The sequence below is a fragment of the Aotus nancymaae genome, unplaced genomic scaffold (assembly GCF_030222135.1).
Source record: "Aotus nancymaae isolate 86718 unplaced genomic scaffold, 86718_ANA_hifiasm-v0.15.2.pri h1tg000040l, whole genome shotgun sequence".
In the NCBI taxonomy this organism is placed as follows: Eukaryota; Metazoa; Chordata; class Mammalia; order Primates; family Aotidae; genus Aotus; species Aotus nancymaae.
Window position 1 is genome coordinate 98,303,817 of NW_026988454.1, and position 72,089 is coordinate 98,375,905.

Sequence of the window (72,089 nt, forward strand, 5' to 3'; positions counted from 1 at the left end):
TAGAATCTAGTGCAATTGTAGTAGATACTCATGTCAACAACTTCTCAGTCAGATGAAATTTTCCATTTATTTGACACACTGGTAGTAAAAATTGTTGCTAGTAATAATAAATGATGCGTAAGTGTTCTTTCTCTGGAAACTATAATCAATAATATTCCAAAATGTTGCACTCTCATATGACAAGCCTGTTTTTAGCTTCTGCTACTCTATCATATTGAAATCTATAAACTCCACTTATTACTGTAATTACTAACATTTATTCCAGAAACAGTAGTAAAGAACAAAAAAAATGACAGTTTAGCATTCATAAGGATATTAATGCTTACAACAGCATTTTCAATATATGAATTTGTTCAAATTTATTAATGTAATATTTTCTGTATATTTGACAATTATCACATTAAAATCTCAATAGAATAACTCTACTAAAATTATAGAAATAATTCAAATAGTAACAGTACTATTAATGCATGTATTATCACAGCCATAAATTATCTTAATAAGAATAAAATGAAAATAGTAAACAATACTTTATAAAAATAAATATGTAATTAAATATGTATATATATATATAAACACTGTTCACTTCAACATATAGCTGAAAAAAATGAAAAGATTTAATTGGGCCACTGTGCTACTGGAAAGCAGATACTATTCTATTTGAAAGGCTAAAATGACTCTAATACAGAGCTGTTTTTGAGGAATACAGGACAACTTTTATAAAGACAGTCACTATAGGGGTTAAGAACACAGGCTATGGAGTAAAACCCAGATTGAAATTGTTAATATTCTGTTTGCTAGTGAGGAGTATCTGGAACAATTTATTTAACCTTCCTGAACTTTAGTTTTCTTGTTCTGTAACTGGAAAAAAGTCCCCATTGATTTTAAGTTCCAAATGTCATGAGAAATAATAAAAATGAATTTCTTAGCAGAATATTTTACATATTGCATTTATTACCAATTAGACAAGGAGTATCACTTTCAGTTTCTCAAGTGAAAGTAAGTAAGTTTAAAATCTTGTTCTGTACATACCACATCTGAGACAATTGAGGTTATAGAAAACTACCTGAACCTCATTTTTGTCCTCTATAAAACGGGGCCAATGATAGTATCAGTGGCATAAAGTGGTTTTGAGAATTTGTGGCATGGAACAGGGTCTCATTAGATGTTCGGTGTTACTGCTATTGTTAACAAAGCATTTTTTGAGAAGACAAATTTATGATTTCTGCACACCTTTCCATATGCATATTTATCACTTTGCCTAGGCAAAGTTTTAATTCCACTTAAGTCTCCATTGAGAAGTATGTATAACTTGGACATACTCATTACCCCACAAATGTAGGTTGACTTAGGGAAGCTGAAAAAAACAAAAAGTTTGGAAAATTAACTTTACTAAGAACAAAATGATATAATGTATTCCAGGAGTAAATTTTAATGCTTTATTGGATGTCTTTGATAATTATTCCTCTCTTTACATTTGACTAAATTTATTAATAGTTATTAAGCAAACCTGTATATATTATTTGAAAGTATAATGTACTACATTTGTTATGTTTCTATATATTCATAAACATTTGGAACATGAAGACGGCTACCCAATATGTAATTTTCAGGGCAGTCCTATACAACAGTAACAATGGACAAGGGGATTGAAAACCATAATGTCTACAATTGAAAGGAAGACATTTCAAGATAACTTTCTTTTTATATAACTAGGACCTGAAAGAAATATTGCCAATAGGAATGCAAATGACATTGTAGACTACTATCACTTTTACTATCTAAAGCACACATAATATTGATAAAAATTCTGAACTAGAAGATAAAATCATTATAAAACATTAAAAATATTGTTATTACATGTTACAAACAAGATAAAGAATTATACACATTCAGAAGTAATGCTATAGAATAATTATCTATATCACAAGTTTGTATAACATGCCTAGAAAGTATCAATAGTCTATAAGAGACTCACTGTAAATACTCCTGCAGTATAAAGTATGCATTTATGAATGGTGACTGACATTTTATTTAATGTCATTCACCCACAAAACTAAATGCAACTATAACTTAAGCTTTTATATAACTTGGCACAACTTCAAGCCAGGGAGGGCACTAGTTGATGTTGCTCACTATTCTACGGTTTAGAAAAGATGCAAAAACTAAACTCAACCAATTTTAATTTTAAGAGGGCTAGACTTGTAAAAACACTGCTATTATGAGAGAAAAGGTCACTGATTTTCTAAACAGAGACTTCACACTACCATAAAAGAGAATTCATTTTATTAAATGAATGATGAGCCAAGAAGGTCACAGTAGCTTGAAAAGAACAATAGCAGGTCATGAGCTTATAAATCTTGGAAGAACTTTCTTTCATTTAAGAGGTTCAGGATTATTATCCGATTTGGTAAAGTGCAAGAAGCAATAGGAGGTCATTCACACTGTTGCAAGGTACCAATTAACACTTTAAAAATATTGAGCATAAATTTTACCAACTCTAGACTTGATAGTGTTTAAAAAAAGGACAAAGTATATAATTTACATGGCTTTTCAGAACACAGCACAGAAACAGAGGATTAATGCATGTGTAATTATTCAATAATGTACACTGCTTTTTTGATCCTTCTTTCTATTTTTATTTTCTAATTAGCTTCCCAGTTATAACTTAATCAAATTTCAAATGAACAAAGGAAGATAATTATTAATATTTCCAGTGCTATTAATTTGTTTTTCTGTAAATGTCAGATCATACATCCAGAGTAGGAAATTTACATTTCAAAGTATCTGTGTGCTCTGTGATATTTCTTATCAAATTCCAGAGAGATTGGAGTTTTTGCACACACACATATGTATGCAAGCAAGTATTTTATATACATATAAAGTATGCACACATATATATATCACAAATTATAGCATATTCCATTGTAGTTATTTGTCAATTAATTTTACTTTTTCAATTACACAATACAATTTTTGTAAAATATGGGATGGAGATTTTTACATTTTTATATCTATAATATGTAGCATGACATTTTGAAAAAAATTGTAAATTAGTCAATAGGAATTAATGCATAAAATACTTCTTAGCTTTGAGCAGAGTAATTGTTTTTGTTTCTATTAATTGTATAAAAAATTAATATCCAGTTTTAACTCTGACACACAATGATCTTGGATTTTTTTTAATCTTAAAATAAATAACAAAATCCCTGAAATCCTGAAAATCAATAACTTTTTTGGATCTATCAGAGAAGTGAGCTTGCAGGGAAAACATACACCCAGAATCTGAAAAGATAAGCAAATTCAGGCAGTTCCAGTAGAAATCTGTTTATTTGGAGCAATGCAGCAGGAGTGTAATGTGAAAGGAACACATAAGTGGTAATTTGATGAATTGCTGGAAGTTTCAAGTAGTCTAGCGTGAGTGCAAAACTACTAGAGGCAACAGTCTTGGTATAGCCCAGTACTTTTGCAGACTTAATATCCAAAAACTCTACCAGATTCACCTGATGAAGGTCCAAAAAATGATCCCTCCTTTCCTCTGGCAATAGGAGAAGGATAATCATTGTAAAAATCTTCTGGAATATTTTCCATCAGAAAGGCCACTTTTCATGAAAAAAATACCTTACCAGAGTCTTTTCTCAGCTTCAGCCCCTCCTAGCCTTCTGTTTCATCTAAGAGAAGTGGGGAAAGCTGTACCATCAGAGAATACTAGATTTTGAGGTTCCAAAGACATAGGCTTATTAAGGATTGAGATTTAATAATATGGTGGAAAAATATATTTCTTCCCTCACAGTTTACCACTAATCACACAGGACTTCAATAAAGTAACAGTGCATTGCAGCTGGAAGACTTGAAAGATGCAGATTCTGTGAGGAGAAGTATTTATGGTATTTTCTGGATTAGTTGATTCTTGCATTGCTATAAAGAACTACCTGAGACTGGGTAATTTATAAAGAAAAGAGATTTAATTGGCTCACATTTCTGCACATGGTACAGAAAGCATGGCTGGGGAGGCCTCAGGAAACTTTCAATAATGGTGAAATGTGAAGGGAAAACAGGCATGTCTTAATGACTGGAGAAGGAGGAAGAGAGGGAAGAGGAAGGTGCTATACATATTTAAACAACCAGGTCTCCTGAGAATTCTTTATCAGTATAACAGTAAGAAGGAAATCCACTCCCATGACCCAATCATCTCCTACCATGCCCCTCTTCAACATTTGGGATTACAGTTTGACATCAGATTTGGGCGGGGGCACAATTTCACACCATATCAGACTGGAAAGGCTAGTGGGAAGGGGGAGTAAAGAGGGGTTAATTAATGGTTACAAAACCATATCTCAATAGAAGGAGTAAAATCTAGTATTCAGTAGCACAAAAAGGTCACTATACTAAACAATAATTTGTTGTATTTCTTAAAATATGTAGAAGAATAGAGTATCTATATAAAGGAAATCATATTTAAAGATATTCTCTTATTTTTAGGCATTATACATGTAATCAAATCAATAAAACAATATTAAAATTTTATAATTTAGATTTCTGGTATTTTTCTCCTTAATTAACAAAATGTTATACAGTGTTACCAAATTTTGTATAATGATGATCCTGCTTCTTGTGAGGTTAGATATCCCATGGACACATAGAGAAAAAATTATAACCCATCTTTTCTAGCTGAAGCCCCACTTTGTCCTAAAGTAGTTCATCTGCATTTGTGGTGTAGGTGTTTTTACTTTTCTTGGGGTAATAATTAGAACTAAAGATATTGTTTATACAACCAGGCAATAAGACAGATAAATCTGCTTGTTTTACCTGCAAATCATTGTAGTATACATAGTGTTTATTATTGAAAATAATCTAATTGGAAAGGAAAGGTAAGAAAGAGGGAAAGAGGAAGGAGAGAGAAAAAAGACGGGTAATAGAGGAAAAAGAGAGGGAGGGTGGGAAAGAGAGAGAGAAACAGAAAATAAGAAAGAAAATCAGAATTCTAAAGGCTGGTGTACATCCATTGTTCTTTGAAACTACTAAAACCTGAGTTCCTGGCAGCCAGTATACCTCCTGTGATACTTCAGTAAATAAATGAATACTTATTTGTCTTTAAAAAATCTCTGATTATCTAATAACCATATGGCAAATTTCAAAAATTTTGTTACAGACTTTATACTTTGAGAAATTTATCACTTGAAACTATTTCTATGAAGCTTCCATATTATAGATGTAAATTATACCCATGAAAGATATCCAAAATATTATAACAAAAAAATTATCTGAAGTATAATTATATTTAACCCTGTCTTGTGAATGAAGCCTGAGGAGTATTAGTAAGATCCACATTTATTATGTTCGTCTGCATCAAGCCAATGACTTCCCTCAGTGGAATAAAAAGTTTTAATAGACAAATCAGAGAGGGCCAGGAACAATGGGAAAATATCTGTATGTATCTAAAGACATTTAAGTAATTTAAATTCAACTCTAAAGCTTTCCATGATAAAAGATAAATGATGACACCTAAGAAATTGAAGCTTTTGAAGCAGTTATACACAAAACTTCAGAAGCATGTGATTGTCCCTTTTGTCTCTTTGCCATTGCATCCATAGACAAATTGGGTGCAGTTTTATATATTCTGTATCCTAGCTACTTTAGAGAATGGGAATTTTTAAATTTTCTTTTCAGTAGTTGCTGTTTAAGTGAAGTCAGCATAAGTCATGATCTAAAACTACTATTTGACATCTGAGCTAAAGGTCAAAAAGACAAAAATAAAGACATGCATTTTGTAGCAACATTGTAATTTAGAAATATGTTTGCTGTTATATAGAGTGATACACAAAATTTGGTAGAAAAGGAAGAAAACTGGATTAAAGAGCGTTTTTTAAAATTAGCTAGCAATAATTGAATCTTCTTCATGTGCTAAACACTTTTTTAAATGATTCCCAAATATTTAGGGAGTTAATTCCTAAGACAACCTTATTAGACAGGTACCATTATTATCCCTATTTTGTACATGAGGGCATTAAGGCACAAAGAAGAGAGTAGAAATGATATATAGAGATAGTATGTAACTTGTCCAGTGTCTCTTTGCTCATCATCTGTGATATCAAGAGGTAAACACAGCAGTCTGGTTTCAGTGCCTGTGCTTTTTATGCTATGCTGCTTCTCAAGGGGATCTTTATTAAAGCAAGAATTTTTTAAAAATGCAGAATTAGGAAATGATACATTTTGTTTCTATCACAGAAGTCTTTAGCAACCCTAGTGTTACTGTATTATGTCTCGTGAATGCAAGAAACGTCAGAAATTATAACTAAGTTTTGATCTCTGATATCTTTCTCTGTGGAAAGGTTCTAGGAGTCCTTGGAGACACAGTGATTTAATGCTTTAATATAATGGCTTGAGATGTACCTGAAAACTTTTGCTTCAAGAAAGAAAAGAAAGTCCGAAAATGTCAGTTAGTGACGAAGGAGTCAGAATTGTCTCCCATTAGCCACCTTGTGACAATGTGAGATTCAAATAGAAAATAATGAGTACAATTAATTGGAACCAATTCTTCTTAAAAGACCACAAGGTGTTAGATGCTTAAATGTTTTAAAGATACAAAGTTTGTCAAAGAAACCTTACATTAACCAATGTTAATCAAGAGTTTTGTGTCTGACTACAAAAGGAATTGCAGTGAATTGATATAATATCACCATCAATGGTAAGGGGAAATAAGTTTTTTTATCTTGGTTGTTGGTCCAATCTCATTACTTGAAACTATCCTGGGATAAACTGGGGAGATTGACATTGGACACTAAAAAGTAGAAGACAAAATAAGGCTTAGGAACATTTAAGAATGGATTGTACTTTTGTCCCCAAAAGACAAGTATGAGTGCTGAATTTGGCTTATAAATAGAAGAACCCAGTGTTTTTTAAAACTTTTTTATAGACGTGCATAAATTTTGTCCAATATCTTTGAAATGATAACTTAAACCTAAGAATGAAAAGATAACTTCCAAGAATTTGCTCTTTCCCTTATCTGGCAGTACCCTGCATATGGAATGGTAAGGAGGACTAAACTCATTGCTCCTTAGGAAACCATGGAATAGAGGCAAAGCTGTTTTAAGATATCTTATATCTGCTTCTGCTCTGTGGAGCCAATTTTCATTATGTTCTGTACTTTTGGCTATATAAATTGTCAATTTATTGCAGACATATGTGTTGAGTCACATCAAATTAATGTGACCTGTCTGCATTACTGAAAATCCCATACCTAATTTAATATACCAGGATAACTTGATTACTTACCTAAATATAAAAATTAAATTGAATGCGTATGTGGGGGAAGGGAAGCATATGGTAAACTCTCTGTACTTTCTGCCCAATTTTGCTGTGATCTATAAGTGCACTACTAAATAAATTATATTTAAAAATTAAAGTGCATAAAATAAATGCTAGAAAATAAACTTTAGGGAGAAACTTTTAGATCTTAGAGATGAAATGCTCTAAACAATATTGAAAACCAAGACGGTACAAAAGGAAAGATTTAGAAAATTGGCTATGTAAAAATTACATAGGTAAATACTGATTTTTATGTTCTGAGAAAATTATTTGCAAACATATCACAGAAAAGGAGTTAAAACATTGCTAAAAACATGAATTAATAGCAAACTAGGGAAGTATGTCATTAGGAAACTCAAAGAAGAATTGCAGATGGCCAAGAAACATTTTCTTCAAAATAATATCTTGTAACAATTAGCCAAATGCATTTTAATTTCCTCTTAAATTGAATTCCCAGCTGCAAAGTTGAAGAATGATACTTCTTTTACACAGGCAGAATAGGGATGATATTTGGCATTCTTTAGAAGGAAATAAAGTTAGAGTGTAGGATTAAAAATAGAGAAGGTGTCTAAATACCTCCTGCTTTTTAAAACCAAACTTGGCTCAAATCTTATAGTTTATTTTCAGAGTATTAATATTTTTTTCTTCTGGGTCAACCTAACTGGCAAGCCATGGGAATCTATGGTGGAGAAAGAATATAATGAGGGGAAAGAAAATTAAAGTTGTCTATTTGCATCAATTAATGTGGGAATATTGAAGAGAGAGAAGAAAAAAAATGGTCATGTCTGTGTTTTGAATCTCTGGGCTTGGATTCCCAAAGAGCAGAAATGTTAGGTGAGAGAAATAAAAAGAGCAGGAAAGATTTTGTTCTACTCTCTGAGACCCTTAATAAAATTTGCTTTATAGCTTCCTATTCACCTCCCCTGAGAGACATTCACAATGCATGTAGAAACAATATTGGGACAAGTGCTATACCCTCCCCTGCTTCTTTTTTTTTCTTCTAAGAAGCACTTTATTTTGCCTTACACAATGATGTGTTGCTGGGGCCTTGGAGTTTTCACAAATAACTAAAAAGAACTATCACTTGACTCAGTAATCCTATTATTGAGTATATAGCCAAATAAAAATAAATTGTTCTACCAAAAAGACACATATATTTGTATGTTCATTACAGCACAAGTCACAATAGTAAACACATAGAATCAACTTAAGTGCCTATCAATGGTGGACTGGATTAAGAAAATGTAGTGCATCTACAACATGGAATACTATACAGTCATGAAAAAGAATAAAATCCTGTCCTCTGCAGAAACATGGATGCAACTGGAGGACGTTAATACCACATGTTCTCACTTATAATTTGCAGCTACACACTGAGTAAATATGAACATAAAGATGGGAATAGACACTGAGGAATATAAGTGGGGCAGGAAACGGGGACAAGAGCTGAAAAACTATCTATTGGGCACTATGCCCACTCTCTAGGTAATGGGTTCGGTTGTACTCTAAACCTCAGCATCACACAATATACCTCTGTAACAAACCTGCATATGTATCCCCTGAATGTAAAATAAAAGTTGAAAAAAAATTTCATCAGAATGAAAATGAATTATGGGTAATGTACAAATATCTAATAGAACAATGAAAAAAATGGACAAAAACTTAGCAACAACAAAAAAAGAGGTAAAAGTGACTCTCATACACATGGGGAAAAGTTCCATCTTATTCAGAAGAAATGAATATTTTTCTTTTTAAAAAAACTGAGATTTTGTATTTACAGGTTAAATGATGTAACAGGGACCAATTTATACTCCATTTACAACAAGCAAAAAGAAAAGCCAAATAAAATGCATGAAACAAATATTTTTAAGACACTAGCTATTATGACACAAAAGATAATGAACACTGAGTGATAGAAAACAAATAATGTCAGCACTGGGATTAATTAGCTTAATGTATTGAGAGAATTTTGAAACAGTGGTTTAGAGAACACAGGTAAAACCTAGTGTACTCTCTCTATTGGGGAGATTGAGCTGAGGGTCTAGGAAGAACAAGAGCATTAGAATTTGTTGAATGGTGTACAAAATAGGTTTTGATGAAAGGTGGAAAAATATGTAAAATATTAATACAGCTGAGAGAAATTTAGGATAGTTATATTTCTATCCAAGTAAATTTCAAAGCAAAGAATATTACAAAGCATAAAGAAGCTTACATCATGAAAATAAATTTTTTCACAGGATATAAAAAGCCTAAGCATTTACATGTATAGTCAGAAAGCTTCAAAATATATAGAACAAAAAGTATTAGAAATTCACAGAGAAATTAAAAGATCTACAACTATAGTCACAGATGTCAATAATCTCTAAAAAAATCACAAGACAAATAGAAAATCAGGAAGCAAAAATAGAATTGAAAAACATTATCAATCAATTTGAACTAATTGACATTTATAGAACACTCCATTCAACAACAGCAGAATGTACATTTTCAAGTGCACCAATTTAATCAGATAGATCATAGTCTGATCATAGTCTGTCCCATAAAATAATTGAAGGCTTTTCTTTTAATATATAGAATCAGGCAATGATACCTATTTTCACCATTTTCATTCAACATTATACTGAAAGTTCTAGCCAGAGCAATTACGCAAGAAAAAGAAATAAAAAGCATCTAAGTTGAAAATGAGGAAGCCAATATACCTGATTACAGATGACATGATCTTATAAATAGAAAACCCTAAAGACTTCATAAAAAACTGTTATAACTAATAAACAAATTCAATATAGTTGCAGGATGCAAGATCAACATACAAAACCACTAGTGTTTCTATATGCCATTAGTGAACTATCTGAAAAACAATCAAGAAAATAATAACATTTGCAATAGCAAAAAAAAAAAAAAAAAAAAAGGAAAAAAAGCTAGGAACAAATTTAACCAAGGAGGTAAAAGATTTCTATAATAAAAACTATAAAACATTAATGAAAGAAATTGAAGAGGGAACAATAAATAGATATTTTCTGTTCAGGGATTGAAAGAATTAATATTGTTAAAATGCCCATATTAAAGTAATCTACAGGTTCAATATAATTTTATCAAATTATCAATGATATTCTTCCCCAAAATTAATTAAAAAACAATCTCTAAAGTTTTTAGGAACTACAAAAGACCACAAATAGCTGCTAAGGTAATCTTGAGCAAAAAGACAAAAGCTTGAAGCATCATACTACCTGACTTCAAAATATACCACAAATCTACAGTAACCAAAATAGCACAGAATTGGCATAGATGCACATAAAGATGAAATAGAATAGAAAATACAGAAATAAATCTATGCATTTACAGCCAACTGATTCTTGACAAAGGCCCCAAGAACACAGGTTAGTGAAAAGACATTTTTTTCAATAAATGTTGCTGGGAAAACTGTATGCTCACATGCAGAAAGAATAAAACTAGGCCTCCATTTCTCACAACTTATAAAAATCAATTCAAAACAAATTAAAGACTTAGATGTAAGATCCCAAACCAAAACTACTAGAACAAAACAGAAATATTTCATTAGATTGGTCTCGGAATGCATTGTTTTGAATAAAAACTCAAAAGCACAGAGGACAAATGCAAAAACAGACAAGTAGGAATACAACTAAAAACCTTCTACACAATAAATGGGATAATTGACAGATGAAGAGGCCCTCTAGAGAATGGGAGAAAGTATTTATAAACTGTACATCTGTAGTGGATAACATTTGGAAGATATAAGGAACTCAAACAACTCAATAGCAAGAAAATAAATAATCTGACTAAAAAATTGCCAAAACACTTGAATAGTCATTCATCAAAAGAAGATATACAAATGGCTAACATGTACATGAAAAAATGCTCAACATCACTAATCATCAGGAAAATGTAAATCAAAATCTTAATGAGATACCATATTACTCCAATTACAATGACTATTACCAAAAAGACAAAAATTAAATGCCAGTGTGGATGTGGAAAAATGAAAACATTCACACAATGTTTGTGGGAATGTAAACTAGCAAAGCTAGTATGAAAAACAGTATACAGATATTCAAAAAACTAAAAAATAGAATTACCATATGATCCAACAATTTCACTACTGGGAATATATTCAAAGAAAATGAAACCAGTATGTTGAGAAGAGATCTGTATTCTCATGTTTATTACAACACAATTTGCAGTAGCTAATATATGCAATCAACTTGAGCATCCCTAAATAGATGAATGCATAAAGAAAATGTGATATATATACATAATGGAATACTATTCATCAAAGAAAAATAATGGAATTTTCTTATTTGTGATAACATGGTTGAACCTGAATGTCATTATCTTAAGTAAAATAAACCAGACACAGGAAGACCATTACCACATGATCTTATTCATTTGTGGAATCTAAAACCCTCATAGAGGTACAAAGTAGAAATAGTGGTTATCAGACAGGGGAGTAGGAGACAGAGATGAGTAGAGATTGAGCAATGGGTACAATATTCCAGTTAGGAGGAATAGTTCTTTGTTCTATTGCACAGTGACTATAGTAAACAATATTGCATTGTATATTTCAACATAACTAGAAGAGAGTATTTTGATGTTCTTTCCACAGAAAAAAATAATAAATCTTTGAGGTGATGGATATGCTAATTGTCCTGATTATCATACAATGTATACATGTATTGCAACATCACACTTTATTCCATACATATATATGATTATTATGTGTTCATTAAAAGTTAAATAAAATTTTAAAAATATACCCATATATTTTTTCTCCTATTTTCCAACAAAATATGAGTTTTTGGTTAAGTCAGCATCAATTATTACATTATCATGATTGTGTATATCAGTAAGGATACTAGCAAAATGCTGATGGCACTTGAATTGGGTAATGTGAGAGTAGTTTAATAAGGGACTATGTATAAAAGGGTAGGCGTTGTATAGAGAAACCAGTAGGGATACGATATGGCTGGTAAACAGTGGTGCTAGACAGACTGCTGTATATAGAGAGTTGTAAGCATATGAAATTAGCCTGGCATAAACACAATAGAGGCAGAGCTAGGAAACTTCTTATTATCAACTCACCTCCTCCCTTCCTCCCTCTGATCTACTGGGGTGCAAAAAAAAAAAAATCTGTTTTTTCTTTTTTTCTCAATTTGTCATCCAGGCTGGAGTGCAATGATGCAATCTTGGCTCACTGCAACCTCTGTCTCATGGTTTCCAGATATTACCCTGCCTCAGCCTCCTGAATAACTGGGATTACAGGCACATACACCATACCTGGCTAATTTTCTTTTTTTTTTTAGTAGAGACAGGGTTTCACCCAGTTAGCCGGGCTGGTCTCAAACTCCTGACCTCAGGTGATCCACCTGTCTCAGACTCCCAAAGTTCTGAAATTACAAGCATGAACTACTGCACTCAGCCTTCAAAAAAATTAAAAATTATAAAGTTATGCAAAGTGCATTCTGTGATCACAATAAAATTTACCATAACATTAATAACAGGAAGATATTTTTAAAAAATTCCCAAATAGTTGGAAACAAAATTGTATATTTCTGAATGAGCCATGGTTCAAAGAAGAAATCAAAAGGAAATTATAAAATATTTCAAACTGAATGAAAAGAAAGGTACAAAATATCAAAATTCATGGGATGCTACCAATGGAAGACTTAGAAGAAAATTATAGCACTAAAAACTACCAATTTTATAACATTTATAAATGTCTCAAATCAGTGACCTCAGTTGAAACCCAAGAAATACTAGAAAAAGATTAAACTGAATGTAAGCAACATAAAAGAGCTAATAATATTCAAAGCAGAAATCAGCAGGGTGCAAAACAAAACAAAAAATTAAGCTGTCAAAAGTTGTTTATTTGATAAGAAATATTGTTAGTAAAAATGCTAAAACCGGTTGATCAGATAAAGAGATTATATAAAATGGAAAAAAAATTGATAGAAACACAATACTGACTGTTCCTCTGAATGAACTAGATAATTGGATTAGCTCTATATTTGACACCTACATTTTCATTTTTGTAAAATGAGAGCTAATAAGTATGATTAACAATATTGCAAAATAAATTATTAATATACATATTAGTTGAATTGCATTTTTAAATAAATGAAGATATCACATCTGTAAAATGGCTTTATTGATGAATTATTCCACACAGTAAAGAAAGAAATAAAAAAATTTCCAGAAAATTGAGGAGGAAGAAATATTTCCTAACTCATTCTATAAAGAATTTCCCTGATATTAATACTAGACAAATTTCAAAAAGATAAAACTACAAATGAATATTCCTCATGTTATAGATGCAAATGTTCTAAACACAAGTTTGTCAAATCCAATCCAACTTCATAAAAAAGTTGATTCATTATGACCAAATGGTGTTAACCTTAGGAAAGTTGGGCTTTCATATTTGGAAGCATCGGAGTAATCCAACTTAGCAATAAACTAAAATAAAGAAAAGCCATATAATTATCTCTGTAAATACAGAAAAGCATTTGACAAAATTCAACACCCGTATCTGACCCAAATTCTTAGCAAATTAGGAATAGAAAGAACTTCCTATACTACATCAGGGATATCAACATCAACAACAAAAAACTTAGCTGATGTTTAGTGATGAAAGAATCAATGTTCTTCTCTAAGATATGTAGCCAAACATTAAAGCCAAAAAAAAAAAAAAAAAAAAAAAACACACACACAAAAAAATATAAACCAAATTGAAAGAAAAAATTTAAAATGTCTTTTTAGTGTAAAACATGATCATCTGTGTAGAAAACACACTAGATTCCATTAAAACTGGAACTAATAAATACGATTAACAAGGTTGAATAAAAATATTAATATGCAAATCAATTGTATTTCTGTGTACTATAAATTTCAAAAATTTAAATTCAAAGATAAATTTTGATCACAATTGTATGAAATATGAAATACTTAGGAATAAATAGGACCAAAGATTTACATGCACACCAAAACAAAAATCTGAGATAAATTTTTGAAAAATCTAGATAAATGATGACATATACCTCGTTCATGGACCAGAAAACACAATATTGTTAAGTTGTCAATTCTTACCATATTGGCATATGTATTCAAAACAATCCTGATCAAACCTTATTTAGCATTTTGGTAAAATTGACAAGCTGATTTTATAATTTATATTGAAATGCAAAAAAACCCTAGAAGAGCAAAAACAACTTGAACAATAAAGACAAAGTTGAAAAGTTAATACTAGCTGATTTCAAGTTTATTAGGAATCTACAGCATTCAGAAAAGTGTGGAACTGGCACAAAAGCATAAAGACAAAACAGTGAAATGGAATTGAGACACTAGAAATGGACTCACACATACATTAGTAACTATTTTTTTTACAAAATTGAGAAGGTAATTTAGTGGATAAAACAGTTCTTACACAAATGCTGCGTCAATAATTAGCTATAAGTGAAGAAAATGGAAGTTTCCTACAGAATTCACATCACGTAAAATAATTAACTAAAAATTAATAATAGATGTAAACATAATATCTAAAGCTATAAACTAGAAAAAAAAGCAACTGATAACATCTTTTGTACTTGGGATAGAAAAGATTTCTCAGATGTAACATCAAGAGCATGATTCATAAAATAATATTTTGATTACCTGACTTCATTGAAATGAAAATCTCTGCTTTTCAAAGACAACGTTCTGAGAAGCCAGACACGGAAGGAAAATATTTCCTAAGCATTGACAAAGGAATTATATTTCAAGATTCAAATAGAAAATAAATATCCTAATTAGATAATTGGCAAATTATTTGAATAGACATTTTAACAAAAAAGTTTTATAGATTTGAAGCAAGCATATGAATAAATACTCAATATTTTTAGGAATTAGAAAATTTTAAATTAAAGTAACATTGAAATATCATGATACATCTGCTATGTTGGTTAAAATTAAAAAGATTGCTAATACCACATGTTTGTGATGTGGCTCAACTCCAGTTGTTAAGCACTGTGGGGGGAGGGGGAGGCAAATGGGTACTGGTTGATAATTGCTTAAAAAGTTAAATATGCATCCATTAATCTCTGCCATGTAATATACCTATACAAAGCCTTGTGCATGAGTGTTCATAGAAGCTTTATTTGTAGTAGCCACCCTTGGTAACAGTCCAAATATCCATTGACAGTTGAAAATAAATAAATTATGATAGATCTATATAATGGATTACTCAGCAACAAAATAGTAAACTATTAAACGATACACATAATAGGGATAAATCTCAAAAGATTTTGTATTTTTTGATAGAGGTGCTTCTTGATATAAACTTTCCTCTTGTGAATGCTTTTGGTGTATCACATAGGTTTTTATATGTTGTATTTATATTTTCACTTGTTTCAAAAAATTTTTTAAATTTTCTTTTAAATTTCTTTATTAATCACTGTTCATTCAGGAACATGTTGCTTAATTACCATGTGTTTGTGTAGCTTCAAAGTTTCTCTTGTTATTGATTTCTAAATTTATTCCATAGTGGTCAGGAAAGACACAATATAATGTACTTTTTTTTGTTAAATTCTTCAGATATGTATTAATATCTCAGGCCCATTTGATCTATAGTGTATATTAGGTCCAATATTTCTTCATTGATTTTTTTGTCTGGATGAACTGCCTAATGCTGAAAGTTTGGTGTTGAAGTCTCCAGGTATTATTTTATTGAGCTCTATGTCTTTAGCACTAGTAATATTTGCTTAATATATCTGATTGCTCCATTGTCAAGTGCATATACATATACATATATAACATTATATAATTGTTAAAGGAGTAAATCAATTATATATATATAATTTATATATATATATATAAAGGGGTGAATTCAGCAAGAGGATATAACAATTATATTTATTTATTTTTATTTTCCATTTTTTTAATTGCATTTTAGGTTTTGGGGTACCTGTGAAGAACATGCAAGATTGTTGCATAGGTACACACATGGCAGTGTGATGTGCTGCCTTCCTCCCCATCACCTATATCTGGCATTTCTCCCCATGCTATCTCTCTCCAACTCCGCACCCCCGACTGTCCCTCCCCTATTTCCCCCCTACAGACCCCAGTGTGTGATGCTCCCCTCCCTGCGTCCATGTGTTCTCATTGTTCAACACCCACCTTTGAGTGAGAACATGTGGTGTTTGATTTTCTGTTCTTGTGTCAGTTTGCTGAGAATGATGGTTTCCAGGTTCATCCATGTCCCTACAAAGGACACAAACTCATCATTTTTGATGGCTGCATAGTATTCCATGGTGTATATGAACAATTATATTTATATATATAAATATAATGTATATATATTTACTATAACTATAATATAAATATATATACAATTGTTATATCCTCTTGATGAATTCGCCCCTTTATCGCTATATAGTAAGTTTGTCTCTTCCTTTAGTTTTTGTCTTAAAATCTATATTTTATCTTGATATAAATATAGCTACTACTGATCCATTTTTTTCTGATTTTGATTGGCATAAAATATCATTTTCCATTTCTTTATTTTCATTCTATGTGTGTCTTTATAGTTGAGGTGTGTTTCTTATAGGCAGCAGATCAAAGGTTCTTGTTTGTTCATCCATTTGGACTCTGTATGTCTTTTGAGTGCAGTTTCATCCATTTACATTCAATATTATTACTAGTGAGTAAGGACACACTCGTTTTATTTGTTTTCTCATTGTTTTGTGTTCTTCTTCTTCCCTCTTTCCAGCTTTCCTATATTTCTTTTAGTGAATGTGATTTTCTCTAGTGGTATGTTTTAATTTCTTTTTACTTTTTTGTGTATCAATTGTATGCTTTTGAGTTGAGGTTATCATGAGGCTTGCAAATAATATAACTCATTATTTTAAATTTATGACCAATTTACATTGATTGCCTAAGCTAACAAATGAACTAATAAAAAATCAAAGAGAAAGCTAATAAATCTCAACACTTTAACTTTGTCCCCACCCATTTTTCCCTTTTTCTTATTTCTATCTTATTTTACTGATATATTGAAAAGTTGTCGTGATTATTATTTTTGATCAGTTCATTCTTTTATCTTTTTACTTAAGATATGAGTAGTTTGTACAACACAAATAAAGTGTTATGATATTATTTGTTTTTCTGTCTATTTACTATTACCAGTGGGTTTTCTACCTTCAGATGATTTCTTAAGTCTCATTAACATGCTTTTCTTTCATACTGAAGAACTTCCTTTGATATTTCTTGAAGGACAGGTGTGGTGTTGATGAAATCCCTCAGCATTCATTTGTCTGAGAAGGTCTCTATTTCTCCTTCATGTTTTAAAGATATTTTTGCTGGATATACTATTCTAAGGTAGATTTTCTTTTTTCTTTCAGCACTTTAAATATATCACACCTCTCTCTCTGGGCCTATATTCCCACTGAAAATTCTGCTGTCATACATATTGGATCTGCATTGTATGTTACTTGTTTTTATTTTCCTATTGCTGCTTTTAAGATCTCTTATTGTTCCTTGATCTTTAGAAGTTTGATTATTAAATGTTTGGAGGTAGTTTATTTGGGTTAAATTATCTTGGAGTTCCATAATGTTCTTGTACTTAAATATTGATATCTTTCTCTAGGTTTGGGATGTTCTGTTATTATCCCTTTGAGTAAACTTTTTACATATATTTCTTTCTCTTCCCTCCTCTTTTAGATTTGCCCTTTGGAGGCTATTTTCTTGATCTTGCAGGTGCACTTCATTCTTTTTTATTCCCTTTATTTGTCTCCTCTGTGTATTTTCAGATAACCTGTCTTTAAGCTCACTAATTCTTTGTTCTGCTTGATCAATTCTGCTTTTAAGAGATTCTAATGCATTTTTTGTTATGTCAATTATATTTTTTTAAACTACAGAATTTCTTAATTATTTCAAGCTCTTTGTTAAATGTATCTGACAGGATTCTGTATACCTTCTCTATGTTATCTTAATTTTCACTGAGCTCTCTCAAAACAGCTAATTGAAATTGTCTGTCTGAAAGGTCACATATTATTGTCTTTCCAGGGTTGATTCTGGTGCCTTTTTGAGATCCTTCAGTAAAGTCTTGTTTTCCTGTGTGGTTTTGATGCTTGTGAATGTACATTGGTATCTGAGCATTGAAGAGTTAGGTATTTATTGTAGCCTTGTAGTCTGTGTTTGTTTATACTCATCATTCATGGGAAAGCTTTTCAGGTTTTTGAAGTGACTTGGGTGTTGTGATCTAGATTTTTGGTCACTGCAGCCATATTTTCATCAGTGGGCACCCCAAGCACAATAACACTATAGATCTTTCAGACTCTCAGAGATACTGACTTGGCAATCTTGAGTAAGATCTAGAAGATTTCTCTGAATTACCAAGTAGATTCTAGTTCTCTTCCCTTATTTTCTCCCAGAGTCTCTCTCTCTCTCTCTCTTTCTCTCTCTCTTTCTCTCTCTCTCTCTCTCTCTGTGTGTGTGTGTGTGTGTGTGTGTGTGTGTGCACGCGCTGAGCTTTCTGGAGCTGGGGGAGGAGTAAACCAAACATCCCTGTGGCTACCACCACTAGGACTGCCATGGGTTACACCTGAAGCCAGTACAGCCTGAGAAATGTCCAAGGCCCACAGTAACAACTGTCTGGCTACTACCTATGTTTACTCAAGGCTTTATGGTTCTACCATCAGCAGATGGCAAAGGAAGCCAGGCTTTTGTCCTTCTCTTAAGGACAATTAGTTTTCCTCAGTACTAGTCAGGTCTAGAGATGCTGTCTGGGAGCTGGGGTCTGGAGTCTGAAAGCTTAGGAATCTATCTGGTGCTCTGTTCTACTGTGGCTGAGCTGGCCACAGTAGACAAAGCCACAAGACAAAGTCCTTCTCAGTTTTCCTTCCTTTTTCCATAAGCAGTAGAATCTCTTCCCATGGCTACCACTGCCTCAGGCCTGTGACAAGTACTGCCTGGCTGTGATCAATGTTCACTCAAGGTCCAAGGGCTCTTTAGTCAGGTTGTGATGAATGCTGCTAGTCTAAGTTTCTTCCTTCAGAAAATGGGCTCCCCCTTTTCCCAGAATAAGTCAAGAAATGCCATCCACAGCCAAGGGCTGGAATTGGGGACCCCATGAGACTGCTTGGTGCTGTATCCCACTGTGGCCAAGCTGGTACATAAGTTGTAGCCCCTAAGCTGCAAGAAAAAGTCTCCTGTACACTTACCTCCCCTTTTCTCAAGCCATAGAATTTTCTCTCCATGGCCACTGGTAGGAATGTGCTTGCTCACACTTGAAGCCAGCACAGCTCTGAGGCTCATCCAAGGCCTGCAGTGAATAGTGCTTGGTCACTGCTGCTGATTATCTATGGTCCAAGGACTCCTTAGTCAGTGGGTGCTGAATTCTGTCAAAACAGAGACCTTCCTTCAAGGCAGCTTGTTTTCTTTTGGTCCAGGATATGTCTAAAAAAGTCATCTGAAATCTAGGGCCCTGGAATGGGGGCCTCAGGACCCTTCTTGGTAACTTATTCTACTGTGGCTACGCTGGTATCAAAGTTTTAAGACAAGGTCCCCTTTATTCTCCCTTCTCTTCTCAAGTGGAAAGAAGGAGTCTCTCCTGGAGCTGCCTGCAATGGGGGAGGGGGTGACACAGCAGTCCCTTGGCTACCCTGGCTGGTATCCCATTAGGTCACATGTATTCCAAGTGCACTGGCTCTGAGCCTAGAACAGCACCAGGACTTGCCCAGGAATTGCAGTTCTTGCTGTCTAGACTGCCTTTCAAGTGTATTTAGGATCCCAGAACAATTCAGATTGTGGTTGTGGGCCTTGCTGGAACTCAAGCTCCTAGTGTTGTGATGGATGATGATTCCCCTCTGGCTAGGGCTGGTCTAAATGGTCCCTCTGTGGGTGCCATCTGAGTTCTGCCTGGCGTTCCTTTCTGCTGTGACAGGGCAGCACTGAATTCCAATGCAAAATTCCACAACCACTGACATTTTCCTCCTCAAAGTGTACAGATTTTTCTCTCTGGTTATGCCACTTCCAGGGGAAGCAGGAAAGTGGATGTCAGTGGTGTCAGTAATATAAGATTGGCTTTTGTTCCTTTGTCCTTTTTTTTTTTTTTGAGATGAAGTCTTGCTCATTTACTGAAGCTGGTGTGCAGTGGTGATATCTCAGCTCACTGCAACCTGTACGTACTGAGTTCGAGCCATTCTCCTGCCTCAGCCTCCTGGGTAGCAGAGACTGCAGGTGTGTGCCACTAGGCCTGGTTAAATTTTGTATTTCTACTGGGGGCAGGGTTTTTCTATGCTCTGCAGTGCCTCTTTCAGTGATATGAAATTAAAATCACGTACTGTGATTGCTAACCTAATTTTTAGTTCTTATGAATGTGTTTTTCTCTGGATAGCTGTTCAGTTTGCTGTTCTTGTAGGGAGGATGATTGGTGGAGGCTTTTATTTGGCCATCTTGCTCTGCATCAAATCCTGTTCACTATCTTGATTGTCATGGTGGTTTCCTGGGTACATATATATATATATATATATATGTCAAAACTTATGAAAATGCCCACTTTAAATATGTAGAATGTATTGTATGTCAGTTACCCCTCAATAAGATAGTAAAAACCAACAACAACCCAAAATACCACAAATATATTATCTCACCTAGTAAATGGACAAAATTTTGAAATATGACAGCATGTACTTTTGACATTCTTTGGGGAAACAGGCACTCTTTTCATTGCACATGAGAATTTAATATGGTATAATCTTTCTGGAGGGGAGTATAACAATATCTAACCAGTCTATATATACACTAAACTTTTGCCCTAATGATAAGAAAACACATATGTACCATGTCATGCTTTTGATAGTGTCTAATGCTACTCCCTTTGCCTGGAATGTCCATCTGTCTTAGTTTATTTTGATTGCTGTAACAAAACACTACAAACTGGAATCTATAAACAACAAAAATGTATTTCTCATAGTTTTAGAAGCTGAGACTTCCAAGATCTAGGTGATAGCAGTTTCAGTTTCTGGTGAGGAGTCTGATTCACAGGTGATATTTCCTTTTTTAATTTTTTAATTTTTACATTTATTTTATTTTTACTTTTTATTTCCATAGGTTTCTGGTAGAACAAGTGGTGCTTGGTTACGTGAATAAATTATTTAGTGGTGATTTTTCAGATTTTTGTACACCCATCACCCAAGCAGTATGCACTGTGCCCAATTTGTAGTCTTTTTTTTAATTGCATTTTAGGTTTTGGGGTACATGTGAAGAACGTGCAAGATTGTTGCATAGGTGCATACATGGCAGTGTGATTTGCTGCAATTTGTAGTCTTTTATCCCCTACCCCGCTCCCGCCCTTTCCCTGGAGGCCCCAAAATCCATTGTATCATTCTTATGTCTTTGCATCCTCAGAGCTTACCCCCTACTCCAGTGAGAACATGTGATGTCTGGTTTTCCATTCCTGAGTTACTTCACTTAGAATAATGGTCTCCAATTCCATTCAGGTCACTGTGAATGCCGTTATTTTAGAACAGACATTTATTTCTCACAGTTCTAGAGGCTAGAAGTCCAAAATCAGGGTGTCGGCACTGTTAGGTTCTGTCAAGAGCCATTTTCCCAAGTTGTGGACTTCTCACATGATGGAATGAGAGAATGACAGAGATCTCTGGGGTCCCTTTTATAAGGACACTAATCACATTCACGAAGCCTCCACTCCCATGACCTAATCACTTGTCAAACCTCCAAATACCATCATGTTGGTCCTTAGCAATTCAATATAGGAAGTTGGGCAGAACAAACATTCAGCCCCTAACAAAGAAGAGAAAGAAAATGGAAGACGGAGTGGGACAATTTCTGGACAATTTCTGGCCAGATCTAGAAATGGATTTATCTCTTTTGCCTACATTTTTGTTTTTTTGTTTTTTTGTTTTAACCAGAACTCAGCCTCACTGTTCTGCCCTAGTGGTGTGAACAGCTGGGAAATATGTTCCCTGTAGGAGAAAGCATTGGCAAACCACAGCATTATCTCTATCATGTGAACTTTTTCTGGATCCTGATAATGTTTTAAGCAGTAGGAGTAGAATATGATTATTATTTTAAGCCTCTAGTTTATTTTGTTACCTTCTACCACATAAAGTGACAATCTCAATACATAAATTTAGTGTTTGCTTTATGTTGTCATGTAACAAATTATCACAAATGTACACCATCACCCAATTATTATCTCATAGTTCCATGAGTCAGAAGACTGGCATGGCCTGGCCGTATATTCTGCTCAGAGTCTTGTAAGCCAAAATCAAGGTATTGGAAGATATGCATGCTTTTTCTGAAGGATCTGGAGAGGAATTCGTATTCAAACTCATTCAGCTTACTGTAGGATTCTGTTCCTTGCCACTGAACCTGGGACTGAGGTTCTGAATTATTTGGCTTATGGCTCTTTCCATTCAAGCCAGCAATGGTTCAATGAAACCCTTCTCATCTTCCAGTGCTCCCATACCCTCTTTACCCACCCAGCAAGTGGTGAAACAGAGCAGCCCACTCTACCACACACACCCGTAATCAGACAACGGAGCAAAACTGGTAACATCTGGTACTTCAGGCTGCACTTGGAAGAAGTTAGAGTTCTCTTGGGACCTTGACAGATTTGGAAAATTAGTGAAAAGAGAAGGAAGGCTATCCCTGTGTGCTATTCCTCCTGTAGTAGGCAGAATTTTGGTCCCAATGACATTTGCCCCCTGGTGTTACAACCCATGAATATGTTACCTTACATGGTGAAAGGGACTTTGCAGATGTAATTAAGGTTATGACTCAGTTAAACCTTAAGACAGGAAGATTATCCAGGAGTACTTGGGTGAGCCCAAGGTAACCACCTGAGCCCTTAAAAGCAGAAGACAAATTCAGAGAGATTAGAAGGTAATACTTTCTTACTGTGTCCTCACATGATGGAAAGGCAAAAGGGCTCCCTCGTGACTCTTTGATAAGGGCATCAATCCCATTTATGAGAGCAGAGGCCCCATGATCTCATCATTCTCCAAAGGCTCTCTCTATTAATACCATCAATTTGTGGGTTAGCTTTCAACACATTTCCATAAACATTTAGATGATAGCAAGAAAGATAAACTATTAATTAAGGAAATCATTTCCTATATATAGCAGGTTGAAAAGGTAAATAGAAAATGAAAACAGAAATGTGGTAGCCAAGATGAGAAATAGTGACACATATATGAGTCATCTTTGTATATCTCTGAGCTTCTAAAATATTGCATTATTTCACATAAACATTAAATTCCTAAAATATATACTACCAAAACCAACAAAGATGTGAATAAAAAATAAAATGTAATATAAACAATAACAAAAAATATGGCCACACTTAAGGAATTGAGTGAATAAAAGTAACCTAAGCAATTTTGTAAACAATATTTTGACTTGATACTGACAACTTACAAATAAAAAAATATTTAAATGCTGCACTCTAATCAGTAAATATGTTTTTCACGGAGCTATAAATTAGCAACTGCAAAATTATTTTGTGTGCATGCTGAAATTAAAAAAGTAAATTTGTAATGTATGATAAAATTTAAATTTTTAGTATTAGAATAAAATTACAAATAAAGACAGACAGGAGGTCAAAATGAATAAACTGAACCCTGTACTATTGAATTGGAATAAAGAGATTAGCATAAACTCATGGATGTAACACAGTTAGATATTTGTGTGTATATAATGGGCTAGTATATATGGGTATATATCTATTATGTATCCACATATAATTATGTGTTATATACAAAGCATATATGTATACATGTTTCCTAGCTCTGTCCACTGAGAGGGATTAAAAAAGTAACACTCTAGATAGTAATGAGCACACCCACCCTATGGATCTTTGTTTGTAAATATCATTCTCAATAAAAGATAGAAGAGCTCTTTGGATAATCTCTTGATCTCAGTCTTAGAGCAAGGAGAATAGAAAGGGAGCCTGGAACAACTCATGGTGCCAAAAAGTGAGGATATGCTTGAAATAAAAGATAGAGATTTGTTTAAAGAACAAAGTAGGAAACGTGAAGGGGTTCCTAATGCCTACAATTTGAACAATTTACCTAGCAACATAAACATTGATAGTACTGGATTTTAACCCACAGGATAAAATAAACTTCCAGAAGTATATATTAATATACATAAACAATAAGATACATATATAAAAAAGTAACCAATAGGGGAACAAGTATAGCTAATCCATATAATAGAATTACAATTAATAAATGTAGAAAGAAAGAAGTGGGAAATTCCATTAGGCAACACCATTAGTAATAACAGTTGTAGACAAGATCCACTAATGAATGTTAAAATTAGTAAGTGAAAGCTTGAAAGGACACAGAATTTGTGTCTCAAATTAACTCCTCCAAGGTATCTATTAACATGAAGAAGAAATATAGTGCAGTGGGGAAACACAGTGGTTAATCACCTAAACAAAATAGAGTCTAACATTACAAGTAATAACAAATATTGACAAAATAAACCCCATGATGTCATTTACTGAGAACACATAATTGATGTGGTTTCTTGCAAATAATGCATAACATCAATCCAAATATGTACAAAAATTAAACAAATATTGAGAAATATACAATAACTGGTCAATACTTTTCAGAAAAGTCAAAGTCTTGACAAACAAGGAAAGATTGAAGAATATTAGGAATTAGGAATTGTGAATTGTTACAAGCTGCAGGATAAAAGAAAAATAACAACTAAGTGCAATGTACAATCATGGATATGTTCCTGGATCAGAAAAAAGAAAAGATATTAGTGTAAAATTTCGGAGAAGTAGTTTCCTAATAGTATTTTATCAATGTTAATTTACTAGTTCTGAAAATTGTACCATTTGTTAAGTAAGATGCTACCATTAGAGGGAGTGGGGTGAGGTATATACAGAAACTCATTACTATTTTTGTTAATAATCTGAAATCTAAAATTAGATTAAAATAAATTTTTTTTAAATAATAATGTGTAAAAAATAATTTAAGGAATGTTAAAGACCAGAGTGTACTTTGTCTGAGCCATGCTCAGTTCTTGTACTACATGTATAGAACCCATAAACCCTTGCAGTCTTCAAGGAAAAATACTGTAGCAAGTTTAGCTAAGGGCAGCAGTCCTGCCATGTGGCCTGCTTTGATAACTAAATGGACTTCAGAGTCTGAATTATGGTTAAAGGACCAGGCAAAGACTTCAGAGGTTCTATAGTGCCAAGGAGAGTCCTTGTAAAGTCCTATCAGTTGCAAAGCTCTATTAGCACAGCTTGAGATACTAGCATAGATTACAGCTGCTAAAGCTCCAGCTTCAAGTACTGGTAGGGAGACAAACGTAGGCTTGCAGAATGATGATGCTGTACAGACTGTCTGAACTAAAGCTCCAGTAGGAACTGAAGACAGTGTTTCCTTTCCTACTGCCATGAAGAAACCATAGTTCACACTCTTCCCTCACATTTCTAGATTTCATCTTTAGATGATTAGGAATGAAGATCTAAAAGATTATGTGTTTTTACCAGAAATGTTCATCTACAGGAATCCTTTCACATATTACATGGGACTGAGTTTTCTAAACTTGGAAAACACACACAAACATACAGACACATGCACACACACACACTGCAAAACAACAGCAATATTAACAATGGAAACACAAAAATGGTCTTCTCTTACCCTCTACCACTGAGTGGATGCTTACAAGGGAGATTGGGAGTCTAAATAAAATAATTGATATTCCCTTTAAAATATAATATGAGTAATAACTTCAGCCTCTCTATTCTTATGAAATAATGTTCCACCTAAGTGTGATGAGGGGAAATGTAAATTTAAATGACGTTTAGGTAACATAATTTTCTCCATAAGATTTTTACAAATTAAAAAATGATAACTTTCAGTGTTGATGGTAGAGAAAAACAGCAACTCATTTGTGAGTGTAAATTGCTGCAAACCTTCTGGAAAGTGACCAGGTAAAATAAAATGTTAACTATCTTTAATACTCTTTGACCTGGATATTCTACTTTTGGGAATCATTAAAAGCACCAGTACCTGAAGATATATACACAAAAATATTTACTTCTGCATTAATATGTATTGATAAACCTTGAAAGTGACTAGTCTATTAACAAGAAAGTGGTAGTTCAAATTCTTCCAAAATGTGTTCTATGAAAATTATCATAGTTACTGCGAAGAATAAGGCAGATGTGCATAATGATAATTAATATCATACGTTTTAGGCATAGAAAAAATAAAGTTTAGATTAAAAAAAGAGAAAGTTTCTAAGTAGTTGGTATGACTAAATACAATTAAAAGGGAAAAAATAAACTGAAATAAAAACATTAAATTAGAAAAGTTTAAATATATAGAAGTATTTTTAAAAGGAAAACTAGTTGTTAGCTAGAATAAGAAAAAATGTGTTCAGAAAAATATGTACTAAATGCAATGTTAGGATTCTTTATTAAATTTAAAGTTTATATTAAAGTTAAACTTTAATATGATATTCTTTTGCTACTCTTTGCAGGACTGTTTTTAAATTTTGTTTGTTTTGGTTGTGTTCTATGATTTGTATTTGAGCTAAGGGTTCAAACACAGGCTATTAGAAGAGCAACTAATTAGGTAAATAAGTGAGAATTTGTGATAAAAAATTAGGTAATTTATCACCAAAGTGAATGAATTTAGGAAAGATTGTTTATTTTGTTAATATCTACATTACCTGCATTGAAAATATATTCTTTATATGTTATGGAAATGTCACTATATTTGTCTGTGGGGTTTTTAAAAGAACAAATAATCTGTACTGCAATAAGAAAAATGAGAGTGAATTTAGGGGAAAGAAAAGGGAAATCAAGCTTTTAGAAAGGTGCATGTGGTTCTCTGAGGCACAACTACCCCAAAGAAAGTTAAAGAAAAAAATCTGGATTTCTACTGCAACGTTTTGGAGAAACACAATGACAGATGTTACTGCTTTGCCTTGATTATCTAACAGCCTAGACTTGGAAAGTGAACTCAGTGCTGAGAGTTTAGGAAAAACACATAGCAGAAAAACAATCCTCTTCAGGCACAATCCTTAGGAACTAAATTTAAGTGTACAGGTTGTGTTATCTGGACCTCTGGCACAGGGCAACTGTTTTCTTGTGATGCTGAAATGAGGATTTATCCTGCATTCTCTGTATGCCTTCCTTTGCCAAACCAGTATTAATTCTCCACTTGGAGCTTTAACTGACAAATATAAAGTGAAGATAGTTTACATTTTCCTGGGAAATATGGCTAAATTTGGTAAGTCAAATTTGTAAGGCTTATTAGAATTTACTGACTCATAAAAGTTTGAAAAGTTAGAACTTACAGGAACATCTTGGTCCACAATGACAGTAATATCAAAAGAGCATTTTTAGATACTCCATCCCTGCTGGGCACAAAAACACATGCACCTGATTCTCCAAACCCTATTCACCACAGGAAAGATCACTGTAGAAAGAGAAATGGTTATCAAGTGTAAGCCTGCTTTTGCATCTGGCATTTTCTTGGATGTGGTGTAACCTTTTCCATCCGGGTAACCGGTGGGTGCCGAGGTGAATTTGTCTATCACAGGTTTATTTAGGAAGAAGGAGGAGATCTGAAGCCTCAACTCAAACCTCAGTACTCTGAATTAGTGTTGTCTTGAGGGTTTTTTGTTTTGTTTTTAATGTGGGGCTTCAGTAATATAATATGTTCGCCAATTACTAAAGAGAGCAACTTTACCTTTCAGATAATATTTCTAGAGCTTATAGATTAAGTTACCAAAACTCCATTCAGAATCCATATATATCAAATAGAATACTAAGTGATAATGATGATGATGATGATACATTAACATAAAAGGAAATATCTATTATACATCATTTCTTTTCACCTTTCAAGAACATTTTAAAACATTTTACTACATTCAAAAGAAGAAAATCAGTAAAAAGCTATAACCACAGGTAAACATTATAATAAATCTATTTAACAAAAATTTTTATGTAGGAAACATGTTTTAAGTTTGTAAGTAAATATATCACTCAGGTTTAAAAATATGGGCATTATACCATATATTTTAAAAAGAGTTCCTAAAGGATACTAATAAGTTGTTGGTAAAGTTGGAAATAAAATGCAAGCTATCACATTCATTCAGTATTTTTGCCACTACAACATTGCTCTCTTTTGAAAATCAATTGAGATTTCATTTTTATTGAAAAATTATATCGTGATGAATAATCTATTTCATTTTCAGTAGACCTTTTAAAATAATATAATCTTTAATCCACTGTTGGTCTTTAGAAAATGAATAATTCACTCACAGTATCATCCAGTGAAGATAATTTTAAGGGCATTGCAGTAGCCAAGAATTAGTCCCTTGATATTTACTGTATTTGATAAAAAATATTAGCAGGCTATTTGAAGGTATTATTCCATACTTTACAATTATACTTCTTATAATAGTAATGAAAATCTTGCATAAATATCAATGTCTCAAATATCTTCAAAACCTCTTTTTACCCTTTACTCTAGATGCCCTACATTAAAATGCTATGCAATGTGAAATATACAGTTTGACTAGTGGTGAGTTTAGGGGAAATACTGCATCATAGAATCTGGTCACAAATTGCTATTAACATAGCTACTTTATAAATTCACTTCACAATGCATTCACTATCGATCTATATACTGATTCTCTACTGGAATACATTCCAGACATTGTTCTAAGGACTTGAGGATTCAGCAGTAATAAGAGCAGACAAAAATCTCTAGCCTGCATTTAGTGTAATATCTTATGTTACTTAGTAAATAGAATGCTAACAAAGCACATTTTCTAGATTACATCTGTTAAATTCATAAACAATGCCAATTATTTTTCTTGTAGAAAAAAGTAAGCTCTTTAAAAAATCACCAAGAATAAAAGGAAAATGTAGATTACTTTTGAAGAAATAAATTTACATACTCTCTTTCAGATATTTTTATATCTTCTTTTATTTTACAGATAGATTTAAGTAGTTTTTATGAGAAATAGAACATTCAAATACTTATTTTCCCACTTTCTTTTTTTTTTCTATTTGAATCTATTTTTGGTTAATTAAAGGAACTAGAAATCCAGCAACATTATTCAAGGTTTAAAAAAAAAAAAGAAATATAGCAATAAGACAATTGAAACTTTAAAAAAAGAATTGATTCCATACCAGTCAGTATTTTACAGTATTTGTGTGTGTAGATGTGCTACACTGGACATTAAAAAAATCATTAATTTATTAAATGAAGATTCATATAAATTCATGTTTTAAATTTCTACAAGTTACTACCAGCCATTGTCATAATGAATTCACCCTGAAACACACCATCACCCTCACATTTATCACAAATTAACAGAAATAGACAAACATTAGTGAGGCAAATCATGTTATTGAACTAGTGGTTTACAGAGAGCAGTATCATAATGATGGCACACAGGCCAGACCTGTCAGGAGGCAAATGACAGTATAATTAGATTCTATGTCTCACAGGGGAATATAGAAAGTGTCCACAGGAGAGTTGTATTTTTTTTTTTTTATTATTTTCTCTCTGTCAAAGAATAAAAAGTGACTGTTAAGGAATACGTCAGACATACAAGTGTTTTTTAAATTTTGTTTTTACAATATTTACCTCTGGTGATTGCATGGCCTATACTATTTAAATGCAAATTTGATACAATACATCCATTTGGTGTGCAAACCCAGAATTTGAAAACATGAATTCTAAGTAGAGCGAAACCACAAACATTAATCTTTTAGTGTTTCATTCCTCTACATTTGCTTGACAATAATTAAAATATTTGATTCATACAGACATTGTTCCAAAAATTAATATTACAGTGTCCTCTTGAAAAATCAGAAATATCATGCCTGATTTTAGAAAGTGCATGTCAAATCCATACATGAATAGAGGCTGTACGTCTAGTTGTGAAGAAAATGAAATCACTTAGACATTCTGAAGTTGCATAAAAACATGAAGATGGCAACAGAATTTTGAACCTTATGTCTTCATACTGCATGGAGACTTTTAGTCTTTTATCTTCTCATTTGTATTCATTTTACACAAGTCTATTTCTTTCTAACTACAATCTGCAGTGATAAATGGACATAGAACAGTTGTAACTTTTCTTATAATGAGTTTTCTGAATTAACTTTGCCGTCTACATGTTTAAAACTGTACCAGATGACACAGGAGAATTATTTTAAATCCTTTGATCATCTCTTTTACATCTGAAATGAGCACCTTAAGGAATATAACACATTAATATCAAAATGAATGTTACAACTATGAAGAGCTTATGTTTATTTAGGCAGGCATATATAATAAATATTCTCATTATATTTATATTATTAGGTTAAATTTAAAGTTATATTCTTGGAAATCTTCACACTTCTGTCAATATTAAATGAGATACATAAACTTTAACATATTTTTAATCTCTGCACAATCACATTTCTAATTATAGGACAGTGTAGAAAGGTAAGTTACATTTATAAATAAAGGAGAAAATTTAAAATCAATTTATTTTGTTAATTCTTTCTTCAAGCAATTGACTTGTTATAATTTTATTTTGAAGACCAAGGCTAAACAATTATACAGTATACTATCAAAGATACAGCTGTTTAGAAATATATGTACCAAATAGATTAATATGAAATTATTTACTAGACTTTGTATAAAAGTTAATATTTAAATAAGGTAGATCAAATTAGTAAATTATTTAAAATGATTTTATTTTCTAAAAAAAGACATGTGCATATGACTGTGTGTGTACACTTCTTTTAACAAAGTGGATAGTATATACATCCTGGTTATTGATAATTATAAAATAATACAATGATAATAACATAACTGTTTATTGGGTTAATACCACATGGCAGAAAGTTGGTATTGTTGAATCTAATTTTAATAATAATTTTGCATGCAAGTTAAGTATTTTATTTGTACCTCCATTTTGCAGTTTATGAAAACATGTCCCAAGATGTTAACTCACTAGTCCAAAAGGTCACTTAGGTGAACAATTGTCACCAGGAACTAAATCCATGTCCTACTTTGCATCCAGGACCCATGTTTTTTCCAGTAAATCACACTAGTCATAGTGAGGGTTTTAATGTGAAATCTTTTAAAGGAGTGCTTTGGTTATAAATACATAAAAGTTAAAATAATTTTATTTACATTAAGTGATTGTTTAAAGATTAAATGCAGTGACAAATAAAATCCCTAGCACATATTAGAGAATATATGTATTATGAAGAGAGAAAGAATATGTATACCCCCTCTCTGTATGTATGTATGCATGTGTGTAGGTACACACATGTGTGTATATAGACATATGTGTAAGAGAGAGGAAAGCATTTTTTAGATTGAGTTTAATAAAAATTTACAAATATTCTTTTAAATTACATTTTCTGCAAATTCAGGTATGTGGTGATCTCATATAATCTCTGTTCAGAAAGCGTTTATAATTTTCCAGGTATTCTGTAATTTTTTTCTTTTAACTGGAGTCACCATAAAGTTTTACTTGCAACATGGTGGAACTGTTTCCATAAGATATTGTTATTTTATGACCCTTTTAGAAGGCTCCCTGAAAAGAACTACAGACATCTCTGCTAAATAAAACAATTTTTTATTATTAAATTGGGACTCAAAATTGCAGAACAATGACATTGTAAGGAGTCTGATATACTTAAAAATTTAACTTTTACTTCTTGTAATGACTTCAATTCATTAATACAGTTTGGTTATGTTTTGTTAAATGATTATTCTTTCCAAATCTTTAGGAAAACCTTTGTCATAATTTGAACGTAATTTTTTCTCTTCACCTACATTTTATGATTTTCTTTTCTTTATGTAAATATATTATTTCCTAATGTTTCTTCAACTTGAATTTTATATAACACGAGTGAATAGCATAATTTATTTTGAATTTTGAATACAACACAGAGAAAACACTTCAGTAAATAAATATGTATGTATTAAATTTTTATATCTTGGATCATTTCATAATTATTTTAAGCATCCTATAGTATAAGTTAGTGAAGACAATATATAGATTTATTAAAGTAGTACTGTTAATAGCATATCTATGTAGTAGATAAAGTAAGTGCACCCTATGGATGGTCAGAAACAAATTTGAATTTATGTACTCTTTTTCTCTGATTACTTATGTAAAATATGCTAGCTTTGATACGCACTACTTTTCTGTTACAGCAAATGTTTGATTATTGCTGAATTCAAGGCAGTAGGCTAAATTTAAGTTTATATGCACTCTATTGTAAGGCAAACATTTTAATATCAAAAGTTTACTGTATTACGAGTTAAAATTATGCTAATCATTTAAAGCAATGCATCAGAAGGAACGTAAGTCAAATAGAGAAGTGATAACTAATTTTTATGCCAGTAGCTATCTTGGTTGCTTTGCTTCTCCTGAAAGATAAGACTCAGCAGATACAACTCACAGAGTCACATTTGAGCCATGAAATTTCTTATTTTGTTATAGTTTATTATATTCAGTAACAAGATGTTTTATTTAAGGTTAAGATAAATTACGTGAATTATATACATAACTCTGGAAACAGCATTATAACAATATACATTTAAAATTATTTCCTTGAAAATAATATTTATACAAGTTAATTAAAATACACAAATATGTACATGATCTTCCAAGTAAGATTATAAATAGTACTCTTTGATAAAATATTGTATTGTCAGATAACTTTTTAATTTAAGTAAAAGTTAAGCCTAAAATATATAAAAAACACTTAAAGATTTTTAAATTGTCATTTCATGTTTAGGTGTTTGGGAAAAATAAAATCAATTTCTATTTTACTTACATCATAGGGGAAAATATTTTCCTGATTTAAGTTCCTGTGTTTATAATGAATATGAGATAGCTGATATTCATCGAATGAAAATGGACCATCCTTATGTTCACTTCATGGAATATTATTATATATTAATTAGCCTACATAATTTCCTATAAATTTCAGTTTCACACAGTATAATTTTGTTAACTCTGTGAAAACTCTATAATTACATATCTCTGGAGTCATGCATATAGAACCAAATTATATATATGTATATATATATATATGAATATAATTAGATATAAATGAACTACATGCATATTTAATTTATATATACACGTGAAAATAAATTATATAAATATATATATATAAATTATATATATATATATATTTTTTTCTTTTTCCTAGTCACCTTCATGAAGAAAGGATATGGCCTTTACTAAGAAATTTGCAAATATTGTGTTAAATGCAGAAATGGAGTTACAAGATTTATATATATATGAAGAAAGAGAAATTCTTCTTACATATGTTTTAATACTTATACCATTTGATATTTGGAACGTTTCATAATCTAAAGTGGTAATCAATGTCAAATCCATATTATTATCCTCACTTTATAGGAGAAAATATGAAAATATGAAGCAGAAAGAATAAGAGAGAATCAATTCAAAGGCAAAGTATATCACATCCTATCTCTATCTCTTCAACCACTTTTGAATAGCCATATACTCAAGCACTAAAATAAATCCTACAGAGAGATTTATTGTTTGAAAGAAAAAAAAAGCAAGTCTCTTGACTTGGTTGCTCCAGACATTTCTATAAATACTTTTATTTAATCTCAGTCTTTATATGACCGTTCATTTGAGGAAATTTTCTTCTTCTCTGAATGTGAGTCAACTAAATGTCTGTATCATTTGTTTGGCAATTCAAGTTTCGTAGATTATTGGAATATTAAAAAGTAACAACAATTTTGGATTTCTGACAATGCGACATAAATTGTGTGACCTTGAGCATGTTACTAGACTTCCTGAAACTAGTTCATGGGCTACAGTGTTCCTCCTTTTTTGGGGTTTCACTTTCCATAATGTCAAAAACTTGTGGTCAATGCAGTCCAAAAATATTAAATACAAAGTTCCAAAAGTAAGCAATTCATAATTTTGAAATTACACGACATGCTGATAAAGTGGATAAAATCTCACTTTATCCAGCTTTATATCACTCAAGATATGAATAATCCCTTTGTCCACTTTATACACTTGTTTATACCACCCACCCTCTAGGCTTCAACTTCATCTGCTTCTGATATCCAACCATAGACATCATTATGGCTAGATGATCTCGGATCACCCAGAGCCAACGATCCTCCTTCTGACATGTTGTCAGAAGGTCAGTAATTGCCTAACACTACAATACCGGCATCATGTACCTCACATCAACTCATTGTGTACGTATTATGTCATCTCACATTTTCACAAGAAAGATGAATACAGTACAGTAAGATATTCTGAGACAAAAAAAGAAAGAGAAACCACATCAACATAACTTTTTGTATAATATATTGCTATACTTCTATTTTATTGTTAGTTGTTATTAATCTCTTACTGTGTCTAATTTATGAATTAAATATTATAGATATGCATAGAAGAATCATAGTACAGTCATTTCCATCCCATGTTCAGGATTCTCCACAATACCAAAATCTGCAGATTATCAAGACTCTTATACAAATTGGCAGAGTATTTACATATAACCTAGACACATCATCCCACATACTTAAAATCATTTCTAGATTACTTATAAACCTAGTGTAATTTTATTAAATAACTGTTATACTGTATTTTAAAATTTGTATTATTTTATTGTTATATTACTTTTTTTCAAATGTTTTCAGTCCACAGTTGCTTGAATGGGTGTGGAACTCATAGATACAAAAGCCAACTTTACATGTAGTATTAGATATTATATATAGTTTCACACATCCACTAGAGGTTTTGAAACATACTCCCTGAGGACAAGGGGGACTACTGTATTTGTAGGTATAAAGAGACCTAATATGCTGCAAAGCAGCCTAGTAAAGTGAGAGGGAACAGGGGGTATTAATTAAGACCATGACTTCAGGTGTCAGGCAGTTGAATTTGAATCTACCAATTTGCTTGTGTGGTTTATATAAGTGTTATATCAGTGTTTTCAATTATTGTTAATTTTATTGTCATGACACAAATCTTAAAAAATGATTATAATATTGTTCACTTTTAAAATATTATTTTATGACCGGATGAAGTGCCTCATATCTGTAATACCAGCAGTTTGGGAGGCCAAAATGGCAGATCGCTTGAGCCCAGGAGTTCAAAACCAGACTGGGCAATGTGGCAAAATCCCATGTCTACAAAAAATATATAAAATTACCCGGGCATGGTGGCATATGCCTTTAGTCCCAGCTATCTGAGAGGTTGAGGTGGGGGGAATCCTTTGAACCTGGGAGGTGGAGGCTACAGTGAGCCGTGATTGTGCCACTGCACTGCAGCCTGAGTGACAGAGTGAGACTCTGTTTCAAAAAATACAATGCAATGCAATACAATACAATACAATACAATATAATACAGCACAGCACAGCACAGCACAGTACAGTACAGTACAGTACAATGCAATACGATGTTATAGACTCATTTATTCTGTACATTTACCAAGCTTGATTAAACTTTAAACTAAAATGCATCCAAAAACTGTGGATAGCATGTGGCTTCCATAGCGTATTTCTAGGTGGGAGATGAGATCTGTCTGAAAACTGGAAATACTTGGTGATATAAATGACTCCAGTTAAAATTCATTTTTTAAACTTGGCAAATATAAAATTGTACTCAGTGAGAAAATAATTAAAACAAAGAACCATGTTGCTTGATTTTTAACAGACAGCCCAGAATATGGTAGCTCAAGAAAGATGAAGATTATTTCTCTTCCATATAGTGTTTTAGAGGCAAAAGTTTTCACATTAATTATCTGCAAGATCACCTAGGAATCTAGTTTATTCTATATTGTCACTCTACAGACCCCTAAATGTCTTCCCTGCTGACATACTTGAGGCTGGCTCATTGGTATCATTTATTCTGGGTGAAGCACAGGCAATTTCCCTGTTAAAGCATATGGTCCAGAATTTTCACACATTTCTTTAGATTGCATGTCACTGGTTGGAAATTGGATCCATGTCCATCCCTAGCTGAAAAGAAACTATGTTTTCTAGGATGTCTATGTCCCAGCTTTAAAAGAAGAGGTGAGAATAGATGCTGAAGGACAATTTGCTTTGTTGTAACTCAGTTAATATTTCTAGAAACATTAAATGATGACTAATTCAAATTAATGTCTGAGTCTGAATTTCAAACAGCATAAACTGAGGAGGGAAGTGAGGATACAATAGAGATAGGGAGGTAGTAATGCCAATAGTTAGGTATATTTACCATCTTCATCATCTTTCTAAATATTTTTGTAAGTTCTTATACCCTCATGAACCAATACTTTCTCTATAGATACTCAGTTTTTTCACTGCTATTGCTATAAAAGTGACCTGTATGGTTCCAAAGTGTGTGCAGAGAAATAGTTTGGAGGAGACCTATGGTGAACGTCTTACTTTCATATATCTTCTAGCTACAAAGAAGAAAATCTATCCAAGATTCCTCAATGGATTGAGAATTGTTAGGGAGATAGCAAGCTCATAGGCTTAAGACCATTGGGTTCAAATGGAGTTGCTGTGTCAAATGGAATTTCTATTTCTAGGTCCTTAAAGAATCGCCACACTGTCTTCCACAATGGTTGAACTAATTTAAACTCCCACCAACAGTGTAAAAGTGTTCCTATTTCTCCACATCCCCACCACCATCTGTTGTCTCTGGATTTTTTAATGATTGCCATTCTAACTGCATGAGATAGTATCTCAATGTAGTTTTGATTTTCATTTCTCTAATGACCAGTGGTGATGAGCATTTTTTTATATGTCTGTTGGCCTCATATATGCCTTCTTTTGTAAAGTGTCTGTTCATATCCTTCGCCCACCTTTGGATGGGCTTGTTTGTTTTTTTCTTGTAAATCTGATTTAGTTCTTTGTAGATTCTGGATATTAGCCCTTTGTCAGATGGGTAGATTGCAAAAATTTTTTCCCATTCTGATGGTTGCTAATTCACTCTAATGATTGTTTCTTTTGCTGTGCAGAAGCTCATTTGACCCAGCAATCCCATTACTGGGTATATATCCAAAGGATTATAAATCCTTCTATTATAAGGACACATGCACATAAATGTTCATTGCAGCAGTGTTTACAATAGCAAAGACTTGGAACCAACCCAAATGCCCATCGATGATAGACTGTACAGGGAAGATGTGGCACATATACACCATGGAATATTATGCAGCCATCAAAAATGATGAGTTCATGTCCTTTGTAGGGACATGGATGAACCTGGAAACCATCATTCTCAGCAAACTGACACAAGAACAGAAAATCAAACACCACATGTTCTCACTCATAGGCGGGTGTTGAACAATGAGAACACATGGACGCAGGGAGGGGAGCATCACACACTGGGGTCTGTGGAGGGGAATTGTGGGGGGAGAGCAGGGGGTGGGGAGTTGGGGAGGGATAACATGGGGGGAAATACCAGATATAGGTGATGGGGAGGAAGGCGGCAAACTACGTTGCCATGTATGTACCTATGCAACAGTCTTGTATGTTCTTCACATGTACCCCAAAACCTAAAATGCAATAAAATATGTGTATATATATATATATATATATATATATATATATATATATATTTTAAAGACCATTGGGTTCTCACAGGAATATTGTGGTTTGATATAAGAAGGTGGCAAAAAATACTTTCTCTGTACGTATGCTACTTTCTTCTTAGTCAAATTTTTTTTAACTGTGCTGCACCTTTTCTCTACAGACTTGACTCTCTACTGATGACTAATAGTTTATGCATAGGCATGACTCTTAGCTTTTAGCTCAGCTTTCTTTTATCAAAATCCCACATACTTCATACATTTTTATTACAAGTTTCAAATGTGAGTCTGATTAGTTGTCAATTCTTAGATACTATAAGACAGTTTCTTACAACTACTATGATTGTGAGCAAGATATTTTAAAAGGGCTATATGTAGGTCAAGCTAGATTTAGTGGACTTTTATCATTCTGTCATGAATATCCTTTGTACCTCTGTTCTTAAGTTATTTGTAAATTGCACCTGTCTGCTTGTTTTAAGATTAAACAACAACCACAAAAACAAAACCTATTGTTTTTATGAAATTTATAGCCTATTTTTTTAAAGCTCTTTTTTATACTGTGAACTCAATTTAAGGGTTGTTAATATGGACAAAATAATACATTAAATTATACATATAAAAGATTTGTCTTTAAAACATGGATAGGCCCAAACTTGTTTTATTTTATATTAAAATTGATAAAAATTATATATGCATATATAACTTGAGACATTTTGAAATAGAGTAAGACTACTGAGTAATTTTTATAAGCATTGAAAAGAAGTCCATATGAGAATAGTGACACTAAAATGATGCAGTTTCCTCTAGAAGTCTCTTTTAAGTTATTTGAAAAATTTCTTAGGGTATAGACTTATTTTTGTTATTTACTCAGGTAAATTTACATATACTGACAGTCATAGCTTGAACTATATACATTATATAGAAAATCATTTTACTTTGTTTGTATTTATGTTCTGCAGTGCAGTGCTTATTGATATTGTCCACAAATAAAATTTATACAAAATCCTTTTTATATAAAAGGGATCTAATACACTATATTGTATTTCCAAACTAATCGAACTAAATTAGGCTTTGTCTAAAGACAAAATGTAAATATAAAGTAGGAAAGTAATATTGATAATTTAGGTCAAATATCTTGCTACAGTGAAAAATGCATTTTTACCGATTTTAATTTGCCAGCATCCCTATAGATATTTCCCCAAATAAGAACAATTTTATAATCATCCTCTGTAATTTTTAGGGTAAATTTGAAAGTTAAGGTCATTTTTCTCTTTATGCTTTCTCTTAACTACAATGTCAATTATCATTCTGATAGCTAAATAAATTTAAAAAATAAACTTTTTACCACATAATTCAATGGAGTAAAAAATACAATTGATAATAGAATTTATAACACATTACAAATTGATAGCTTCTGAAACTATGTTTTTAAAAATAATTTGAAGCATAAAGACCACACGCATCTGAATTTTTCAAAACAAACTTTGTCAGGTATTAGGAATATTACCAAATAAAGGAATAATCTAGTAAATGAAATGGTAATTTGATAGATGTACACATAAATTAATTAATTACTTTAAACTTATTAATCACTTTTTATGAGATATCTTTTTTGTGTCAATTACTTATTTAGCTGCTCGATATAGAGTGACAACCAAAATTCTCTGATCTAGTGGAGCATATATTTTAGACTATAAAATAATTAACAACAATAACAAAATATGAGTGCACATACACACTGTGAGTGGTGATAGGTCCTTCATAGAAAAGAATAGACCACTGCAATAGTAAAGAGGAAAGCAATTTTTGGCAAAGAAGTTATTTGTCAGAGACCTGACTAAAATAAGAAAAATAAAAAACAAGACATAAAGCAAAAATACATAAAGATATGTGAGGTATTGAATACTAAGTCATGAAAAAAAAATTCCACCCATCAGAATAACTTGTTAAGGCCAAGTTTATTAACCTACTGCTGTAAAGGAGATATTCAGAATGTGGAGTATCCCACATTATTGAGATTTTGAAGGGCAGACAGAGGTTGTGACTGCAAATCTAAGAGTGAGCTTAGCTGAGACTAGCTGAACTTCCTAGCATAACCATAGCCAAATCACCAACACTCAGAATCATGAGTTAATTGCATCATTGTTGTTTTAAATTTGAGGGTTCTTATTATGTAGAATTCGACAGGTAATACAAACAAGAACTTGAAAAGATTAGTTACTGATGTCTAAATAAATTATGCTATAGACACAACCATTTTCTTCAGCCTTTTATCAGTTTTTATGATTTAATATTCAGCAATGTTACATAGAATACACTGAGAAATTGATCCAATAAGATTCCCAGATCATGGTATTTTCACATAACCACCTCTTTGCAAATCTTCATGATTAGATTTTAATCTTTGTTTCATTTAATTTAACAGTATGTCAAAGTAAGTTTGAAAAATCCCAAATAAACAACAACAACAATAACAAAATAAGCCAAATTAAGGGTAATCAAAATACAGTATATGCATGTATATAATTCTAAAATTTAATGTTCATAAAATATCATTTTAAAATACAAATCTTGTATGGAATCATCCTACAAACTCTAGAATATATTTAAAATATATTGCTTTAAAAAATATGAACAAAACAGCAGTTAAAATGACTTGATTTAAAATCAATATTAAGAAGATTGTGGACATTCCATTTTCATTATATTTAACTTCATGAGTTGACAAGAAGTTTCAGTTTTCTGTGTTACTCACATGACTAGGAAGCAATCCAGCACTCAGGCAGGAATATTAAAAACTATATAAGAATATAGAACCAGAAAAGAATCAGAGCAAATTTGTTTAGTACCAATCTTGAATTTTGTTTATGAGGCTCTTAAATATTATTCAAGAGTTACAATTCAGTATAGACTACCATATTTGTCAAATGAATGTATGGAAATTAATTAAATGACAGTGATAAATAAACATGGCTAGAAGAAGAGACAGAAAATGCTATTCAGATTTTCAAGATGATAACTAAGTATAAGCTAATTAAAGCACTAGGATTCTTCTTTGGAGGGCAGGATGATAGATTCAGTTGAATAAAAAATTGAAGTGAGAAAACTAGGTCAATGACTAATTTTCCATCTGTCCAATTCTAAAAGATTTTGATTGATTAAACACTTTCTTCTTCCCATATTTCCTCTCTTATTCTTCTATAGTTTTCTCCTTTTGGCCTTTTAATATGTTGTTTTATTTAAAAAAAAATTTTTAAAACATGTGATGGGCCTTTGACTAAAATTGAAAAATGCAAGTTAGCAAAACAACCAGCTCTATTTACTAAGCATCTACTCTATGTTTCAAGAAAGATACTGTTCACTTTAGGGGGTAACAGGCCTAGATCCTATCCATAAGATTGTCTCTATTTGAAGACAACATGATTGTGTATTTAGAAGACCCCATCATCTCAGCCCAAAATCTCCTTAAACTGATAAGCAACTTCAGAAAAGTCTCAGGATACAAAATCAATGTGCAGAAATCACAAACATTCCTTTATACCAATAACAGACTAACAGAGAGCCAAATCAAGAGCGAACTCCCATTCACAAATTGCTACAAAGAGAATAAAATACCTAGGAATACAACTAACAAAGGACTTGAAAGTCCTCTTCAAGGAGAACTACGAAATCACAGCTCAAGAAAATAAGAGAGGACACAAAGAGATGGAAAAATATTCCACGCTCATGGTTAGGAAGAATCAATATCCTGAAAGTGGCCATACTGCCCAAAGTAATCTACAGATTCAATGCTTTCCGTATCAAGCTACCAATGACCCTCTTCACAGAACTGGAAAAAAAACCACCTTAAACTTCATATGGAAACAGAAAACAGCCCGCATAGCCAAGACAATCCTAAGCAAAAAGAACAAAGCTGGAGGCATCACACTACCTGACCTCAAAGTATACTACAAGGCTACAGTAGTCAAAACAGCATGGTACTGGTACCAAAACAGAGATATAGACTAATAGAACAGAACAGAGGCCTTGGAAACAATACCACACATCTACAACCATCTGATCTTTGACAAATCTGACAAAAACAAGCAATAGGGAAAGGATTCCCTGTTTAATAAATGGTGTTGGGAAAACTGGCTAGCCATGTGCAGAAAGTAGAAACTGGACCCCTTCCTGACACCTTACACTAAAATTAACTCCAGATGGATTAAAGACTTAAAACATAAGACCTAAAACGTTAACAACCCTAGAAGAAAACCTAGGCAAAGCCATTCAGGACATAGGCACAGGCAAGGAGTTGATGACTAAAACACCAAAAGCAATGACAACAAAAGCCAAAATAGACAAATGGGATCTAATTAAACTCCAGAGCTTATGCAGAGCAAAAGAAACAGTCATTAGAGTGAACCAGCAACCAACAGAATGGGGAAAAATTTTTGCAATTTACCCATCTGACAAAGGGCTAATATCCAGAATCTACAAAGAACTAAAACAGATTTACAAGTAAAACAAACAAACAAACCCATTCAAAAGTGCTCAAAGGATATGAACAGAAACTTTTCAAAAGAAGATATATATGAGGCCAACAAACATGAAAAAATGCTCAAGATCACTGGTTATTAGAGAAACGCAAATCAAAACCACATTGAGATACCATCTCATGCCAGTTAGAATGGCGATCATTAAAAAATCTGTAGACAACAGATACTGGAGAGGATGTGGGGAAATAGGAACACTTTTACACTGTTTATTGTGACATTGTTTACAATAGCAAAGACCTGAAACCAACCCAGATGCCCATCAATGATAGACTGGGCAAGGAAAATGTGGCACATATACACCATGGAATACTATGCAGCCATAAAAAAACAATGAGTTCATATCCTTTGTGGGGACATGGATGAATGGGAGCCATCATTCTCAGCAAACTGACACAAGAACAGAAAAATCAAACATCATATGTTCTCACTCATAGGACGGTGTTGAACAATGAGAACACATGGAGGGGAGCATTACACACTTGGGTCTGTTGGTGGGGGCTAGGGGAAGCACAGCGGGGGGTGGGGAGGTTGGAGAGGGATAACGTGGAGAAATGCCTGATTAAGTGATGGGGGATGGAGGCTGCAAATCACCTTGCTATGTATATACCTATGCAATAATTCTGCATGTTCTGCACATGAACCCCAGAACCTAAAGTACAAGAAGAGAGAGAGAGAGAGAAAGAAAGAAAGAAAGAAAGAAAGAAAGAAAGAAAGAAAGAAAGAAAGAAAGAAAGAAAGAAAGAAAGAAAGAAAGAAAGAAAGAAAGAAAGAAAGAAAGAAAGAAAGAAAGAAAGAAAGAAAGGGAGGAAGGGAGGGAAGAGGAACAGAAGGAGGGAAGGAGGGAAAGAAGGAAAGAAAAGAAAGAGAAAGAAGGCAAGAAAGAGAAAGGGAGGGAGGGAGGGATGCAGGAAAGAGGGAAGGAGGAGAGAGGAGAGAGGAGTTTGTTTATATTATAATATAAGAAGGAGAGGTTAGAAATAGCCAGTGTAGTGTTTTACTTTTATTTTCTTAACTGATCATATTGAAACTGTACAAGTAGTTTGACCTCGAGATAATTATATTCTGATATTATAATGATTAACATTGTTATATAATGTAGTCTAGTGACCAAAATATATAACCAAAAATAGAATAGATTTATGCTAGCAGAACCTGATTTTTGTAGGAAGAAATTTATAAGAGAAAATAATATGACTACCATGTATTAGAAACAAAAATATTTAAGAGCCAATGCAGGACTGTGATCCCATTTTTCTGTTTGTGAATCATATCATCATGCTGTAAGTTCTCCTGTGGCAGTAAATATGTACTATTCCTAAAATATTTTTTCAAAAAGTTTTTAAGTCTTCCTGGCATGATGGTTTCTGTGGTCATATAAGTTGTAAAACATTCAACCTAGACTGTTTTTTGTTGTTGCTGTTTGCTTTTTTATGGGAAACAGGACAGATACTTCTAATTTGGGATTAATTGTCATTTACTCTTCATTTCTGTGGTTTTCTGAAACATTCATTCATTTATCAATAAAAAAAAGTCTGCTTATCTTCCAAATGTCAATTGCACTGGTAAATTCACTTGCATGACATGAAATGAAGGGAACTAGAGGGAAAAGATTCATTAAATTATTTGATAAAGCACCTAGCAGAGAATAAAGGACCAGGTACATGTTTCTACCTGGTCCTTTATTCTCTGCTAGGTGTTTTATCTTTTACTTTTGAATTCACCACATTCAAAAGTATTGTCTAATTTTATTTAGGCTTCAGATAATCACCTTTACTTGTGAATTCACCACATTCACAAGTAAAGGTGATTATCTGAACCCTAATTAAAATTAGACAAGAAAAAAAAGTTTGGCGCTAAGATTGAAGCATGCCTATAATAACAAGAGCAGCTTATAATAAATGCTATGATTTATCTCAAATTTCATTGTGTTTATGTTTTTCTAATGTCAAGTATAAATGTCTCTTATTATCTCTAGGAAGCTTCAAAATATGGTTATATTTTTTACCTACACAATTGTTTTTATTTACTACCACATAGTCTTTACTATCATATCTTACATTTGCTTTTCCCTTTGGACTTACTCTTTTACAAATATTACCTATCTTTAATATTCTAACTCGTCACCCAACTCGAGACATTTGATGTCATTCTATTTTGGAATATTTCAGCAATTAAATTTGTGCTCTGTGATTTGCTAAAATTATCTACTGTCTTGGTTTTTCCAAAATTGTTTTCTAGTTTGCTTGAAAATACTTAGGAAAGAAGTCTGGCAAAATCTGTTCTCCCTTTGCCATTTCTTACAAGCTGTTGACCTTGGATGATTTTTAAAGCTAACTTAATCTGCATTCACTGCTCCACTGACGGCTTAATGCTGTGAGAAGTTTAGTGATTCTTAAAACTACCAAGCAAGCCAGTCATTACTTGCATTTTTGTAGAATTTTCAGTTTTACCTGAAGATCTTCGTGTGTTACTAAGGCTTTCTTTTTCATCATGAAATTGCTTGTTGCTGATTACTTCAATGTATATCATGCTGAGAAACGTCACATATGATCCAACATGACTTTTACATTAAAATTTACATTACTTCCCACATGACAATTTTTGTATGAGTCAATTCTCACTAAAGAATCACATGTTGTAGCAGAATTGATTAAATTGAATTTGATTTTTTTTTTTTTTTTTTTTTGAGATGAGTAGTTAGACATATGGGCCTGGAGTTTAGAGGAAACATCTCAACTAAAGATATAAATGCTAATTATCTGAGCATGGTTATTTATTGAAGGCCTGCTAGTGAATGAGATTACAGATGCAGGAAAAGAATTTACAGTGAAAAGACAGAGCCTAGGACTGAGCTGGAAGAACTTCACTTTTGTATAGCCATGATTCTTAAAAATGAAACAGAAAAGGAGTGACCAGAAAGTCTAAAGAAAAGCAGGAAAATAAGTAACAGCATCTAAGGGAAGAGGTAAACCTACAATTCAGTCATTCTCATTTAGTTATCATCTTCCTTTCTTATGGCATTTTAGTAATAATTTCAATAAATTTAAGTAAAATTAAGCAACATGAAAAAGTGCTAATATATTAGAATGTGTATAAAATTCATCTATAGTAATATATTTAGCAATATAAAAACATGTTTATTCCTCATGTGTGTTTGTATATGTGTATATATGTGTATGCATTTTTTATATAATTTGTATGCATTTTTTTCCCTTTAATCTTTCCTAACAAAATGTTGAAGAAATGACTCATGTGCAGGCTAGTAGAGACATCATGTAGATATGCTAAATTTGTGAAAGAGTGTAGACAGAAACTTTTTTATTAATATTATACTTTAAGTTCTGGGGTACATGTGCAGATTGTGCAGGTTTGCTACATAGGTACACATGTGCCATGGGGGTGGTTTGCTGCATCCATTGCCCCTTCATCTATATTAGGTATTTCTCCTAATGCTATCCCTCCCCAATCTCCCTACCCTTGTTATTCCTCTCTGAGCTCCCAAACTCCCAGGCCCGGGTGTATGATGTTCCCCTCCCTGTGTCCATGTGTTCTCATTGTTCAACACCCACTTATGATTGAGAACATGTGGTGTTTCGTTTTCTGTTCTCTGTCAGTTTGCTGAGAATGATGGTTTCCATTTTCATCCATGTCCCTGCAAAGGACATTAACTCATCCTTTTTTAATGGCTGCATAGTTTCCCATGGTGTATATGTGCCACATTTTCTTTATCCAGTCTGTCATTGATGGGCATTTGTTGGTTCCAAGTCTTTGCTACTGTGAACCATGACACAATAAACATACATGTGCATATGTCTTTATAATAGAATGATTTACAATCCTTTGGGTATATACAGAGTGATGGGATTGTTAGGTCAAATGGTATTTCCATGTCTAGGTCCTTAAGGAATCTCCACACTGTCTTCCATAATGGTTGAACTAATTTACACTCCTACCAACAGTATAAAAGTATTCCTATTACTCCACATCCTCTCCAGCATCTGTTGTCTCCAGATTTTGTAATGATCGCTATTCTAACTGGCGTGAGGTGGTATCTCAATGTGGTTTTGATTTGCATTTCTCTAATGACCAGTGATGAGCATTTTTCATATGTTTGTTGGCTGCATAAATGTCTTCTTTTCAAAAGTGTCTGTTCATATCCTTTGCCCACATTTTGATGGTGTTGTTTGGTTTTTTTCTTGTAAATTTAAGTTCTCTGTAGATTCTAGAAATTAACCCTTTGTCATAAGGGTAGATTGCAAAAATATTTTTCCCATTCTGTTGATTGCTGATTCACTCTATTAATAGTTTCTTTTGCTGTGCAAAAGCTCTTAAGTTTAATTAGATCCCATTTGTCTATTTTTGCTTTTATTGCCATTACTTTTGGTGTTTTAGTCATGAAGCCCTTGTCCATATCTATGTCCTGAATGGTATTACCTAGTTTTCTTCTCTAGTTTTTATGGTGTTAGGCCTCATGTTTAAATCTTTAATCAATATAGAGTTAATTTTTGTATAAGATGTAAGGAAAGGATCCAGTTTCTGCTTTCTGCATATGGCTAGCCAGTTTTCCCAACACCATTTATTAAATAGGGAATCCTTTCCCCATTGCTTGTTTTTATCAGGTTTGTCAAAGATCAGATGGTTGTAGATGTGTGGCATTACTTCTGAGGCTTCTGTTCTGTTCCATTGGTCTATATCTCTGTTTTGGTACCAGTATTGCTGTTTTGATTACAGTACCTTGTAATATAGTTTGATCTCAGGTAGCATGATGACTCTAGCTTTATTTATTTTTTGTTTCTTTTTGCTTAGGATTATCTTGGCTGTGCAGGCTTTTTGTTTGTTTGTTTGTTTCATATGAAGTTTAAGGTGGTTTTTCCAATTCTTTGAAGAACGTCATTGGTAGCTTGATGGGGATAGCATTGAGTCTATTAATTACTTTGGGAAGTATGGCCATTTTCACAATATTGATTCTTCTTAACCGTGAGCATGGAATATTTTTCCGTCTGTTTGTGTCCTCTCTTATTTCCTTGAGCTGTGGTTTGTAGTTTTCCTTGGAAGAGGTCCTTAACATCCCTTGTTTGTTGTATTCCTAGGAATTTTATTCACTTTGTAGCAATTGTTAATGGAAATTCATTCATGATTTGGCTCTCTGTTAGTCTGTTATTGGTGTATAGGAATGCTTGTGATTTTTGCACATTGATTTTGTATCCTGAGACTTTGCTGAAGTTGCTTATCATCTCAAGGAGATTTTGCACTGATATGATGAGATTTTCTAAATATACAATCATGTTATCTGTGAAGAGGCACAATTTGATGTCCTGTCTTCCTATTCAAATACACTTAATTTTTTCTCTTGCCTGATGGCCCTAGCCAGAACTTCCAATACTATGTTGAATAGGAGTGGTGAGAGATGGCATCCTTGTCTTGTGCCAGTTTTCAAAGGTAATGCTTCCATCTTTTGCCCATTCAATATGATATTAGCTCTGGGTTTGTCATAAATAGCTCTTATTATTTTGAGATATGATCCATTAATACCTAGTTGATTGAGAGTTTTTAGCCTAAAGGGCTGTTGAATTTTGTCAAAGGTCCTCTCTGCATCTGTTGAGATAATCACATGGTTTTTGTGTTTGGTTCTGTTTATGTGATGGATTACGTTTATAGATTTGCAGATGTTGAACCAGCCTTGCATCCCTGGGATGAAGCTGACTTGATCATGATGGATAAACTTTTTGATGTGTTATTGAACTCAGTTTGCCAGTATTGTATTGAAGATTTTGCATCAATGTTCATCATGGGTATTGGTCTGAAATATTTAGTTTTTAGTTGCATCTCTGCCAGGTTTTGGTTTCAGAATGATGTTGGTCTAGTAATATTTATTGATTTTTTGGAGGAGTTTTGCTCTCTATCTCCTTTAGTTCTGCTCTGATCTTAGTTATTTCTTGTCTTCTGTTAACTTTTGAATTTGTTTTGATCTTGCTGCTCTAGCTCTTTAATTGTGATGTTAGGGTGTCAATTTTATATCTTTCCTTGCTTCTCTGGTAGGCATTTAGTACTGTAAAATTTCCCCCTAGACACTACTTTAAATATGTCCCTGAGATACTGGTACATTGTGTCTTCATTCTCATTGATTTCAAAGAACATTTTTATTTCTGTCTTCATTTCATTATTTATCCAGTAGTCATTCAGGAGCAGGTTGTTCAGTTTCCATGTAGTTGTTTGGTTTTGAGTTAGTTTCTTAATTCTGAGTTCTAATTTAATTGCACTGTGGTTTGAGAGACTGTTATGATTTGTGTTCTTTTGCATTTGCTGAGGAGTGTTTTATTTCCAATGATGTGGTCAATTTTAGAATAAATATGATGTGGTGTGGAGAAGAATGTATATTCTGTGATTTTGAGGTGGAGAGTTTTACAGTAGATGTCTATTAGGTCCGCTAGGTACAGATCTGGGTTCAAGTCTTGGATATCCTTAATTTTCTGTCTCCTTGATCTGTCTAGTATTGACAGTGGAGTGTTAAAGCCTCCCACTATTATTGTGTGGGAGTCTAAGTCTCTTTGTAGGTCATTTAGAACTTGCTTTATGTATCTGGGTGCTCCTGTATTGGGTGCATGAATGTAGGGAGCCAGCCGTACATCACCCATGGGTACCGCATGTTCAGTGGTGACAAAGGAATGAGAAAAAGACAAATTAAGATAGTGGGAGCATGGGCCATCACTCATTACTTTGGAGGAGACAGTGAAGCCCTCAGCTCTGATTATCCACACTATTTATTGATTACAATTACTTTGATCTATAGAGTAGGTGTGGAGTGATAGTGGAGTGAATCAGTGAGTTGGAAGTGAATCAGTGAGCCAGAACTGGTGTGTCATCCTAAGGATTGTTAACAGTGACTGTTTGGGAGTTTGACAAAACAAGAACATGTGGTTATCTTTAACTTATTATCTATGTGTAGCTGGTGGAACTCAGGCCTTACAAAACCCTTTTGTATTGCTACAAAAGGGTTTTACATCCTTGAGCACAATGTTTATGGTAACAGAGCCTAGGTCACTCTGCACCAGAACATGAGGTGTAACGAGGCTTTCCTCCTCAGAGGCCTCCTGTGGCCTTCCACAGTTTGTTGTTCCTTGTTTAGGTGTTACTAATAACCAATTCATGTAGAGACTCTGTAACTCCTTTCCCCTTTGCTTCTTCTCCCAACACATATATATATAGGATAGTTAGCTCTTCCTGTTGCATTAATTCCTTTACCATTATGTAATGCCCTTTTTTGACTCTTTTGATCTTTGTTAAAGTCTGTTTTATCAGAGACTAGGATTGCAGCCCCTGCTTTTTTTTGCTATCCATTTTCTTGGTAAATCTTCCTCCATCCCTTTATTTTGAGTCTATGTGTGTCTTTGCATGTGAGATGGGTTTTCTGAAAACAACACACTGATGAGTCTTGACTTTTTATCCAATTTGCCAGTCTGTGTCTTTTGATTGGGGCATTTAGCCCATTTACCTTTAAGGTTAATATTGCTATATGTGCATTTGATCCTGCCATTTTGATACTAGCTGGTTGTTTTGCCCATTAGTTGATGCAATTTCTTCATAGTGTCAATGGTTTTTATAGTTTGGGATGTTTTTGCAGTGGATGGTACTGGTTGTTCCTTTCCATGTTTCGTGTTTCCTTCAGGAGCTCTTGTAGGGCAGGCCTGGTGGTGACAAAATCTCTGAGCAGTTACTTGTCTGTAAAGGATTTTATTTCTCCTTTGTTTATGAAGCTTAGTTTGGCTGAATATAAAATTCTGGGTTGAAAATTCTTTTCTTTCAGGATATTGAATATTGGCCCCCACTCTCTTCTGGTTTGTAGGTTTTCTGCCAAGAGATCCTCTGTGAGTCTGATGAGCTTCCCTTTGTGGATAACCCAACCTTTCTCTCTGGCTGCCCTTAGCATTTTTTCCTTCATTTCAACCCTGGTGAATCTGATGAGTGTGTGCCTTGGGGTTGCTCTTCTCAAGGAATACCTTTGTGGTGTTCTCTGTATTTTCTGAAGTTGAATGTTGGAATGCCTTGCGAGGTTGTAGAAGTTCTCCTGGATAATATCTCGAAGAGTGTTTTCCAATTTAGTTTCATTCTCGCTGTTGCTTTCAGGTACACCTATCAAATGTAGATTTGGTCTTTTCACATAATCCCATATTTCTTGGAGACTTTGTTCATTACTTTTCACACTTTTTTCTCTAATCTTGCCTTCTCACTTTATTTCATTGAGTTGATCTTCAATCTCAGATATCCTTTCTTCTGCTTGATCAATTCTGTTATTGAAACTTGTATATGCTTCACGAAGTTCTCATGCTGTTTTTCAGCTTTATCATATTGTTTATGTTCTTCTCCACTCTGGTTATTCTCATCAGCATTTCATCTCACCTTTTTTCAAGTTCTTACTTTCCGTACATTGGGTTAGAACATTCTACTTTAGCTCAGAGAAGTTTGTTATTACTCACCTTCTGAAGCCTGCTTCTGTCAATTCATCACAGTCAATCTTCATCCAGTTTTGTTTCCTTGCTGGTGAGGGGTTGTGATGGTTCCTTCCCACCTTTGTGAATATTATCTACCTCTGATCTTTGAATTTTGTGACTTTTGGGTGGGGTTTTTGAGTGGACATCCTTTCTGTTGATGTTGAAGTTATTTCTTTCTGTTCGTTAGTTTTCCTTCTCATAGTCAGGCTCCTCTGCTGCAGGTCTGCTGGAGTTTGCTGGAGGTCCACTCCAGATCCTGCTTGCCTGGGAATCACCTGCAGAAGCTGCAGAACAGCAGACAATGCTGCCTGTTCCTGCCTGTGGGCAAGTCGAAGCAGGGTGGGGCACTGCCTCACCAGAGAGGCACAAGGGGCCAGAGAGCTCACTCTCCCAGTCCCATTAGGGACTTCACCAGACACTCCAGCACTCAGGCTCAGATACCGTGCTTTCCCAGGGTCTACACAACCCGCAGACCAGGAGACTCCCTCTAGCAACTACAACACCAAGCTAAAATCCATGCTAAAATCCACTGGCTTGAAATTCTTGCAGCCAGCACAGCTCCCTGAGCTTAACTTGGAACATTCAAGTTTGGTGGGGGGAGGAGCGCCTGCCATTGCTGATGCTCTGTTAGGCAGTTCAACATTGTCTGTGTAAACAAAACTGCTGAAAAGATTGCACAGCAGCTGGACAAAGCCCAGCAGGGCAGCTCAGCGAGGCCTCTGCTGGCAGACTGTCAAGTAGATTACCTTCTTGTTGGGCAGGGCATCTTAGAAAAAAAAAAAAGACAGCAGCTTGTCAGGGACTTAAAATGCCCCCACCTTCCTGGGACAGAGCACCTGGGAAAAGGGTGGTTGTGGGATCTGCTTCAGAAGACTTAAATATCCCTGCTTGGCAGCCCTGAAGAGAGCAAGGGATTCCCCAGAACAGTGCTTGAGCTCCATTAAGGGACAGGCTGCCTCCTCAAGTGGCTCCCTGACAACCTGTGTATCCTAACTGGAAGATACGTCATGCAGGAGAGCTCTGGCTGACATATGGCAGGTACTATTTAGAATGAAACTTTTATAAAGGATTATATGCACATAAAAATCCAACAGATTCACAATGTCACATGGAATTTAAAAGGAAGAGAAAAGGCATTAGTAACTACTCAAAAGTTCATGCAACAATTCAAAGACATGTAATACTACCAAGAAGGCAAGAATCACTACTAAGGAAATGGTACCCTGTAGTTAGAAGATACCAAGTATAATAAATGAGGAGCAGAACAGCAGTGTGAAACTGAACAAGGGTACATTGTGAACTTTGTATTTTCTGATAAAACAGGAACATACAGAGAAAGGCAGTACATAAAATAACAAATTCAGAAGTCATTGTTAAAGTACTTTCTTGGTAGTAGAAATAACTAAAAGTACAGTGAAAGATAAATATAAATCTTATGAATTAGATGTAGAACAAGATCTTTGAAAATTAACTGTATAACTCACAGCTACTACAATCCTGGTCCAATTATACTGGCCTCAGTTTTTGGGAGTAGGACTAACATAAACCTCTTGTAATTGAGTTGATGAAATTTTCTTCTCTATTTTTCAGGTGACTCTCAAGTCCCACACTTAAAAGTAATTTGTAAGCCTCTTAATACCACCTTGCTGGGGGTCTTGTCTACAGAGATAAAGGAATAAAATAAGATGAGGATGAGCAGATATTCTTACTCCTTCTTTAGAAGACTTCCCAGCCCTTTTTCAAAATTGACTGCACAATATTAACAAGTTTATATTTTTATATTTTTTCTTCATGCCTTCATCAGCTGTACAGTTTATGCCTCTGCTTACCTCTGGATAGGTATGCTTTAACTTGCTTTGTTGAATATTCTTCTCTAAGTCATATAGCTTGAGGAATTTAAATTACAGCATGTTCTATAACTGGTAGAACACCTTTGGGGTTGGGCTGCTTATTATTTAACTTAGGTTTCATCAGAACTTTTTTACTGGGCTTATTCTATTCATGATGAAATTATTTAATGGATTTGACATGACAGGCTGTAATACAGAGCATGGTTTTATTTCTTTTTATCAATGGCTTTAGAATATGCTGTCGGACACTATTTCATGAAACTTCTAGAAGTTTTTTAATTCACTTTTGAATATCAAGAAGTTTTCTTTTTAAAATGCAATTTTTATAGTTATATTTCTTTTTCAATTTAATACTTTTTTTTCTCCCACACAAGCTCAGGTAGGCTTGACCAACATTTGGCGGATGACAGTGTAGAAAGATAATAGTAAATACAAATGGCAAAGTTTTATATAGCTGGTGATATCTTAGTCTAGCTTCTGGAATCCCTTTCTGTCAGAGTTTAATGTTCCCTCAAAATACATAGGGTACTTTTGTTGGTATTTTGCAGATGAATGACTTTTAATATTGTACTGTTCCCTAATGGATGATGGTGTGTTGTTTGATTCCCTCTTCAAATTATGCATCTAATGAGATACCCAATGGATAATGGTAGCTCTTAGTTTTCGAGTGTCTCTTGCCTGGGATTGCAGAGCTCTTGGCCAAGTTCCTTTTAAGATGACTCTCCAACCCAGCTCCTTATTGCATACATATATAACCTAGCCAAAATCTAGAGGTGCATATTAATCTCAGTTTTAACATCAGAGACAGATGTGACTATATTCTTACCTTTCAATGTTCACTAAAGGGCACTAGACACAACTCCCTGGGCTGCTTAAAGACCTAAAGACACATATGATGACTGAGCAGATGTCATGAAGTCAGTTGACTTGAAATGGTAAAGGTCAACATGGATGGAAGTAGCACAGGACACACACAGCATTCTTCAGATAATTCTATCAATCCTCTCTGAAAATAGGTCTCCTGCTTTCCCCTTTGTACCATTAGAAGTGAGAATGAGCTACAGTTCCCTATTTTCAGCAAGATTTCTTTTGAAATTTGAGTGAAACATGTCACCTATTATTCCCAGGTTTCCATTCTCATCTAAATTGAGACAATAGAAAAAGGAAAAAGGTTTTATTTTGTTGTTATTGTTGTTGTTGTTGTTTTGAACATCCCATTATATATTTAAGAATCATTCCTTAACCATTTAAATCAGGAAAAGTTGATGATAATAAAAATGTTAGTTATTGAAAAACATAATGTACAGACTCTTATGATTGAATAAAAAGAATGGTATAGAGCTAAACCAAATGAAGGCATTATTGTTTGGAGACAAAATTCACTGGTTTGATTATTGAAAGATCATGTGAATATTTAGGGGAACAGCTCATTTTAATTTGTCTAAAAAAAATTCTTCATGAACAAAAATTAAGAAAAACAGGAAATATATTTTTAAATTTCCATATATAATTTACCTTAATATTTGAGTTCAGTATTTGATATTAATGTAGTTCTTTTTTTTTTTTTTTGAGACAGAGTTTCGCTCTTGTTACCCAGGCTGGAGTGCAATGGCGCGATCTTGGCTCACCGCAACCTCCGCCTCCTGGGTTCAGGCAATTCTCCTGCCTCAGCCTCTTGAGTAGCTGGGATTACAGGCACGCGCCACCATGCCCAGATAATTTTTTGTATTTTTAGTAGAGACAGGGTTTCACCATGTTGACCAGGATGGTCTCGATCTCTTGACCTCGTGATCCACCTGCCTTGGCCTCCCGAAGTGCTGGGATTACAGGTGTGAGCCACCGTGCCCAGCCCATTAATGTAGTTCTTTAACAAATAGTCTTATTAAATGAATCAGTATACATATTGTTTAAATATTTGTTATTAATATCATTACCCTTAGTGGAACTTAAAAATTACAATATCCTGACAACCGTGTAAAACAGTGATTGCAATTAGAATATTCTTTGTATAGTGGAAATTAGTGTGCTCTTTTAAAGACAGGAGAACATTGTCATTAAACAACCAGGGAAACTGTATCAGATACTGTACTTCTGATATCTAATAACATTCACAGCTTGATATTGTAGAAGTTGCACCAAATCATTTCATCATATTGCAAAAGCTGTTCAGGAAAGATCTAAGTGTGTCATCTTTTATGCTTTGTAAAACTATATTTTTAGTAGCTAAGGCACTAGATAATGAGAGATCCCTTTTACCTTTAAATCTAGATTAGTCAATTTTAGGTAGAATATAGAAAATTTCATCAACAAACGTGTCAATATCAGAAGTGAAATTTTAAAAATATGGGGATAAACTAAACTAGGACAGTGGAAATGTTGTTTAATAATGCACACATAGAAAAAAATATCTCTCTCAAGAAAAAAATCTCCAACACCATTGGAATCATCCTTTATTACAAGGGGTAAATAAATAAAAAATTAGGCTGCCTCTCAGAATTTCAGGAATGTTTCATTAGGCTTAATTTTCAAGCATTTGAACATTGGAAATTCTGACATGCTAGTTTTGATTTGATAATTACTTTTTACTTATCTTTTATGTGAATAAGACAATTCAATCTTTTGTTAGTTACAAAGAAGACATTTGTCTTGAGTTCAGAGTATCTCCATCTCTGTTGTTTTAGTTCTATTAATCTATGGCGTTACACATGATAAGATTGCTAAGTCCTCTCAAAGTGTTAATTCCCTGACAATTGATAGCTAACAGTACTCTCATTACTTTAACTTTTCAAGAGATGTGTTTATTGGAAGAATATTGTTTACTGATATATTCTAAATTGAAAATTAAGCTGTTGGCCTTACATTTTTTTTTTAAATATATCCTTTGCTAATGTGCTAACCTGGGAAACAATGTGAGTTCCGAAGAATGATTTTCACTATTTTTCCAAATAGCCTAATAAAGACAGGCTTACAAAGATTGCTTCACTCTATAAACCTGGCTCTTGGAATTACTTTGCTTCTAATTGACCTGTCAAAGTTTGGAAATGATAATGGCCTTCCAAATGAAACTCTGCATCCCAAGATAGAGACATATGAAAGAAAAAGGAATATTAGACAAACAGATAACCTGGTTTTTACAAACCATTTCTGTCAATTAAAACTCCAGTACCTAGTATAATGAACTATCTTAATTTCACAGAGGGCATTGTTTTGATACTGATCCATAGCAAGTCTTTCCCTAGAGATGAAACAGGGAAGGGGATCTGAAAGCTATTCTTAAAGCAGTGATTGCTATGCTTTGTAACAGCTAACAGCATACCTTTGTAAGGATCTGATGAAAAATCCATAAGCATTCTTTCTAGAGAACCTCACAAATACATTTATCCTTTCAGGAGACTACTTACTACTCAACAATAAAAAGGAAGAAATTGCTGGTATGGTAATACAAATAAACTCAGAAACATTATCCCTAGTAAAAGAAACTAGAAATAAAATAATATGAAATAAATACGATTTTACTTATATGTAATTTGGCAAAACTAAGCTATAATGATGGAAAATAGATACAGTGGTTACCAGAGGTTAGGCATTGAGATGACTACAAAGAAATACAGAAAACTATCTAGAATGTTGAACTCGATCTGTACATTGGCAGCAGTTGTAATTACAGGTGTACTTTTATTGGTTAAATCTCATTTTAATTCATAAAAGTTAAACCTGAATAAATTTACATTTAAAAAGTCATAAATAGGCCAAGCACAGTGGCTCATGCCTGTAATCCCAGCATATTGAAAGGCTGAGATGGGAGGATTGCTTGAGCCCAGGAGTTTGAGACCATCAGATTTGGCAACATAGTGAGACTTCATCTCTGCAAAAAAAAAAAAAAAGTAAAAACAAACAAAAAAAAAGCTATATATTGTGGTAGGTGCCTGTGGTTCCAGCTATTTGGGAAGCTGAGGTGGGAGGATCAATTAAGCCCTAGAGGTCAAGGCTATAATGAGCCATGATTGTTCCACTGCACCCTAGCTTAGGCAACAGAGTGATATCCTGTTTAGAGGTAGAGAGAGAAAGAGAACATACCCACAGAGTCAGGTGGTCTACAAACTGGATGAAATATCTCCTAAATATCTTTGAATCTGAGTCTGTATAATCAAATATATAGTGCAAAGTACATAATGAAAAAATTGGATTAGATTATGAAGGGCCCCTGTACCTTAGTATTTTCTCTGAGAGAGAGTGAATAATCATATATATTTTACCCAAAATCGAACTGTAAAAAAATTTTAAGTGTTCACTGCTTGTATAGCCTTGAGCCCAAATATAATTCTGATGTTAGTTCTAAAAATTGTCCTAACTTATAATGAAAAACAGATCCTTTGTATATATTTTCTAATATTCTGATAAATTCTAAGAAAAGTAGGTATTACATGTGTGCATGTACACACACACACACACACACACACATTTAATATAAACAAAAGCAAAGAGAAAGCAGAAGTTTCTAATTGTGAAGTGTTAGAGTTGGTGGGAATTATACAGATCCTCTATTTTGGTCTGGAAGGTAAGAGATTATGCCCTCTGTTGTTCAGGGAACCAAAATAATGCAGATATAGAGTGTGGGCTTAAGGAAAGTGATACAAGTTTGCAGTAGCTTCTTAGGGAAATAAGAAGGGAATGATGTAAAACAAACAAAAGAAAGGTCTTCAAGAGTGGTACAGACTATCTAGCTAAAACTGGAATCCAGAGACCTCTCCCATTGTGCTCCATAGTCTTGGAGGAAAGAAAAACTACAGCTGAATTAAGATGGGAGGAAGAGGGTTTGAAATTCAATGTCTGAAGGACAGGGAGATAGCATTGTTTGTGGGAGTGGAATCAGTGCTATTGACATTGGGATCTATGCTGAAAAAGAAAGAAAGAGACCCTGGGTGGAGAAAGTTGATAAACTAAAGAAACAGGAGATAGTTCAAGGAACAGGTGTCCTGAGGAGGCAAAGAAGTGAGTAAGTAGGAGTTTTGGAGAAAAAAGATGCCACAGTACAGGGTGTTATATTTGGCTTTTAAAACTTAGCAGTACAGCAATGTGATTTCTGAAATCTGGGCTTTATTATCTTCTGAGGCTGAAAGTGAACTGTGCTTTCAATTGAATCAGAAACAGAACTGGTGGAAGTGACCTACTTACTAACTTACAAGGCACAGATGTAAAACTTAATAGGAAAAAAATTACTTGGAAAATTTGCTTTATCAAGATTAACTAGGAGCAAAACATAAGAGATAGGAGAAGTGAGGAGAGCGAGAAAGACCAAGGAGAGAAGAAAGATAGCTCATTGTGTTCCTGTTTTTTTTTTTTTTTTTTTTTTTTTTTTTTACCTGAGACATCTAATTTACAATCTTTTTGTCATGTCTATTTTAAATTCTTACTACCTCTATTTATCTATCTATCTATGTATCTTACAGTGTAAGGAACATGGACCTTCTGATTGCCCGATTACTTCAGTCTTATGGCAAGGTTAGATTCACTGTCCTAAGCCATATTGTAGTTCTGACACAGGGATTTTCTCAGTGACAATTCCTAGCAGATTCCCCACCAGTCTGTCGTCCAGGAGTGTAGCTGTGTTATTTTTAAAAACTGAAAAGAATTTGCTCATCTTTAGTACTGACCCACCCTTTTCAGTTTTCTCTCATGAACAGCAGGATTTACTTCAGAAAAGACTAAAAAAACAGGATAGATGCACTTCTTCATGGCCAGTTTTCTGGGGGCTCAGGGACTTTATTTTTGCATTGTGCAAATTATATTCCCCAAATAAAATTCTATTATGGATGTAAATGCCTAGTTCAAAGGTTTTTTTATTCTAGTTATTTACAAAGTGAATCATTAATTAAATACACCAGAAGTATAAAATATGTGTATGCATATTTATATTCTATCTATGTATATATCTATCTATCTAATAAACATGAGTAAATTCTAAAGTAAAGTAACTATTTTGGACTTCGGAAGAGATGTAGTCATTTTAAGTTGCAATAAACTATATGAAAAAAGTTGGCACTAAAAAAAAGGTGGTCCTAATGAATAAGAGAGACAGAGCCAAGTGACCCTGGGCTTTTGAAGGTGATTTATCCCAGGCTACTTCCTGAAAGTCAGGAGAATTCTAAGGATAGGATATTATAAAGGAAAGAGACAAAGCTTAAGTTTGAGGTTAGCTCTCCAAAGGGTCATATAGTCTAACTCAGGATCCAGAAACATACACACCTATAGAATCACGGTAGATCCAACTGTATCTGAGGGAATGAGTGTAGGCTGGTTAAAGGGTTCAGTGGCAAATTGGAAAGTATTAAATGATCTAAATAAGCAGCTACTACTCCCTTTAACTCATTCTTGATATGTAAAAGGGTAAATATTCCCAAATAGTTTAATAATTTAAGAGGAGTTACAATTAAGGTTTTAGGTGAAATCTCTAAATATGTTGATTATATAACAGAATTTAAAAGCATAAACTGTACTGTTTGAGCCAGGAAACAGCCTGCAGGTCAGATGAACCCTTAAGGATGTCTGGTTTGTACTCTCTGGTCTGAAGACAAAAGCATTTAGTGGGTAAACCGAAAGCTCAGAACGTTCCCCTGGATGTCTCTGGCCTACTGTATACTATCATACAATAACTTCAGAATTCTTTACTTTTATTTACTTAACAGAACAATATTGTTGGTATCTGACAGCTTACATTTTAGGACCATAATAAGGGGCAAATAAGATAATGTAGAATGGGATCTGAAATGTTCAAAATTGTACTAAAAAGTATTTTTATCATTTACAATGGTGATTTATGAATCATGACAAAGATCTATCACTGATGAACAAATAATATATTGTTTCTGAGTTGTCTCCTCTGTTTTCAGTCTAGAGAGTTGTTTGTTATACTGTCTTCATAAGAAACTATTATCACTTTAAAGTGTGTTAAAGTATCACTGGGCAAGCACAATTTATCACTGGGCCAGACTCATAGGAAGTTATTAGACATGTTAATTTAACAAGTGTGATTTTGGCTGTAAAATTCTGAACGGTTGCCTGGTCCCCTGAGATTTGAGGTAATATTGACATGATTAATACCTTACTGGTTCTCTTGTAGTATGACTTGTAACTGAACTGAATTTTTAGAAAATATCTTAATCACACAATAGTGCTTTTAAATGAGTGCTTATGCACTTACAAATGAAAGATGTTTTAACAATTTAAATACCAGCTTATAGAGAGGGGGTAAAATTAGCACCAATTAAGTTGAATGTTAACAAAACTGACTGGGTTGTTCAGTGGTTCTTACAGACAGCTGTAAAGTTCAGCCACTGTGTCCAAATGGATGTTTGGTTTGGAAATTTTCCAATATCAAAGACGTGAACTTTCACAAGCAGAGTCTAGCTACTCTATAGAAGTCTGCAATTAATCCTTAGAAAGACTCAGTTTTGTGGAAAGCATCATTTATACATGAGTGCCACTTGTACACCCAGTGGCATGAATGGACGACTCTAGAAGCCATATCTATGAGCATCTGGAACTACATCAGTTCAGTGATTTAATTGGTCATATCTACTTTGTTTTTAAATTATATATAATTTAAAAATATCAAAATACATGTAGTGAAGATACAGTTGAATAAGTTTTGGAAAATACCAGCCATGTAAATCCAGACATGAATTAAATGTGTATTGAACATTTCAATACTCTAGTAAGTCACCTCATGCTCTTTTTTTGGCGGGGGTAGGGGACAGAGTTTCACTCTTGTTGCTCAGGCTGGAGTGCAATGGCGAGATCTCAGGTCACTGCAACCTCTGCCTCCCGGGTTCAAATGATTCTCCTGCCTCAGCCTTCTGAGTAACTGGGATTACAGGCACCTGCCACCATGCCCAGTCCTAATTTTTTGTATTTTTGTAGAGATGGGATTTCACCATGTTGGCCATGCTGGTCTTGAACTCCTCATCTTAGGTGATCCACCCACCTCGGCCTCTCAAAGTGCAGGGATTACAGGCATGAGCCACTGCACCCAGTCCTCATTCCCCTTTCATGCACACCCCTATCCTAAGAGGCAACTATTCTTCTGGTTCTATAACCATAGATCCTTTTGTGGTTCTAAAATTTTATCCAAATAGAATTATACTTTAATCTATACATAATCTCCTCCTGTCTAGTTTCTTTAGTTCAATATGTTGTTAAAATTCATCTGGGTTGTTTAGCATATCAGTAGAACATTCCTTTCTATTGCTTTCTCTCTTTCTTTTTCTCATTCTTAATTAGTATTGGCTTTACTAATTTTTTTATTGTTTGTCCATGTTATATTGATTTTCTATCATTTCTTCATTATTTCTTCTATTTATTTTGGGTTAAATTCACAATTTTACTAGCTTCTGGTTTAATTATCAGCTTTATTAAGGTATTACAGGAAATAGAAAAATAAAATTGTATATATTTATGATGTATGATGTGATGTTTTGACAAATATATATATATATAATGTAAAAGGATTGAATCAAGCTAATTTACATATCTATCACCTCACATACTTATTTTCTCTTAGTGAGAAATTTTAGTATCTACTCTCTTTGTAATTTTCAAGCATACAATATATTATTATTAACTGTAGACATCATGTTATACAATAGATTCTCAGAACTTATTCATTCTGAGACTTTGTACACTTTGACCAATATCACCCTCTTCCCATCTCCTTTCCTAGCCACTTAGTGGTAAACATCATTCCACTTTCTACTTCTATGTTGAGTTTAACATTTTCAGATTGCACATATAAATGACATCATGCAGTATTTGTCTTTCTGTGCCTGGCTTAGTTCCCTTAGCAACATATATTCCACATTCATGCATGTTGTTTCAAATGACAGGATTTCCTTCTTTTCATCGTATACATGAATTTTATACCATACACGCACACATCATCATCATCATCATCATCATCATCTTTATCCATTCATCTGTTGATGAACCCTTAGGTTGATTCTATATCTTTGCTATTAGATAAAATGCTAAAATTAATATGGGAGTGCAGATACTTCCTTGACATACATACTAACTTCTCTTTCTTTGGACACATAACAGAAGTGAGATTGCTGTATCATATGGTAGTTCTATTTTTTATATTTCTTTCTTTTTTTTTCTTTTTTTTTTTAATTGTACTTTAGGTTCTGGGGTACATGTGCAGATCTTGCAGGATTGCTGCATAGGTACACACATGGCAATGTGATTTGCTGCCTCCATCCCCCTGTCACCTACATCTGGCATTCTCTTTTCCAAAATGGCAGTGTACTAATGCACATTTTCATTAATACTGCACAAGGGTTCCCTTTACTCCATATACTCACAAACACTTGTTATGTTTTGTCTTCTTTCTGCATTTTTTTTTAGTTTTAATTGAACAAAATATACATATTTAACATTTAAAATATTGTTTTGAAATATATATACATTGCAAAATGGCTAAATCAAGCAAATTAATGCATGCATTACCTGATATACATATCATTTTTGTGTTTTTTGGTATTTTTGTTAATAACTATTCTAATAGATATAATATCTCATTGTGGTTTTAATTTGCATTTACCTGATGGCTAGTGATACTGAGCAGTTTTTATACAATTGTTGGCCATTTGGCCATTTGTATATCTTCTATTAAAAATGTCTACACTGGCCATTTGTTCAATTTTTTGAGTGTTTGAATTCTTTATATATTTTGGATATTAACGTTTTGTTGGGTATATGTTTTGAAATATTTTATCTCATTCTATAGATTTTCTCTTCACTGTTTTGTTTTCTTTTTTATGCAGAAGCTATTTAGCTTATTGTAACCTTACTTATCTGTTTTTGTTTTTTTTTTTTTTTTTTTTGGAGATGGAGTTTCACTCTTGTTACGCAGGCTGGAGTGCAATGGCGCAATCTTGGCTCACTGCACCCTCCGCCTCCTGGGTTCAAACAATTCTCCCGCCTCAGCCTCCCGAGTAGCTGGGATTACAGGCACACGCCACCATGCCCAGCTAATTTTTTGTATTTTTAGTAGAGACGGGGTTTCACCATGTTGACCGGGATGGTCTCGATCTCTTGACCTCGTGATCCACCCGCCTTGGCCTCCCAAAGTGCTGGGATTACAGGCGTGAGCCACCGTGCCCAGCCCACTTATCTATTTTTATTGCTGTTTTCTGTGCTTATAAGATAATATCCAATTTGTTTTTTTCCCCGAAAAATGTCAAGAAACATTTTCCCTATGTTTTCTTTTAGTAATTTACAGTTAGAGGACTTATATTTAAGAGCTTAATCCATTTTAGTTCATATTTGTATATGGCATGAGATAAAGTTCTCATTTCATTATTTTCCAAGTGGATATCCAGCTTCTCCAGTACTATTTATTCAAAGACTATCCTTTTCACATTTTGTGTTGGCACAGTTGTTGAAGATCAACTGACTTTAAATTTACAAATTTATTTCTGGATTTTGTATTGTTTTTCCATTAGTGTGTATGTCTGCTTTTATGCCATTGTCATGCTCTTTTGATTACTATAGTTTTGTAGTATATTTTGAAATCAAGTAATGTGATACCTCTAGGTTTGATCTATTTTGCTCAAGATTTCTTTGACTATTCAGAATCTTTTGTGGTTCCTTGAAAATTTTGGGATTGTTTTTTCTATTTCTATAAAAAAGTCATTGGAATTTTTATAGAGATCACACTGAATCTGTAGATTGCTTTGAGTATCATGGATACATTAATAATATTAATTTTTCCAAACCAGGAACATGGGATATATTTTCCTTTATTTGTGTCTTCAATTACCTTTGTCAGTTTTATAAATTTCAGTGTACAGAATTTTTACCTCCTTATGTAAGTTAATTCCTAAGTATTTTATTTTTTTAAGTCTATTCTAAATGAGATAATTTTCTTAATTCTTTTTTTACAGAGATTTTTGTTAGGGTATAGAAATGCTCCTAATTTTTGTATCTTAATTTTTTACCCTGTAACCCCACTGAATTTATACATTAGTTCTAAAAGTTATTTGTTTAATTCTTTAACATTTTCAACTTTAAAAATCCTGTCATCTGCAAATAATTCTACTTCTTCTTTTTCAATTCAGATGCCTTTTATTTATTTGTCCTGCTTAACTGCTCTGGCTAGGATTTCCAGGGCTACACTGAGTAGAAGTAACAAGAATGGCATACTTGTCATGTTCCTGTTGAGTACAATGTTAGTTTGTGTGCTTGTCCTATATAGCCTTTATTATATTGAGGTACATTCTTTTTTTATCTAATTTTTGAGAGTATTTTTTTCATTATAAATTTACACTGTATTTTGTTAAATGCTTTTTCTTAATCTATTGAGATAATATTTGATTTTGATTATTTTTCTGTTAATATGGTATATCACATTGATTGATTTGCATATGTTGAACCATCTTTACATATCAGAAGTATATGCCACTTGATTACAGTGTATGATCTTTTCAATATGATGTTAAATTTGATTTGTCAGTACTACACTGAGAATGTTTACACCTTTGTTCTCTGGGGATATTGGTTTATATATTTTTTTCTTGTAGATTCCTTCTCTTGCTTTGGTCAGTGTAATGCTGGCATCATAAGAATTAGAAAGTGTTTTCTCCCTTCAGATTTTTTTGGATAAATTTGAGAAGTATTCATGTTGATTTTTCTCAAAATGACTGGTAGAATTCACCAACGAAGCCATAATGTCTTGGGCTTTACTTTTTGGAAGGTTTTTAATTACTGATTTAATCTCTTTATTCATTATGATCTGTTCGGACTTCCTATTTCTTTATGATTCAGTCTTAATTGGTTTGATGCTCCTAGAAACTTACCCATTTCTTCTAGGATTTCTATAAAAATTTTGACATGTAATTGTCCATATTCATCTCTTTGGATACTTTGTATTTCTGTGGTATCAGATGCTTAATGTCTCCTGTTTCATTTATAATTTTACTTAGCTTTTTCTATTTTTTCCCTTTGGTAGTTTAGTTAAAACTCTGTCAGTTTTATTTTTAGAAAAAAATCAGCTCTTTTAAAATGATCTTTTTATTGTTTTGTAGTCTTTCTTTTTTATAATTTTTTTATTATACTTTAAATTCTTGTGTACATGTGCAGATGATGCAGGATTGTTACAAAGGTACACACATGCCATGGTGATTTGCTGCATCCATCCTCCTTTCATCCACATTAGTTATTTCTCCTATGTTATCCCTCCCCAATCCCCCCACCCCATGCTATCCCTCCCCTAGCCCTCACACCCCCTGACAAGCCCTGTTGTGTAATGTTCCCTTCCTTGTGTCCATGTGGCTTCATTGTTCAACACCCACTTATGAATGGTAACATGCAGTGTTTGGTTTTCTGTTCTTGTGCCAGTTTGCCAAGAATGGTGGTTTCCAGATTCATCCATATTCCTGCAAAGGACATTAACTCATCCTTTTTTATGGTTGCATAGTATTCCATGGTTTATATGTGCCACATTTCCCTTGTCCAGTCTATCATTGATGGGTATTTGGGTTGGTTCTAAGTCTTTGCTATTGTAAACATTTGTGTGCATGTGCCTTTATAGTAGAATGTTTTACAATCCTTTGGGTATATACAATGGTATTTCTATTTCTGGATCCTTGAGGAATCACCACACTGTCTTCTGCAATGGTCAAACTAATATACCCTCCAACAACAGTGTAAAAGTGTTCCTATTTCTCCTCATCCTCTCCTGCATCTGTTGTCTCCAGACTTTTTAATTATCACCATTCTAACTGGCATGAGATGGTATCTCAGTGTGGTTTTGATTTGCATTGTCAAATGACCAGTGATGATGACCTTTTCTTCATATGTTTGTTGGCTTCATAAATGTCTTCTTTTTGAAAAGTGTCTGTTCATATCCTTTGCCCACTTTCTGATGGAGTTGTATTTTTTTTCTTGTAAGTTTGTTTAAATTCTTTGTAAATACTGCGTATTAGCCCTTTGTCATATGGGTAGTTTGCAAAAATTTTTCCCCAGTCTTTTGGTTGCCAGTTCACTCTAATGATAGTTTCTTTTGCTGTGCAGAAGCTCTTAAGTTTTATTAGATCCTATTTATCTATTTTGGCTTTTGTTCATTGTTTTTGGTGTTGTAGTCATGAAGTCCTTGGTTATGACTGTCTTGAATGGTATAGCCTTGGTTTTCTTCTAGGGTTTTTAGGTCTTATGTTTAAATATTTAATCCATCTGAAGTTAATAATTATATAAGGTTTAAGGAAGGTTCAGTTTCAGCTTTCTGCATATGGCTAGCCAGTTTTCCCAACACCATTTATTAAATAGGGAATCCTTTCCACATTGCTTGTTTTTGTCAGGTTTGTCAAAGATCAGATGGCTGTAGATGTGTGGCATTATTTCCAAGGCCTCTATTCTATTCCATTAGTCTATATCTCTGTTTTGGTACCAGTACCATGCTGTTTTGATTATTGTAGCCTTGTACTATTGTTTGAAGTCAGGTAGCATGATGCCTCCATCTTTTTTTTTTTTTTTTTTTTTTGCTTAGGATTGTCTTGGCTATGTGGGCTCTTCTTTGGTTCCATATGAAGTTTAAGTGCTTTTTTCCAGTTCTGTGAAGAAGATTAGTGGTAACTTGATTGAGATAGTATTGAATATATAAATACTTTGGGCAGTATGGTCATTTTCACAATATTGATTCTTGATTCTTCCTAACCATGAGCATGGAATGTTTTTCCATTTGTTTGTGTTCTATTTTATTTCTTTGAACAGTGGTTTGTAGTTCTCCTTGAAGAGGTCCTTCACATCCCTTTTTAGTTGTATTCCTATGTATTTTATTCTTTTTGTAGCAATTCTGAGTGGGAGTTCGCTCATGATTTGGCTCTCTGTTTGTCTGTTTTTGGTGTATAGGAATGTTTGAGATTTTTGCACATTGATTTTGTATCCTGAGGCTGCTGAAGTTGCTATCATCTTAAGGAGATTTTGGGCTGAGACATTTGGGGTCTTCTAAATATGCAATCATGTCCTCTGCAAATAGAGACAATTTGAATTCCTCTTTTCCTAATTGAATTCCTTTATTCCTTTTTCTTGCCTGATTGCTTTGGCCAGAACTTCCAATACTATATTGAATAGGAGTGGTGACAGTGGGGATCCTTATCTTGTGCCAGTTTTCAAAGGGCAGACTTCCGGTTTTTACCCATTCAGTATAATATTGGCTGTGAGTTTGTCATAAATAGCTTTTATTATTTTGAGATATGTTCCATTGATACCTTGTTGATTGAGAGTTTTTAGCATAAATGACTGTTGAATTTCGTCGAAGACTTTCTCTGTATCTGTTGAGATAATCATGTAGTTTTTGTCTTTGGTTTTGTTATGTGATGGATTACATTTATAGATTTGCATATGTTAAACCAGCCTTGCTTCCCAGGGATGAAGCTGACTGGATCATGATGGATGAGCTTTTTGGTGTGCTGTTGGATTCAGTTTGCTAGTATTTTATTAAGAATTTTTGCATCATTGTTCATCATGGATATTGGCCTGAAATTTTCTTTTTTAGTTGTGTCTCTGCCATGTTTTGGTATCAGGATGATGTTGATCTCACAAAATGAGTTAAGGAGGATTCCCTCTTTTTGTATTGTTTGGAATAGTTTCAGAAGGAATGGTACCAGCTCCTCTTTGTACCTCTGGTAGTGTTCGGCTGTGAACTTGTCTGGTCCTGGACTTTTTTTAGTTGGTAGGCTATTTGTTGCTTCCTCAACTTCAGATCTTGTTATTGGTCTATTTAGGGATTCAAGTTCTTCCTGGTTTAGTCTTGGGATGGTGTAAGTGTCCAGGAATTTATCCATTTCTTCTTCCTTTACTGGTGTATGTTCATAGAGGTGTTTGTATTAATCTCTGATGGTAGTTTGTATTTCTCTGGAATCAGTGGTTATAACTCTTTATCTTTTTTCATTGCATCTATTTGTTTCTTCTCTCTTTTCTTTTTTATTAGTCTGGCTAGCAGTTTATCTATTTTGATCTTTTCAAAAAACAAGCTCTTGGATTTATTGATTTTTTTTAAAGGGTCGTGTCTCTACGTCCTTCAGTTCTGCTCTGATCTTAGTTATTTTTAAATAAACCCCACCTTCCCATGAGAGAGCACCTTTGAAAAGGGGCAGTTGTGAGTTTCACTTCAGCAGACTTAAAAGTCTCTGCCCAGCAGTTCTGAGGGGGGTAATGGAGCTCCCAGCACAGCACTTGAGTTCTGATAAGGGACAGATGGCCTCCTCAAGTGGCTCCCTGACTCCCGTATAACCTAAGAGACACCTCATACAGGAGAGGTGGCTGACTTCTAGCAGGTACCTTTCTGGGATGAAGCTACCAGAGGAAGGAACGGGCAGCAATTCTTGCTGTTCTGCAGCCCCTGTGGGTAATTCTTAGGCAAGTAGGGTCTGGAGTGGACTTCCAGCAGTCCTGCAGCAGAGGGTCCTTTCAGTTAAAAGGAAAAAAAAAAAAGCAGAAAGAAATACCTTCAACATCAACAGAAAGATGTCCACTCAGAGACCCCATCTGAAAGTTACCAATTTAAAAGACCAAAGGTAGATAAATCCACAAAGATGGGAAAAAAACAGAGCAAAAAGACTGAAATTGCCGGGCGTGGTGGCTCACGCCTGTAATCCCAGCACTTTGGGAGGCTGAGGTGGGTGGATCACGAGATCAAGAGATCGAGACCATCCCGGTCAACATGGTGAAACCCCGTCTCTACTAAAAATACAAAAAATTAGCTGGGCATGGTGGCGCATGCCTGTAATCCCAGCTACTCAGGAGGCTGAGGCAGGAGAATTGCTTGAACCCAGGAGGCGGAGGTTGCGGTGAGCCGAGATCGCACCATAGCACTCCAGCCTGGGTAACAAGAGCGAAACTCCATCTCAAAAAAAAAAAAAAAAAAAGGCTGAAATCACCAAAAACCAAAATGCCTTTTCTCCTCTAAGGGATCACAACTCCTCATCAGCAAGGGAACAAAACTGGAAGGAGAATGAGTTTGACAAATTGACAGAAGCGGGCTTCAGAAGGTGGGTAATAACAAACTTCTCTAAGCTAAAGGAGCATGTTGTAACCCAATGCAAAAAAAACTAAGAACCTTGAGAAAAGGTTAGATGAAATGCTAACTAGAATAACTAGCTTAGAGAAGAACATAAACGACTTGATGGAGCTAAAAAACACAGCACAAGAACTTTGTGAAACATACACAAGTTTCAAGAGCTGAATTGATAGAAGAAGAAAAGATATCAGAGATGGAAGATCAACTCAATGAAATAAAATGAGAAGGCAAGATTAGAGAAAAAAACAGTGAAAAGAAATGAACAAAGCCTCTAAGAAATGTGGGATTATGTGAAAAGATCAAATCTATGTTTGATCGGTATAGTCTTTGTTTCATGTATTCCTCCTTTGGTTTGTGATTTTTCCTTTTTATTCTGCTGCATTTTGGCTTGGTTCATTCTTTTACTACTTCACTGAAGTGTTAGATTAAGTTGTTTACTTGAGACACATTTTTATTATTGTAGGTGTTTATCAATGTGAAATTTCCTCTGCATTTGCTGCATCCTATATGTTTTGGTATGTTGTGTTTTCATTTTCATTTATCTCAAGATATATATTGTTTTCTCTTTTGATTTATTCTTGAGCCATTTGTTATTTAGAAGTTTTTGATTTTTTTCCATGTGTTTGTAAATATTCCAATTTTTCTTCTCTTAATGGTGTAGTTTCAAACCATTGGGATCACCAAAAAAAAAAAAATTGATATAATTTAAAACTTTTAAAAAAATTGTTAAGATTAGTTTTGTGGCTAACATATAATCTCAATATCCTGCCTGTGATTAAAGAATGCATATTTTGCTGCTGTTGGATGAAATCTTATGTATATGTCTTTTAGTTCCTTTTGTCTTACAGAGTTGTTCAAGTCTGTTTTCTATTGATTATCTGTCTAATCTATCCATTGTTAAAAGTGTGGAGCTAAAATCTCCTACTCTTACTGCATTTCCATTTCTTCTTTCTGATTAAATAATATTTGCTTTATATGTGCATATATTCTGATGTCAGATGAATACATATTTACATTGCTTTCCTTTTTTATGCAATTTTTATTTAGTGAATTTCAGAGATGAGATTTTACTCTGTTTCGAGGGTTTGACTTGAACTCCTGGGTTCAAGCCATCCCCCTGCCTTGGCGCCCCCTGTAGTTGGACTATAGTCATGTGCCACCATACCCAACAATGTAGGTTTTTCCTGTTGATAAATTGACATGTTTATAATTATTTAATGGCTTTTTTGTGTGTGTCTGTTGACAGTTTCTTACTTGTAGTCTATTTAGTTTGTGTAAGTATAGCCAACCTTGCTCTATTTTTTGTCACCATTTTTATGGAATAACTTTTACCATCCTTTCACTGATGCCCTGTGTCCTTAAAGCTAAAAAGTGAGTCTCTCCTATATATTATATAGGTGAATTTTGTTTATCTGTTAATTCACTCTACATCTTTTGATTGATTTGAGAATTTAGTTTTTTCACATTTAAAATAACTATTGATAGTTAAGGACTCACTACTGCCATTTTGTTAATTATTTTCTGACTGTTCATGTAGTCACTTTGTTTCATTTTTTCTTTTTCATTTTGCAATATTTTGTAGTAGAATGCAAAAGAAGGGAATAAATTTTTTTCTTTTTATCTTTTGTATATCTACTACAGCTTACTTTTATATTTGTGGTTGCCATGAGGCTTTTATAAAATATTTTACAGTTACAACAATCTATTTTAAGCTGCTTACACTTAACTTTTACTAAATGCAAAAACTCCACACTTTAACTTATTTTTGCCCCATTTAATAATATTGATATCATATTTTACATCTTTTATATATCATGAATCTATTGTTATTGTAGTTATAATTATTTTTATCTTTTGTCTCTTATCTTTTATACTAAAGTATTCTGCCTTTTAACTTTTGTGATAGAGTTGAAAGTGATTAATGCACAACTATTACAATATTAGAATATTACAGATGCTTTTCTACTTACAATGGGTTTATATAGCTGTAACCACATCCTAAGTCAAGCAGCATCTGTATTCTTACCTTTACAATTTCATACTTTCATATGTTTTCATGTTACTCTTTAGTGACCTTTTATTTCAACATCAATAACTCCCTTTAGAGTTTCTTCTAAAACAACTGTAGTAGTGATAAACTCCCATAGCTTTTGTTTGTCTGAAAAAGTCCTTATCTCTCCTTCATTTCTGCAATATACTCCTGAAAGTTATATTCTAAGTTGGCAGGTTTGTTTTTTGGTTTTTGTTTTTTTTTTCGGTATTTTTGAATGTATTATTCTACTCTTCCCTGCCCTGCAGGTTTCTGCTGAAAAGTCCACTGATGTCCTATGAATATTTTCTTGTGTGTAATATATTACTTTTCTCTTGCTGCTTTCAAAATCCTCTGGCTTTGAATATTGAAATTTTTACTATAATGTATCTGTATTAGCCCATTATTACATTTCCATAAATAGATACTTGAGATTGGGCAGTTTATAAAGAAAAGATATTTAATTGGCTCACAATTCTGCATGTTGTGCAGGAAGCATTGTGACAGTATCCACTTGGCTTCTGGAGAGGCCTCAGGAAGTCTTCAATCATGACTGAAGGCAAAGGGGGAGCCAGCACATCACATGGCAAGGGTGGTATGAAGAAAAGGAAAGGTGCCACACACTTTTAAACAACCGATCTCATGAGAACTCACACACTATCATGAGGAGAGCACTATGCCATTCATGATGGATCTGCCCTCAATACCTAAACACCTTCAACCAGACCCCACCAACATTGTGCATTACATTTCAACATGAGATCTGGAGAGAGGCACATCCAAACTATATCAGTGTCTCAGTGAAAATCTCTTTATGTTTAATCAAATCAGCTTTTGAAGCTGTCTATTAAAGTTTTAAGTTCAGTCATTCTGCTCTTTAGCTTACAGTTTTTTGTTTGGTTCTATTTTATAGTTCCTTTATCGATACCTTCTCATTTTGCTGATATATGGTTTTATTGATTTCATTTACTTGTCTATTAGTCATCTCTTGTTGCTCACAGGACTTCTTTAAGATGAATATTTTGAATTATTTATCAGGCTATCTGTAAATCTCCATTTCTTTAGGGTTGCTCACTTGTGCCTTTTTTTGTTCTTTGGTGGTGTCATGTTTTCCTGATTATTTGTAATTCTTGTGCCCGTACATTGATGTCTCACATTAGAAGAAGCAGCCATTCATTCTAGTGCCTACCCAC